Genomic DNA, 55,225 nt, shown 5'->3' with positions numbered 1-55,225 from the left:
CATCAGAGAGAGTGGTTTTGCATCTTCAGATGGAAATACCAGAGCGCAACAATGCGATTGTGGTGAGAGGCCGAGTGGTGCCTCAGTGAGCATGCGCGGGCACGGAGGGACCCCCCAGGCCCCTGAAGCACCACTCTGAGCGCTCCCTGGGGAGCTTGTGCCCTGAGCTCAGGCAAGGTTGACAGATGGGGGCTTCAGGCTCTGGAGCCAAATGCATTTTAAGAAGCTTCAGGTCTTTTAGTTATAAAGCTTGTGGAAGCCATTATGTATTTTCTAACCTTTCCCCTGTTAACACTTCCTCTTTTGTGGCATGCTTAGTTCCTAGTGTTTTCCGTTTCACAGATGCGTGTGATGACACACCAATACCCTAACACGGTCACTTTCCAGGCCTGGCATCATCAGGCAGGAGCTGGGCACGAACAGTTGTGAGAGCGCACACTGTCCTCACATAGCACCTTGCTGCACCTCGTGACAGCAGGGAGTCCAGGAAATGACCGAGGCATTAAAGTAAGACGGCGGCATACAGTGTTGAAGGAGGAAGCAGGCGTGAGACCCGTATAGGCTGTGCAGGTCAGTGGCAGCCCTGGTGTTAAGGGTTGCTGAGTGCCAGAGCTGTTGTGACTCTTGTGTGTTTTGAATTCGTTACTGCAGTTTCCTGAAGCCCTCTCTGGCCAGGGTCACTGTCTGTCGCCAAGGACGCTGCTGGTTGTTTAGTGCTTGCAGCACCTCTGATTCTTCCCTCTCCTTCCTGAGATGCTCTTCACACGCCTTCAGGAAACCACATTTCTTCCCACCTCCAGCTTCTCTCACTTGCTCTGTTGGATTGTCCTTTTTCTGAATCTTTAGGAGTTGAAGACCCCAGGGCTCAATGTTCTGATCTCTCTGCATTTACTCCCTAGACGGTTTGAACATTGTGTGTGTATGTAACCACAACGTTCAGATCTTCATCCCTAAACTCTGGATGTATCTGTCTTCTTGACATCTAAGATAGCATTGTAAAATGATCATGTGCAAAGCAAACAACTCGGCAACCCCAAGGCCTTCCAATAGCCTCATCATAATCGGTGACTCGGGTCAAATGCCTAGGGGGTCATTCTTGATTTCCATCATTCTTTACTTCTTCCTGTTTGGGGGGCGTTTCTTGATACACAGTATCACTGTAGTTCAGGCTGGCCTTCAACTCAGCCATCCTCCTGCCTAAGTAAGCCTCCTGAGGCCTGTGCCACCACACCCAGCTCCATCTGTCTTTTAATACCTAACGCAATTCAACAAACTCTCAGCTTGACCTTCAAAATTAAGCTTCAACCCACCTACTCCCCCCACTTCATGCTACCAAACCTGGTCCAGACCACTGTCGTCTCTTCTAGTACCCGAGCTGGTCTTCCCAGGTCCACGTTTGCCCTGCTGTCTCCTCCACGTAACAACCAGAGAGACGTGGAAACACGAGCACCAGACGTGTTGCTTGCACCTCTCCTGGTAACCCCATGTCACACAAGCCCACCCACACTGCTATTGGCCTGCTGTCCCAGCTGGCCCCTCTGTACTCCATTCTCCTCCCTGCAACTGTCCTCTTCCTCGCTGCATTTTGGGCCACACTGCCTGCTTGCTGTTCTCCAGTTCTACAGAGCATATTCCAGTCTACGGCCCTTGAGCTTGCCCTGTGCCGTCTGATAGACGCACTCCCAGGTCCCTGAGTGGGGTCTCCATGGCATATCCTGACACTCCCTGCTTATTTCTGGTATGCGATTCTACTACTGCTCACCCTACGGCTTAACAGGCGTTTCTTTGCTGTTTCTGTGTTTTCTTTTTTTGAGGGGTGGGGGGACTGGGGATCAAACTTGGGAACTTGTGCTTGCAAGGCAGGCTGCGAAACCACTGAGCTAAATCCTGGCCCTGTTTCTGTTTTCAACCATGTCATCCCTGTGAGGCAGGGACTTCTCACTGGGCTGAAATGGCTCTTAGAACAGAGCCTTGGGCATGGGATGTGCTCCATCAGGCATTTTTTTTTTTTTTTTTTGGTACTGGGGATTGAACTCTGGTCCTTGCGCTTGCACAGCAGGCACTGAGCTAAATCCCTGGCCCTGTGGCTGAGTTTGGACTGTGGTGTGAGAACCTAGCTGCCTTTCCCTATTCAGTTACAGGGAGGAGAGAGTAGGAGCTCTCAGCCTTAGGCCTGGAGTTTTCTTCTAAGAATCAGCCATGAGGCCTGGGGCTATAGCTTGGTGGTAGAGTACTTGCTTTGCGGGTGTGAGGGCCTGGGTTCCATCCCCAGCCCTGCAAAACACAAAACCAAACGGGAACACCTATGGGCCACGGGAACCTACGGGAGAGATTGCTCCAGGGAACATACGGGTTTACATACAAGAGTCAGCTGTCCTTCATGACAGACACTACACTTCATACTTTATTTAAAGTTTAAAATACTTTATTTTAGGAAAGGTACTCTTTGATTTGTCTTAGTCTTTTCTGTATTAACAAATTAATTCTGATCAGCCTAGATATACCATTGATTCTTCTTTCTAAATCTGTATAAAAAGGGTATTTTCTTGAAAAACCACAAGAAAAATACAACTGCTTTCTCTTTGGCCAGGCTAGTCACTACCATTAGGTTGCATTTTAGATCTGACTAGCATCTAATACTTTTTAAAGGATTTATAGACATAGTTAAAACAGTACCCCTGGATCACCAACAAGCTTTCCTAAGAAGTTGGATCTGTTTTACTTAACAATAAATACGTACCAAACACATGAACAATTTCTAAACTGCTTCTGAGGAGGTTTTAAAAATAAAAGTTGCTAAAATTTATTAATTTCTAGGTCAGGCATGTAGCAAGTGGTTTGTACAAATTCACTTAATTCTCTGAGAATTCCTGTGAGGTAGGGTACTTTTAGTAATGTTACTTTACTGGTTTAAAAAAAAAAAAGTGAAGTTGGAAGTGTCCCCACAGATCTGCCCCGGGCCAGGCAGCTCGAAGGTCAGGCCCTTGGCTGAGCTGCTTTCTCTGCAGCCAGGCTACCGGCACTGTAGCCTGGCGGTGCTCAGCACTGGCGAACTTAACACAGATCCAGGAAGAAAGAACCTTTGATACCAGGCGCAGCCCAGGGACAGGTACTGAGAACCATGATCCGCTTGCGTTTCGATGCATACATGTACGTTTGTATTTACACAAAGTGCACGTCAGCCAGTTACTGTGATGGCTGTCTGCCTCCATAAGTCACAAATAGTCCCTTCCCTGCTTCCAGAAGCCCCCCTCCTCCTCCAGCCCTGTCTGAGCTGAGTCTGCCTCCTCCCTGAACTATGATCCTCAGCACTGCATAGGAGCCAAAAGTCCTGGACAGGACACGATTTTGGTACAGAGTGCAGCTAGAATTGTTCAGTAGTTCCAGCTTTTTGTTAAAAGACCTTGACATGAGGGCCGGGGATTTAGCTCAGTGGTTTCGCCGTCTGCTGCGCAAGCTCAAGGACCCGAGTTCGATCCCCGGTACCAAAAAAAAAAAAAAACTGGACATGATAAAAAACTTTTCATCTATAAAAGATGTAAAATCCAAAGTAGACATTTTTAAAAATTCTTAGTGCTCTTTATACCTTTATATGCCAGTCAGTGTCAGTAAAGAAAATAGAACAGCCAGCTCATTCTCCTAGGTGATTTCTGCAACAGTCAGCACTGATAGATATTTAAGAACTGGCCCCTGTGGGAGCAAAAGCCATGATCTGTAGCTTTTGCCAGTTTCTGCAGCATAAATACTCCCACCGTGGTGGGTTTCAAGCTACCAGCATGCTCTCAAGAGGGCTGGGAAGAGAGGCCTGGCAGCAACCCCGTTACGTGACAGCTCCACTGCCCACGTCCCTCAGATGTAACTCCAGGGGCATCACTAGAGTAAGATTAGGAGGTGATAAGTTTTGAATATTTAATATAATTTAATTATTAGTTAATTTTTTAATCACGGCTGCGTTTGACAACCAGCTTTCAAATTGAAGATTTACTGATCTAAGCTGGCATGAGCTAGCCAGGTACACCGCTGAATTGGTGTTCCAGTGAGCACGATTCAGTCTCTCCCTTGTCCTACAAGACAGGTGACTTTTGGCCTCTGCAGTGGCCAGGGAGGGACTCTGGACTCTTAGTAAGAAGCACATAAATTTCGGAACATGCCAGGGAATAACTTGGGGTTTGTTTTGATTGATTTAAAATCTATCTACATATAGCAATGATCGTTAAGTTTTGCAATTTCAATCTATTTTTTCAAACTTCAACTAAGAGTGATCTCAAACCCAGGATATGGTCCATGCACAGCTACCTTCTGCCCTCCCAGCTCGGTGTCCCGGACAGCTCGTACCAGAGCCAAACCAGGGGAGCTGAAGGCAGATAGAATCAGCAGGCAGGCTTCTAATGATTTGCCAGGGGAAGGCCCAGGTACCCAGACTGAATTCAGTGTGTTCTACCCAACCCCGTAGGAATGGAGAAGATTCAAGCCACAGCAGTGAGAGAGGCCTCCTGTGAGCTTCGGCTTCCTGCAGCACTTTGGTTGCCTTGGTGCCTGGGGCTGGAGTCCTCGCTCACCTCTCGAAGCCATTTTCACCTCTGGTAGCGCTCAGAGGTCTCCATTCCAAGTGGTTTGTCTTGGGTAGGAACTGTGAAAGAGCAAAGCCATATAAAGCAGGCAGCATCCTCAGCTGCAGGCTGATGCCTGCATTGATGATTCAGAGCTGGCACAGTTTGCTTCCCACTGTCCCTGGCTGGTTAGAAGCCTGCTATGACTCGGGGGGGGGGCAGTTCATGGAGACGCGAATCTAGGGGTTGAGGAATCTGCATTTGTCTTTGCCTTCCATGATAAAGGAACACAGACTTGTTACTCGTTTGATACTCAGCAAATATCAGTGGGCTGAACGTGTCAGCTCTGCGCCAACTGCTAGGCTGGACAGTGACCGGTAGCTGCCATCTCAGGCAGGGCTGTGCCTGCTGCTGTTTTGGGGGTGCCCTGCACTTCTGGCCATGCACTGAGTGAGCAGGGGTGGCCAGCGAGAGGGAGGACTGTGAGTGCCTGTCCCCTCCATCTGTGATTACTGTGCTGCTTGCGGAGGGGGCAAGGCTGGGCCCTGACACTGAGCCCAGGCAGTGGCTCCCCCTGCCTGGGGTCTGCGGGAGGGAGGCTCCACTTAGGAGGCATATTTGCCCCACAGAAGCTTTTCTTTGCCATTTGGCCCAAAGGACTTTATGCAGAAGACACTCGGGCCTGAGTCAGACCCCCAACGGCAAGGAGGTGGCCAGTTAGGCCGCTGGGCAGAGCTCCACAGGGAGCCAGGCAGTGGGTCAGGCCCTGGATGGGCAGAGAGAGACTTGGCCCTCGGTGCCATGGCATGGTGGGATACAGGAAGCCGAGTTCACGTCCGTGCCCCTCTGCTGATGGAGGAAGTGCGAGCCAGCCTGTCCCACTCGGGCTGGCCCTAGGAGCCCAGCAAAGACAATCACAGGGAAGGCAGGAAGAGGGGAAAGGAAGCTGGAGAAAAATAAACATTTCCTTGCATTTTACTTGGAACCGAATGGCACTTCTGCTCGCTGACACCACAGCCTCCCCCCACCGCCCAGCTCTGTTTCCTCCTCCGGTGTGGAAACAGATTCTTTCCCTACCTGAGGGGGCTCCAGGGTGCATCCTGTGGGAAAACAGGAGCAAGACATAGAAGGTGAAGGCCAGACAGCCAAAGATCACACCACACACCAGGAAACTGTAGCTGCCCTGGGCCTGGAATATCTGCCAAGGGGAAAAGAGACACCGGCCGTTAGAGCTCCCCACAGAAGGGGCCCTGGGGCAGCCTCACGCCAGGACAGGAACGGGGAGGAAGGAGGTCCGGCCTCTTCCAGGTTACACAGCCGGCGGAGACAAGTCTGGGCCTCCGGCCGGGTTGCACTGATAACCCCGTGGTCTCAGCTCTGTGTTTGGGGCTTTCTGAAAATCTCCGCATCACCATTGAAACACCAGCCACACCAGATGCTTCTGTCCCCACAGGCCTAACTTGGACTTGGCAGAGAGTCTATATCTTTAACTTTTAATTATGCAAATTTAACACACGTCAAAAGAGCGTGTGGAACTCCCACACAGCAGCCCATCTCCTGTCAGCGGGGCCCAGTTTCATCTGTGACCTTCCGCTTCCTCCCTGCACTAGATTAGTATTGAAGCAAATCCCAGACTGGTGCCATTTCAGTTCAGAGGGCATCGTGAGATGTGGCCTCCTGTGCACACAGCAGGCCGAAAGGAAAGGAGAATCACCAAGTGACTCGGGGGCTTTGGAGACTGAGCAACCTGGATTTGATGTCATCGCTGCTGGCTATGAGAAGTGAGATTAACCTACGGCAGGTTGCTAGATTGATCTGGGTTTCAATTCGCCTGCTGTAGAAAGGAGAATAGTATCTACATTGGTCAAGAAAAAGCAAAAACAAAAAAGGGCCAGGATTTAGCTCAGCGGCACCGCGCCTGCCTCGAAAGCAGTTCGATACCTGGCACCGCAAAAAAAAGCAGATGGTAAACCAGGTGTGGTGGCGCACAGCTGCAATCCCAGCCCTCCAGGAGGCTGAGGCAGGACTGTGAGTTCAAGCCCAGCCTGGCCAGCTTAGCAACGTAACAAGGCATTGTCTCACAATAAAAAAAGCTGGGGATGTAGCTCAGTGGGAATGCCTTGAATATAAGCTCCAGGACTGTTTTTTGTTGTTTTGTTTTGTTTCATAAAACAGGCAGCTGTTTGCTTTTGTGTTTTTCCTGGTGAACAGATGGAACACAGGCATGCTGGGGCAGAGGCAGGAGAGCGGGTGCTTTGGGAGGGCAGGAGCTGAGCAGGAGGCGGGTCCTCTTCAGCCTGGCCTCGGGCTGGGAGTGTGGTCAGGAGAGGGGACAGAAAAGGAACCAGACTGTAGCTCACAGCCCGGGGCCCTGAGAGCAAGCAGATTCCCATGGGTCCCCTCTGGCCCAGCTCCCAGGCATGGCCTGTGCTTGCTCTGGACTTGTCCACATGTCTGTTCACGTCTCCACATCCCACATTCGGAGGCCCGCTTTCCAGTCGGGTTTCTCAGGACTAAGAAGCCCCCAGCCCAGCCTGGGAAGGTGGCAGCTGGGTCTTCTCCCCTGCCCCGAGGAGAGTGTACTGCCTGGCCCCCGCCAGGGGCCCCACATACCAGGCCAACCAGCATCTGCAGGGCCATCTCGCCAAGGCCTGCTCCTGTCACCAGCACTGTGGTCGCACAGCCTAACAGGAAGAGAAGGGTTAGGTTGGGTGAAAGGCACTTGGGGCTACTGGAGTCAGCTGTCATAAGCCTGGGAAAGCTCCGCCACACGGCGTGGCAGAGAGGACTGTAATTCTTCAGCCTTCTTGGGCTTTGCTTTGGGAATGCTCACCCCAGAGCCCTCCCATCCCTTCCTCCAATCTCGAGCAATCCCATTTTCTTTCCTCTCCGAGCCTGCTCAGCTTTTGCAATGGGGCACCGAGGAGGGGCTGGACCTTTCCAGGGTGATCAGAGAACCTTCCTGGAAGAATAGCGGAGGGCAGAGGGACAGTAGAGGACATTCCAGGCTTGGCGAGGCCATCGAGGAGAGCCCAGTAATGCACAGGGCTGGAAGGCTGGCTCTGGGGAGCGGCAGGGGGAGAGAAGGCTGGAGGAGAAAGGGCTCCGGAGGAAGCCCTGAAGTTGTGGGGCCCCTGCAGCAGTGTGGGGGTGGCTTGGGAGGGGCCTTCCACCTGGCTGCACACGAGAACCGTCCAGCCTTGGAGGCCCAGTCTTTGGTCTTGATACAAGCGCTCAGGCTGACTGCAAGGATGAACCAGCCAGGTTAGAGGGGGCAAGACGCAAGGCCAGGAGACAAGACAAGCCCCGCTGAGGCAGGGATGGGTGACCGGAAATGGGGGAAAGCGGGCACTGTTCCGTGCTCCACGCAAGTGACTGAGAAGAGCCGACCTTAGGCAGGGACACTGAGGAATGGGAAGAAACGGGTTTCAGAGGTCATCTGCAGGCAGAATCAATCCAGACAGCATCGCTGCTAAAGTAACACTTGTTGATGGCTTCAAACTGTGGATGCACTGTGTGGTGTGTGGTGACCACATCTCCTTACTCATTCATGCCCTCGAGGGTTGGGACTGAGCACTCAGGCCTGGCCCTGGGAGGGTCCTGGGGCTGCCTCTAGGGCCAGCTGGGGGAAGAGCCGTCCCCGTGGCATGTGCCCAGCACTGCATCCTGCAAGCTGAGAGGTGGGTGGATGAGGACCACCGAAGATACGGCTTCTGCCCTCAAGGCCAGGGGGCGTCAGGGTCACGGTGCAGCAGACGGTGACCAGGCGCCCTATTGGGGGAGACTCTGGTCATGTGCAGTGCCCACTTACTGCTTTAAAATATGCCTCTTCTGTCTGAGTTTTCTGCAGCGAACCTGTATCACTTTCACACAAAATTTCCATTTTGAAAACAAAGTATGTGCAAATTTATCATAGCAAATATTTTCTCTTAATGCCCAGTGGGAACAGCACACGCTTAGTTGGGGCTCCCTGTGAACTTGCCCTGACCGGTCTTCGGCTGGCTGAGCTGGTGGAGCTCCGCTCCTGCCCGCCTCCCACCCCGCCTTCCCATCCTCTGCAGACTCGCTCACCTCAGCGCTGGCTTTCCAGCCTTGAGGGCGTCTCTCGTTACTTCCAAGGGTGACGTTTAGTGTTCAAAACACAATTATTTTTAATGAGCTCGTCTTTAAAAAGATCTTTGCTAAATGCCGCTGGGAGGCTGGGGAAAGGGAGGCACATCAGCTGGAAGTGGAGGTTTCTCGACACCAAAGTGACATCAACCCCAAACCAGGTGAGGAGTCCTTGTTCTGCTATTCTGCGTTTCCAACATCCTCAATGACAAGGCAAAGCGGCACTGCTATTGCTAATTAAACTACACAGCGCCTTTGCCCTAGCCTTTCCAGGCAACTTCGCTTTTCTTTGAATTTGGGATTTCCAGCTTGCACGTGACCCCAAACCATCCGCTGCAGGTCTGCAGACTTCACGGTGGGGAGGTGGAGGCTCCACTGCCTCTCCGTGCCCCCAAATCACACAGGTTGATACAACGCTGATTAGAGGGAGCCCCTCCGAGGGGAACCCGCGCCCGCCCGTGACTTTCAGGTCCTCACCTCTGTACTGCAGGAGGTCCTCGGTGTAGGCCAGCATGCTGGGGAAGGTGCTGCTGAGGAACAGGCCCAGACTCGCCGTCCCCGAGAACAGGAAGATGACATTGTAGGAAAAAATAAGCAGCACCAGGAATGTCACCACCACGCCCACCTGTCGCAGCAGAAGGGCGGGAGATTAGAAAGCGGGCAGCCCCGGGGCACGCGCTGGGGACGCACAGGGGCAGGGCCGTGACCGCTGCGCCACCTCGTGGTCTATCTGGGAACCGCAGCATTCCTGGTCCCTGATGATAAAAGAAAGCAGGCCCACTCGAGTTTGTACGCAGCCTATCACACAAGCGAAAGAGCACTGGAAGTGAGTGCTGCTGTCTCTCAGGTCTTTGCCGTAAGCACAGAGGGAGAATCCACCAGAGACATCTGTGCACCCTGCCCTGCCAGGTGTGTAGGGGTGTGTGATAATCCCCTACTTCTCTGTGAAGACTGTGGCTCTTTTTCCCTAGAAGCCCGGAGTTACGGGGCCAAGAGTGCAGAGCATAACCGGGGTGGCCAGAAGAGGGCGCTGCTCACGGGCTCCTCACCCTCTGGGATTGCAGCCGGCCTTAGGGTCCGATCCCCACGGGCACGGGCTGACGTGCGGCTGGAGATCCTGCCCTGGCTGCCGTGCCTAGTGCAGCAAGGGTCTCTGGGCACAAACGTATTTTTGTTAAAATAAGCCTGTTTCCACCGCGCCTGCCTTGCAACCTCAAGGTCCTGAGTTCGATCCCCGGTACCGCAAAAAACAAAAACAAAAAAACACTTGTTTCTAAGCACTAAAAAAATTGGTTTTTTCTGGTGCTGGGGATCGAACTGAGACCCATGCATCCCAGGCAAGTGCTCTACCACTGAGCCATACTCCAGCTCTTACAAATGTTTTCATGTCACTGTTGTGTAATTTCTATGCTAAATGCATGTGGGGGAAGAAATCCAGACAGCACGAGACTCAGGTCCCAGCTGAGCCCGTAGCAGCTGTGGGAGCCTCAGGTAACTGAGCTGATTCTTAGCTTCCCGATCTGCAGATGAGGACAGCTACAAAGGCTACCCAGAGCTGGTGGTGAAATAATACACAGAAAGGGCTTTGGACCAATGTTAGTCCTAGCACTGATGTGTGGGATTCTTTTTCTGGTACTGGGGATCAAACCCAGAGCTGCTCTCCCACTGAGCTACATCCCCACTCCACCCTCTTTTTGAGACAGGGTCTCAATATGTAGTTCAGACTGGCCTTGAACTCACAGCAATCCTCCTGCCTCAGCATCCTGAGTGCTGGGATTACAGGTGTGCACCACCACACCCGCTTCATCCCCAGCCCTTTTAAAAAATTTTGAGAAACTATCTCATTAAATTGCTCATTCCTGGGCCAGGGATTTAGCTCAGTGGTTCTGTCACCTGCCTCCCTGGCTCAAGTTCTCAAGTTCGATCCCTGGTATCAAAAAAAAACAATCAAAGAGTTAAATTGCTCATTTCTCCCACAAACTTGTGATCTTTCTGTCTCAGCCTCCCAAGTAGCAGGAAGTACAAGTGTGTGCCACCATGCCTAGCTCCAATCCATAACTATGAGGGGAAATGTCACTGGGTCAAGGCTGGGACCATGGCTCAGTAGTAAAGCACTTGCCTAGCATGTACCAGGCCCTGAGTTTGATCCGCAAACCACAAAATACAATTTCCTGGGTGAGGACATCTGTCTCTAGGTAAAATTAAGAATACAGGACCTAGAAAGTATGCACGAAATCGCATCTAGTCCAACCCCTATTCCTTCTCCTTCACAGATGCAGAGCTGGGCAGGCAGAAAGGAAGAGACCCTCAGTCCCAGCAGACCCTGGGGGCTGCTCTCTAACTGGAAGAGCAAGAGCCTGTGTCACCCACAGCTCTCCCAGGTGTCACACCAGACTGGGGCTTCTCCCTGGACAGACACCTGCCCCGGAGCCATGCCTCAGGGGCAAGCACATTCCCTCGCCATGGCAAGGCAAAGAGGAAGGCTTCCTCCATGCCCCAACCACAGGAGCAGCGGCCTCTCCTGCGGTTCCAAATGCAGTGTACTTTTGTGGCATACAAAATGGTCCCACAGCTGTGTTGCTCTTCCTTCCCCCTCTGCTCGGCCTCCTAATATTGGGGTGGTGTAGGATTCTATTCCGGTCCTTCTCCATCTCTAGTCCCCTCTAATCCAGCTCCTTGGTTTCAAATCTCTCTGTACCGGGACTCATCAGCTAAACCCCCAGCTGGGACCTGTGTCCCGAGCTTGAGACTTGCATAGAAAACTGCTTCTCTGCTGCAGACGTCACTGGGGGGCTTATGGTTGGCCCAAATGAACATTTAGTTACCACCACCAGCCTGCTCCTTCCCACAGCAGTTAACTGCCGACACACACTCCTTCCCTCCTGCCAACGAGTCGCAAGGAGGCGGAGGCTCTGGCGTGTTCAAGATCAGCTCCAGGAGCTGGGGTGTAGCTCAGTGGAGAGCATGAGTTTAATATGTGCAGGGCCTTGGCTTCCATCCCTGGCACCAACAAAACAAAACAAAACACCTGGCTTCCCCCGAAACCCCTGGCCAAGGAAGGCATTCGTGCTGGAATGTGACAGAGTCCGATGACTGAGCTCCAGGGGGCCGTGAGGCTGCCAACACCTCAGACGAGGGCCGAGCCCCCCACTGTGCACTGGCACTCAGCTGTGACGAGCCTGTGTCCAGGCAAGGGAGGCCTTTGTGCCGTGTGCCACACCGACCTAATGAAGGCTGACGCAGTGAGAGACGGGGCCCCGCCAGGCCTCTTCGAAGTCAGCGAGAGGGAGTGCCAGGGCGGCAGGGCCTGGCGCAGTTACGTGTGGTTAAGGACCATGGCAGAGAATCTCAGGTGGAGGTGGCATTGAGGAGCAAATACTCTAAATGCAACAAATGAGTCAGTAAAAACTTGGCTCTCGATAAAGAAAAAACCAGATTGCTCCCATTTCGATGCTGAAAGCCCCACGTGGCCAAGGCGTGGTCCCCGGGGGGGCGCAGCTGGGAGGTGGTGGCCTTGCAGGGCATGGTGGGACCTTGGCCTCCTGGTCCCCTCTGCTTCCACCTGCTCACCTGCCACACTTCCTGCCATCGACACCTGCACACCCACCACAGGCCCAAGGCAGTGTATCCGCCTCCTCATGGACCGGAACTGCCAAAGTGAGAACCAAAATAAACCTTTCCTCTATAACGACCTCCGGTGTTTCACTACAGGGACAGGAAGCTGAGTGGTAAGTACACTGCCATCCCTGCTGCTGCTCAGGCCCTGAGTCTAAGGGAGTCCTCACCTCCGCGTTCCCTTCCTCCTGCACGCGGGCCTACCCCAGACATTTTAGAATCTTCCCATCTCTCCAAGCCCCCGACCCCCTCAGCCCAGCACCCCCTTTAGCCTGGACCACACAGCAGACACGTCGTGGGCCCTGTGTTCACCCTGACCCCTGACAGTGGACTCCCACAGAACAGAAGCCACGGTGTAAATGCAGCAAAGATCACATCCATTCGCTGCTTGAAAACGTCTCGGTTTCCTGCCCACTTAGTACACCATCCACATCCTGCCTTAAAGAAGTGTGCAGGGTGTAGCCGTGGTCCACCGCCTAGGCTCGTCTCCTGTCCCTCATCCTCCTACCGTGTCGGCGGCCCCTGCCCAGGGCCTTCACCCGGCAGGACCCTCTGCGTGTCACGGGGCTTGGCCTTCTTATGTGATGAGCCTGCTCAGCTCAGGTGCAGCCGCTGCTGTACCTCCCCCAATGTGGCCACCCCCAGTGGGTGGGACTGAGAGATACAGTGAATGTTTAATTTTTAAAAAAAATTTTAAAATTTGCAGTGAAAGATGGACTGTCATTATCCCCCTCAAAATAGCCCCTCTGTCTTCAAACGCACCTATCCTATCGCTCCTGCAGCTTTCTGAAGCAGTTCTGAGTCCTCTTTCATGAGTGTCTTCAGTTGTGCCATCATGGCTGCCTCGATGTTCTGAATGGATTCAAAATGTTCACCTTTTGTGGTCATTTTGACTTTGGAGAAGAACCAGAGATCACACAGTGCCAGAGCTGGTGAATAAGGTGGATGAGGGCACGCCTTCATGTTTTATGAGCCCAGCTTCCCACTGGTTGGGACGCAGCAGCAGCATTCACCATATTTCTGATCACACCCCATAAAGACACTCATGAAAGAGGATTTCCAGAACTGCTTCAGAAAGTGGAAAGACTGAGCCGGGCGTGGTGGTGCACACCTGTTACCTCAGCACTCAGGAGGCTGAGGCAGGAGGAAGCCGAGAGTTCAAGGCCAGCCTGGGCTGCATGGTGAGTTCAAGGCAGCCTGCAATACACTGCGAGAACCCGTCTCATAAAAACAAAACGAGAGTAGCAAGAACGATGGGATAAGTGTGCTCGAAGTGGGGGAGTATTCTGAGGGAGATTAATGCCAGTGTGTCTTTTACTGGAATAGCTGATTTCTATTTCAACATTCATTGTATGTTTTGATTGCATCGCACACAGACCACAGGTGTTGCCAGGCAAGCCTTCAGAACAGTCATCCGGAAAACTCTAGATGCGGGGAAGTTCAAAAGACACCACTCCCGTACTCAGCCTTGGTGACAGAGGCTGTATCCAGTGTGGTCTGTCCAGGACTCTCTTCCCTCACGCAAGCTCCCTCACGCGAGGCCCCAGCCTTGGCCACTGACCCCTCCGCCTTCCCCGGCCGCCTGCCGCCCCCTGGAGGCTGGGCCCTGGCCTTGCAGAGCCCTCGGCCGTTCCCACGTGGCCCCACACAGGGCGTGGACGCTGAGTCAGAAACAGCTGTTGAGCCCCGGGACTGCTAGGACAGGGTGACCGACTCGGAAGCGGTCACAGAGACTAGGACACTGTTTTCTCATAGCTGCGGTGGAGGGAGGCTCACTGGGCTGGGCAGCTGCGGTTCCCAGGCCACAGCCTGCAAGACGCCACCGTTACCTCTAGGGCAGTGCTGGCCCACACTTGCCCCACCATGCAAATCCAGGGGCGTTTGGTAAATCTATAGATGGCCAGGCCTCCCCTGGATGTTCTGATTCACCAGTCTGCCCTGAGCCCAGGAATCGGATTGTCTCTTTTAAAACCAGCACCCCGGGTAGGCTGTTTGTTTGGTTTGATGTGTTGTTTTGAGACAGGTTCTCACCATATAGCCTAGACCAGCCTCAAACTTGAAATTCTTCTGCCTCAGCCTCTGGAGCGCCCCTCACCCAGCTCCAGGTGGGTTTTCATGGGCAGTGCCTGGCACACAGACCCCTCTCCCTGTCCTCTCCCTTAGCAACAGGTCTCCTGTCCTCCCTGGAGGAGGACACCGAGCCTGGGCACTGTTAGTGCCCTACCCCTCCTCTGCTGCCCCGCAGAGACTTCCAGAATCTCTCTCCATCCCAGCATGCTCTGCCCAGCTCCCTCTCCTCCCTGAGCTCGGCTCTCCCCCACCCTGTGCCCCCCACCTGCCAAGGCCTTCAGCTCCTCCCCACCCTTGGCATTTCCCAGAGTCCTCTCCTTCAGACTCCCTCCCTTCCTCCTCTGCCCCACGTCTGAGTCCTCGAAATCGACTCTCCATCTCAGAAGCACGTGCAGAGTGGAATCCACATGTGGCCTCATGGCCCATCCCTTCTGACCCAAAGCCTCCGGGGTTTAGCTCCTACCACCCACCTCTATGGACTGAAATTTCTTCAGCAGATCATCAACTAGCACAGGCCAAATCTAAGGTCTCCGCCAGGCTCGAAGTCTTTGCCTCTGTGGCCCCAACATTCTGGCCACACCCCTCCTCTTGAGAAGCCCAAGTGAGCAAGGACATTTTTACAGTGGATGGGGCTACCTGGAAAAGTAGTGAGCTCCCAGTTACTGGAGGCGTCTGAGCAGAGACCGAGGTCCCCCGAGACAGGACGCCACAGAGGTGCATCAGGGCTCAGTGGGCGCTGGGCCTGGTGACCCCAGACTCTTACTCTGAACCTGTCTGTCACAGGTGATGACACGGATGTACATCAGGGCAAGACCCTAACCCACGGCCGGCTCCTGGTCCTTGAAGCTTGAGTCACCGAGAGAGCAAATTCCAGTCTCAGCCCTGTGGTGCCGATGCCGAGGACTGGGAGATCCCAGCTACCAGCTGGGCACCATGGTGACACAGGAGGCCATGACCAGCACCGTTTCCCTGGGTCCCCAGTGGTTGTCAGCCGGAGTCTGCTCCCCAGTACTTGTGCTTGTGAGGGCACAAGGTCAGAGGCCCAGCGAGGGGAAGGCATCAGGTCACACAGGCAGGCTCCACCTCCCAGGTTCTCTCTGCTCCGTCCTCTCTCTGACTACCCTCCCTCCAGGTCAGCAGCAGAGTCCAGTCCCAAACATGTGTCCTGGGGCGGTGATGGCCGTGGCAGGGGCCAACAGGAGATGAACTCTGGGTGGCTAGGAAGGGAGGAGAGGCCCCGGCCACTCACCAGGTTGACGAAGACCATGGTGGCCGGCCTCATCCTCGAGGAGACGGGGATGGAGATGAGCCTGCCCAGCGTGATGAAGCCCCAGAAGAGGCTGGGGAGGTACCCGGCCACCTTGTGTCCCACAGACAGCGGCTTCTCCACAGCGTAGCTGTACACGAAGGCGGAGTATGCCCCCTGCGGAGAGAGCAGGCCCGTGAGCACACTGAGGCCCAGAGGCTGAAGGGGGGCAGATGGCCCTGTCCCGAGACCCTTCCGCACACTCAGGCCCAAGCTGGGACAGAATCCAGATGCTGCTGCTTACAGCCTGCACCCGTGGGGACCGAGGGCTCCCCTGCCTGTCACTGGGTCCCTGAGGGGTGGCCCCACGGGGGCTGTCAGACACATGCTGTCCCTTAGCTTTGAAAGAAAGGATCCATGAGCATCTCACTTTACAGGAGAGCGAGCCTGGGCAGTGATGCCCAAGGTCACCCTGAGAAGCAAAGCCAGCCAGGCCTGCCGCACATACTTTTCACCGGGTCCTCTAGGTTTTCAGGGCCTTCTCTCTGGAGGGTCCCTCTGCTAGCAACAGTCGGTCACTCAAGACTGTCCTGACCTATCCTAAAAGATTTCTGGGGAGAGGCAGTAAACCGCGTGATGCAGGTCTTGGCGGGCATCCGACAGGTGGCTTGTTTATAACACAGGCGTCGGAAGCCAAGCACACCGGCATTCACTGTGGTGAGGGGAACAGGGCTCTGCCCCCTTAAAAGCTGCGTGTCCTCTGCAGTCAGTAAGAAACAGACAGGCCTCTAAGGAGACCTAGGAGAACAAACACCACCGGCAGGGACAGAGGCCACTGGTGGCCCCAGCAGCTCCCAGAGCGGCTCCCAAGGACTGGACACTGTGCAGCCTCGGAACTGAGCAAGGGCTCGCTGCTTCCGGCCTCGGCGTGAGGGTACAGGCCTCTGGAGGGAGCCCTCACTCGGGCAGGCTCACCGTCATCCCGTCCGTCATGAACAGGACCAGGGCCGCCGTGATGTGGATGGCAAAGAAGGAACAAGGGGCTCCCCGGAAGTTCTTCCTCTGGCAGCAGCTGAAGAGGTCCTCAGGCCCTGGGAGAGGGATGGGAAGGGCAGGGTGAGTCCCCCTCTGCTCCCCTCCCTCTGCACACCCAGGGAAGTGCTGGGGGTCAGAAATGCCCTGCAGCACGGGCCATTTACTGCCTCTACCTCCTGTAGCTTCCGGGTACCTGTTAGGAGCAGCTTCTGTCCGCCTCCCAGGCCTGGTGGAACCAGAGACCAAGTGACTTGCCCAGGTCACGCAGGAGGGTTGGGTGGAAAGGAAGTCAGAACCAGGGGTCCGCTTTCCACATTCCCTTGGCCAGGCCACTCCTCTGCTGCCCCTCCAGACCACAGGGCCAAAGTGTTTCTAGCCCTCATCCCCAGAGATCTGGGGTCACCTCCCTGGGCCAGGGTAGCCAGGGAAGCTGCCAGGTCAGGCTGTGAGCATGGATGCTCACTGGCGCCCCCACCTGGGTGTGGCTGGAACTTGGAGGACAGTGAGTCGTCTTCCTTCTCGGGAGGCTGGGTCTCCAGGGCCAGCTCATCTGCAGGCAGCAGGAGGGGCTTGCGCTGAGCGTAGCAGGTGAGCAGCCGCTCCTTGGAGAGCAGAAACAGCACGGCCAAGGGCACTGGAAGCTGGAGGGTGGCAAAGGGTCAGGGCAGCCCTGCCACCCCTTCCCTGCCCCACTGAGTGTTGTACACACATGCTGGGTCTGCAGGGTCCTGGGTCAAGTCGGCTCTTTCCCAAGGTGCCCCAGCCAGTCCTTGGGCTTAGGCACACCTGCTGCCTTCAGAAGACAGTCTTTCAAAATCAGACTTGCTGTGGCCCAGAGAGGTGCCAGGGTAACTGGTTTTCAGCATCCTGCTCTGGGCAGTGCCACAGCCTGCCGCCTGCCACCTGCCATGCCTGCATGCTGTGGGTCATGCCACACTGGGCTGCGCACCACAGCGTGACCTCTGCCCATCACAGCTCCATGGCGGGTGCCTGCCGGGATCCTGAGCACCATTTTCCAGATGCAGCAACTGAGGCTCAAAAGTGATCCTTTGGTCACGCCCTGCTCGAGCTGGAAGGTCAGCTAGAGAACCAGGAAGCAAAGCATCCCCCCACGTGGCTGGCTCGGGCAGAGTTAGACTGGAAGCTGGCATCCTGATTCTGCCCAGCACCGTCTCCACCTCAGGGGGCCCTGGCGGTGTTCGGTGCTAGGCAGGTGCCTCACTGGAAGACCCTGGCAGGGACCCATTTCAGTGGACAAATTCGAGTTCATAAGCACCATGCACACACGTGGTGTTCAGCTCCCCCCCCGTTCCCTAAGCCACTTGGTCTTCCCTGAGCTCCCCAGAGCAATGGGCACTGTCTCTTGCCCTGCGGTTGCCTGGGGAAGCTGCCACCACCTCCCTCAGGTGCCATGGCCTGGGCCTAACCACCCCGCTGCCAGGAAGTTCTTTATCAAGTCTGACCACTGCCCTTCCTGCTTTGGCCTTGGCCCCCCAACCCTTTGTTGAGTAAGGAGAGGAGGCCCGGGGAGCTGCAGAAGGTTCTATGAGGTGGGTAAGCAGGGCCAGTGGATGGGCCGGGGCACAGGGAAGCCGAGCAGGCTGCCAGCCCTGGCCTGGTGCTGCTCTGGGAGATCCCCTCCCCCTCCAGGGCAGGCGAGATTACAACAGGCCGGAAGACAAAATCTGCCCCACCCCTGGTTGACTCCTCCACGGGTGACCTGGAGCTTTTCTGCATACTCAAAATCAAGTCAAGGTCACTGAGCCCTTGGCAGCTGTAAAGTCACAAATGGGCTCTGAGTGGAGCCCAGGGCCAAGGGGGGCGACACAACCCTTCCTGCAGTCTTCAGGGGGACCAGGAACACCCCCAGGCCACAGTGGCTAAATGCCTGGGTGAAGGCCAAGGGGAAACAGCTGTAAGCGAGGCTCCATCACTCGGGTGGGGCTTTCCAGGGAGGTGGGTGGCGAGGAACACTTCACAGAGGGTTGGCTGGCTCTGCTGGCAGGAACTGCCTCATCTCTATGAGAATCTCACTGCGGACAGCAGTGGTACCTCGAAAATCCGCTACATCCAGGCCAGACGCATGTCTGTGAGTGCGTGTCTGTGTGTGTGCGAGCATGAGTACACCCCACGTGCAGGTGCAGCCGCATTCTCCCCTGCAGTGGATTGTTTATCCTCAGACACAAACCAGTGTGAGAAGTCCGGAAATCCTACTGCAAACAAAGTCCCTTGGTCTGCGCCTTGTCACGGGGCAAGGAAGCACAGGCCCTGGGCTTAAGCGGAGCCCTCTGGCTTCCTGGTGTCAGAGGCCCAGCCTTGATGCTGCAGGGACAGTGCCCTTCCCTTCCCAGGTCCCCCTTGGGAGGCACAGGCTCCAAAGTGGCATTGTCCCAAAACAATGGGGTGGGCACAGGTGGGGTCCCTGAACGGGCTTGACCCACCAGCCTCAGCTAGCCCAGGGAACCCCTCTTGGGTTGCAGAGGAGGATTCCAGATTGAGACCAGAGTCCAGCTGTGGAGGGAAGGGCTGGTGTCCCACTGAGCCTCAGAAGGCTGGCAAGCTGTCCCTGATTTTCACAGAGCTAAACCCGCTCATTGCCTGCTTCCTGGAGAACTGCAATCACAGAGGTCACTTCGGAGGGACTCTACTGATGATCCCAGGAAAGGGGGTCCCCCTACCTGCAGCCTCTCAGCCACAAGTCTCAGAACCCGAAGAACCTGCTTTGGGAGGTGGGTGGCCTAGCAGGTGTGGACTGTGCACTAGCTCCCAGCCCAGCCTGCCCCAGTGACACTCACATTGATGAGGGCCATGATCCAGAAGGCATAGGACACTCGGGTCTCAGCCCCGCCCTTTGGGGCTGGTACCGGGAAGGTCTGGTTGGGCTGAGGCTGGACTCCTGTGTGGTGCTGGCCCAGAACCCGGGCAGCGTGGAACAGGTGGCTTCTAGAGGCGTTGGCCGTGCTGTTGGCAGGAAAGCAGCTGGCCTCAGACAGGAAGGGGTCAGCGATCAGGGGGCTCAGCAAAGCACCAAAGCCCACAAAGAAGTGGAGCACCTGTGGGAGGGTGGGGGTCTGCCTCAGTCTTCCGGCCCAGGCAGCTGTGGCCTAGACAGATCCGCACCTGGAGGGAGCCACCTCTCCTCTGCCCCACCGGGGCCCCCTGCCTGGTCCAGAGTGGGTGAAGCCGGCTGAGGAAGCAGGAGAGGTGAGGGAGTGTGAGGAGAGGCCCAAGCCCTCCCTCCAGGCCTGTGTACTCGGCCGACAGTGGCCGGGCCCTAAACCTTAACCCCAGGCAGCGAACACCCCCCAAGCAGGGGCTCCTCACAACACTTTTCCTCACAACTTTCTCTCCTCAGTGCTGGGGCTCTGTGGGCTGGATCGAGAGGACACGACCCCAGCCCCACGTCCTGAGGGACCGCAGCTGAGCCCCCCTGGGAGTGGCCAAGCTGGGCGGAGGCGCCACCCGAAGACTGGCCCCAAGAGAGACTCCTGGTCAAGGGCTCAGAGGGAGGGATGGGCTGGTGGGAGCGGCTCACCTGGAGGAAGACGGCCGAGTCCTTCTGGTATATCCTCACCAGCTGCATGTTGGCCACTGTGTCGATGCAGCCCATGGCCAGCCCCGCCAGCGCCATGACCAAAGCCAGCACCTTCACATCCCGGCAGAAGGGGATGACGGCAAACACCAGGGAGATGGCCAGCGTGGAGGTGAAGAGGGCCCATAGTGACTGGGCCAGGCTGCAGCAGGGAGGGGGCGTCAGCAGAAGCGCCTGAGCCTCCCGGGGGGCACCCCCTCTTGATCTCCCTTGGCCAGGCATGCCCCACCCGCTGGGAGGAAGGGAAGGGAGCCTCTCCTCAGCTCTGGGTTTGGGGCAAGTTGCTGCACATGCACGCCTGTGTCCTCAGAGAACACACTGTGAGACCAGGACCGTGGAGCCAGCCAGGACGGTACAGGCCTGTAATCCCAGCACTCTGGGAGGCTGAGGCAGGAGGATTGCCCGTTCTCACCCAGTCTGGGCACCTAAGCGACCTAGTGAGACCCTATCTCAAAATTTAAAATATAAAAGAGGGGGCCGGGGATTTAGCTCAGTGGTTCCGGCGCCTGCCTCAAAAGCGCAAGGTCCCAAGTTCGATCCCTGGTACCAAAATAAATAAATAAATAAATAAATAAATAAATAAATAAATGAAATAAAAGAGGGTTGGGTATATAGCTCAGGGCAAAGCCCCTGGGTTCAATCCCCAGTACTACAAAAAAAAAAAAACCCAAATAAACAGGACAGAGGTGGTGGTGGTGGGAGGGAATCTATGGAATCTATGGAGCCAGGCACTTTACAAGCCTTAACCGCTATTGTTTTATTCAGTGCTCTGCTGCAGAACAGGTTCCTGCAGGACTGAACCACCAATGGGTCTGCCCTGTGCCGCCCTATGTACCACGGGTATCAGAGCCACCTGGCCACCATCATCCGTGTTAACCCTTAACTTGTTTACGTATAAACAGTTCTACTGGGGCTTCTCCAGGACAAGTGGAGGGGGACCCAGGTGGAACCTGAGCCCACAGGAACAGGCGAGGCCTGCACCGCCAGAGCCACCAGCCCGGCGAGTGTCTCCCGAGGTCAGCCTCCTGGCTGGCTGGTCCTTTCCTCCCTCAGACCGAGTGGGCGTGCAGCAGGCTGCAGGGAGTGGCTAAGGCTCCTCAGGGCTTCTGGAATCTCCTGCCCCATTACCAGACCCTCGGAGAAGGGATTACAGACTGGTATTTTCTGGGTCGAGGACGTAGCTCAGTGGCAGAGCCCTTGCCTAGCCTGAGTCAGGGCCTGGGCTCTACTCCCCGGCCCCAGAAATTTTTTAAAAAAAGAAGAAGGAAGAAAGGAAGACTTTGAGACTCTGGGACCAGCCTGAAAGGCTACTGTTGGGGCCGGGTGGGGTGGGGAAGGAGCCCAGACAGCGTGAAGGCCCTGGAGGAACTTTCTCAGGCTATGAAGATTGGGGGAGGTGGGGTGGCACTGGCAGACCTCTGCCTCTCCGAGCTTCAGCGCTCCAAGGAGGCGCAGGCCCGGACCCTGAGGATGGTGTCTCTTCCAGAGCTCGCCTCTGGCTCCCCTCTGCCCTCTCTCTCATCTGCCCCACATCTGATTAAATCCTTTATCAGAGAGCTCTCCTGATAGTAGCAGTTCGTTATTTTCTCATTTTCTCTTTTCTGTTTCCAGGCTGATCTGCTGGGGAGATTACTGTCCATGACCTCGGCCTGTTCCCGGCTCAGGACGGGAGGGTGGCTGCTTAGAAACCTGGGTCAGGAGGAAGCAGAGGGCGGGAAGGCCATTAAGTGGAGGCCTGTCCAGGTCCCTCCAGACTCCTCACTGTCCCTGGCGGCCCTGCTCTGAGCTCTACCGCCTGACCCCAGGCCACACTGCCACTCCCCGTAATGCCCACGGTCTCCTGCCCAGAGGCGGTCACATCTCACTGGCCTCCTCCGAGCCCAGGAGAGAGGGGACAGCCACCAGACTAGGTGCTGACATGACAGCAGGCCTCCCGCAACAATTCCCTCTCCTCTCCTGTACAAGGAGGTCCAGCTCCGGGACAGCAGCCCCAGGGCCCCCTCCCCACTGACCCTAGGAGCCAGGACCTGGTGTTCCTACACCTCAGCACTGTGGTGAGGCATACACGCCCCAAGTCAAGGGCAATGCTCTGCGGAAGAATGAACACACACTCATCGTGGCCCTGGGAAACCTGGGCAAGGGCTGGGAGGTAGCTCTCAGTGGGGGAGCTCGACCTCAGATTCAGTGAGCTTCCTGGCGGAGGGTAGACACAAACAGCAGTGGGTCACGCGGCACAGGACCTGGGCCAGTAAATTGAGATGGGAAGGGACTGTGGGGAGCTGTGGGAAAGGAAGGGGTGGCCACGAAGCAGCACCACACTTACAGGAGGAAGCACTGCCGCTCGAAAGGTCCTGGGCATTTGTCAGCCACGACAGTGCTGTGAAGTAGTCTCTGCCCATGTTACTCAAGAGCAAACGCCTAGGCAGGGCTAAGAAAGTAGCTGGCAGAGAGCATCAGCCCCATGCTGCAGAGCCCTGAGCGGCTGGACTAGGAGGCAGTGGAGAGCAGCCGTCACCTCTAACTCGTGCCTGCTTCGGACCACAGCTCTGAACGTCTGGGGCACTCAGGGCTGGCTCCAGTGCCAGCATCCTCACTGGCACCGAGTGGCCCTGAGCAGGTGCCCAGTCCAGGCTCCTGGACAGTGCTAGTGACAGGGGGTAGGGCTGGAGCAGGCCCCTCCTGCCACCCAACATGAGGTGGGCCAGGCAAAGGGACTGGAGATTGGCGGGAGGCTGACGTCGGAGTCTTACTAGATAATCTGACAGAGCAGGAGACTCAGGAGACGGAAAGGGGCCCAGGTGCCCCCCTCAGCTGCCCTGCCCAGCCTCTAGTCATTTGTACCCTTTTACCTTGTCATTCTTGAGGAAAGCTGATGCCCACAGGGGACTTTTTTGGTCCCAGGCACTTGACAGGAGGAGCCAGACATAGGGAATCCCCTCCCTGTGCCTCCTGCTAGGCCACGCCACTGGCTGTGACTTGAGCCTGCTCCTGCAGCTGGTGGCAGGCGGGCTGCACCCAGACGGGGCCTGGGCTCCTTCGAGCCAGGGCTGTGGAGCCCTGTCCTCAACAGGTGGGGACATTTATCCCACAGGAAGTCTTTTCCTCTGCCGCCTGCCTGGCAAGCGAAAGGTCCTGAGTTCGATCCCCAGTGCCCAAAAAAATCGAGGCAGGGTCCCAGGCTGCCCACTCTCCGCAGCTGCCTCAGCCAGGCCGGTGTCTGGGCATTCCAAAAAGCATCCTGAAGAAATTTCTTTAGAATGGGATGTTGTGACCAAGAAAAAAGAAGTTCCAGATATATCTCTGAGCCAGCCTGGAACACACCGACTGCCTGTTTTAAACGGCGTGGTCAGTGGTCTCTTCCAGGAATGTGGGTACTTAGAGACTATGGAAATGTTACTGTCAGGCCTGGGGCATCAAAGAGGTGATGGGACCTGAGACCGGAAGACTGGCTTCTGGGCCGGTGTCCGCCACTTCCTGTGGTGTGGCTTGGGGCAAGCTGCTTACACTCAGCCCCTCCGAGCCTCGGTTTCCTCTGTCCTAAAATGGGGATGGCAAGCTCTGCTTCCCTCAGCTACTGAGCACTCCCGACCCTTATGCTCAGCCCTTCTTGCTGGCCCTGGGCTCCCCCAAAAGAGCAATGCTGGGCCAGAACACCACGCTCACTAGAAAGTGCAGAGGCCAGAGCTAGGGCTCCTGAGTCCCCTGCCTCCTACTCCTACCTCCATACCCTCTGCGGCGGCCCTGAGAGGCTGGTCCATGAACCAGGAGGGGCACCCACCACTGCCCACCCTGGGTTAACTCGGGCCTACTAGAGGAGGGGCCTCACTCCCCCCAAGGCCTAGAGAAGCCCAGAGAACAGCGTAGACAGTCTGGGAAACCCTGTCAGGGTGCCTGGGAAATGGCCGAGTCACTTACCAATGGTGAATGGGGCAGGACGGGAGCCAGTCCTCCTCCCCCACCCTGCCTCTGGCTCTGCTGGAGTCACCTGCCCGCCACATCTGCTGCGCCCTTGACATATCGCTGACCCTCTCAGCCCCGTGCTCTGCCCTGCCCAGACGACACATGATCACCTGGGCCTGGGCCTGCCTCGGGCACCCACTCTCCTGGCTCGGTAAAAGGAGGAGGGGCTGCATGGTGCCAGGCAGAGCGAGAGCCTGAGCAGCAGGATGCCACCGGCCGTTCCTGCCCTCCACCCTGGGGTGGGCCCAGGGTCCGGGGCACTGACGCTTGCTCGGGAGCTCTCCGCGAAGCAGGGCTACCCGGGACATCTTTCCCCCTGCCCTGCCCAGCTGGACCATCTCGAAGGGCTGAGGCAGAGGAGAGGGAACAGAACTTGGGAGGAATGGCAGGTGCAGGTGGCCCCAGCCCCTATCCACCCCAAAGGAGCCAGGCACCCCTGAGTGAGATGGCAAGGGGTTCTGGGACAAGAAACCAGGAGAAAGCACCCCAGGGAGCTAGGACATCTGGGGAAGAGGCAGCGCTGGGGAGAGGAGGCAACTGGGCAGCCCTAGCTCTTCCAGGGCCCGTGTCAAGGCTGGGGTCCAGAGAGCCCTGTCTTGGGGAGTCCCCGGGCTAGGGCAGGAGTACCCTGTACTCAGGCTGTACAGGAAGACGTCCCAGGACCCGCTCAGGAGCAGGGCACACCGGAAGCCACCTCAGGCCTTAGCCCAGCCCGCAGTCTGTCTGCCTAGACACCCGCTTTCTGCTGTCACTGAGGAGCCAGCTCCGGTGTCATCTCCAGAGAGGTGTCCCCTGTGCACCTCACTAGGAGCCTGATTTTGTCATTCCTACCCCGCTATGCTTCCTTCATTTCACCATCTAAAGTCCCCTCCAGAGCTCAGGGCCTTGCCTGGCATAATCCCCCTGCACACAGGGTCTGGCTCAGGAGATATCTGCTGAATGAGTGAATTCGTGAGAGAAATGAGTTTTAAAGATCTTTAAAAATTTTAAACATTGATATATAATTTGTAGACTATAAAATATGTATACAATTCGAGTTTGTTTGTTTTTAGCATATTCTGAAGTGTAACATCATCACGATGATCTCCCTTCAGAGCATTTCTGCCACCTTGGGAAGAAAGCCTGTATCCATCAGCCCTTGGGTCTCTCCAGCCCCAGGCAGGTCCTAATGAGCTTCCTGCAGCTACACTTTCCCTAGTGGGGATATTCTAGAGATGGAATCACACTCTGCGGCCTTCCGTGGCTGGCTTTCCCCCACTCAGCACACTAGCTGAATGATATCATACTGTATGGATATGCCATTTTGTTTATCTTTTATTTATTTTTTAAAGTACTTTTTTGTTCTTTGTTGTTGTTTTGGTACCGGGGATCGAACTCAGGACCTTGCACTTTTGAGGCAGGCGCTGGAACCACTGAGCTAAATCCCTGGCTCCTAAAGTACTTTTATTAGTGCCTATTAATTTTAGCTGAATAAGCTAAAACAAAACAAACTAAAAAAAAATACTGGGCTTCATTTTCATACACACATACAATGTATTCTGCTCATATCCACCCTCCGGTTACCCTTCCTTTCATATTCCTTTTCTGTGTTCCGTTCCTCTTGTCCAATAGTAGTCTGCCTTCTACTTTCCTACTATCTTTTCTTTTTTAAATTCCACATATTCAGGAAAACATATGATACTCATCTTTCTGAGTTGGGCTTATTTCACTTAACATGATGATCTCTAGTGCCATCCATTTTGTTTTCTGCAAATGACATGATTTCATTCTTCTTTATAGCTGAGTAATATTCCACTGTGTATATGCACCATATTTTCTTTACCCACTCATCCTTTGATGAATACCTAGGCTGGTTCCCTATCTTGAGTCCTATGAATTGGATATGCCTCCTGTTATTTACCCATTCATCTATTCCTGGATATTTGGCTTGTTTCTATTTTGTCTGAGTATTACAAATAATGTTGCTATAAATACGCATGCACAAGTTTTTGTGTGGACAAAGGTTTCACATCTCTTGGGTCTGTACCTAGGGGGGGAACTGTTGGGTCCTATGGTAACTCCATGTTAAAATGAGTTTTTAAAATTAGACCATGTCTGGGGCCGGGAATTTAGCTCAGTGGTTCCGTCGCTTGCCTTGCAAGCGCAAGGACCCGAGTTCGATCCCTAGTACCAAAAAAACAAAAACTAGACCATGTCTGGTGATGGACTCCTAGCAGGCATTTGGCATGCTGAAAGGTCCGTGGCATGCTGAAAGGCAGAAAGCTCCTCAGTAGACAGGCAGAGGCTCAGCGGAAGGGAGGCTGGCCACAGCCCAGCTCCGAGTGGGGCACTGGCTGGCACTGTGTCAGGGACAGTGGAGCCAGGTCTGGGAGGGGCCTGGGAGCTGGGTGTGAAGACTGGGCTTGACACAAGGGCCAGGAGGAAGTCACAGCTGGGTCTTGGGCAGGGCAGGCCTTGTGGACTAGAAGTACTTGAGGGGAACAGTAAATAAGGAAAGAGTGAAGAGGGAAAGAAAAGACCTCAACTAGCCTTTGGTCTGGAGGGTGCACACAGGAGGCTGGGAGAGGGCTGGGAAGCTCTCAGGTCACTGACCTGCCCAAGGCCTCGCAGATAAGGGGGTCTCCCAACTGCCTGGGTGGTCAGACAGGTCCCCACGAAGCCAGGAAAAAGCCTGTCACCTCCTGTCTAACTACCCTTCCCCCTTTCCTGTCTGACAAAGCACACACCTATTCATCCTGTTGAGCAGGTGGCTTTTTGTTTCTCTTTGAAAGATTTCCTCCTTGAGCTCAGCAAGATTTTCCTAAGGAGGGTGTAGCTCAGATTCTTCTGGCTACACTCGTACCCCACCGCCCCCCTCTGGCCCACATCTGGTGGCTCCTTCAGGTTATCCGTGTCTGCCAGAAGCCCCAGAGGGGGTGCTGCTCCAAGCAGAGAGGGGCGCAGGTTCCTCAGCCACCCACCCACTCTCGCATCCCACCGCCCGCACGCTGTCCTTCCATCCCCAGCCTGTGGAAGCACCCAGAAGCCCCCTTTGGTCCAGGACTCTCGGTTTGGACAGGGCAGTGGGCGGGACCTGAGCAGAACCCTGGAGAAGGCACTGCCCAACGCTCTGGGATGTGTCATCCGGCACTCCCCCCACGCCCTCGAAGCAGCTGGCCCTTGAAGATTTGTTAAACCAAGCCCTCACTCGGGATGCCAGCATGGCACACCGGCTGGTAGTCATGTAAGCTGAAAAGCACTTACGCGCAGGGGGATTAACGTGCCAATAGAGATGGGCAAGGCGCACGGCTGCAAGGCCCTGAGGCCGGCAACATGGCTGGCAGGGTTCTGTCACCCGGGCTTGGGGGACTGCACTGAGGACTCACATGGACTCACAGGTGTCACCGCTGCCCACACTCAGGCTCACCCCTGGGCACCTGCCCCCCATTTCAGGGGAAGTCTGCTTCGTTCTTCACCAGAAGAAAGGGTTCTCTGAGACAGTCTGCTTGAAGGCAGGAAGACCTAAGTCCAGAATCTAAATCTGCACCATCACGAGGGCCTACCCTGCCCCAAAGGATCCTAGCAGGAAGCCGAGGAGACCCAGCATGGACCTTGGAGCTCAAACACGTTCAGCGGTGAATATCACTGGATCACTCACCTCCGGCCTGAACCTCATCTGCAGAGAGGAATCTGACCACTCATAAAGCAAGAGCCACGGCTGAGGTATCCGATTCTAGAGACAAATGCCCAGCTTCCATCTTGGCCAGGTCTCTTCTCAATAACTGTGTGATGGAGGGCTAATTTCTTAACCTCTCTGCACCCTGGCTTCCTTGTATATACAATGGAGTTACCAGCGCCAGTCTGCAGGGCTGCGGTAAAGCCGAAATGGGTTGATGTAACTAAAGTACTAAGAATAGTGCCTGGTGGAGAGGGAGTGCACACGATAGTTATTCTTGTTAGTATTATCATTTTTCTTTTCTGCGAGTCAGTTTCCTGCTGCAGGACCCTCTCTGCTGCCTACGCAGAGCCCAGAGGGAGGCACAAAGCCAGCCAGGAAGAGCCGGCCCAGCTGGGCGTCCGCCTCTGCCCACTCCGCAAAGCCAGGCCTGCCAACCTGTCACCTGGAATTCTCCTCATCCTCCTTCCTGTTTTTCACTACACAGGGTCTGAAAAAGTTCCAGGTAAGGGGCCTCTGTGGGTCTAAACACTGAAACGCAACATGACACACTGCTGGTACTGAGAGTTACTCTGCATTTCTCAAGGCAAATCTCTAGGCAGAATGGATCTCAAGCTTCTTCCTAAGGTTTTCTAACTGCAGCACAGTGGATCCTATTCCCAACCCACAGAAACCCTGCTGCACACAGGAGATTTGCTGGCTCAGAGGGAAATTCTGCAGGTTACAGGAGGGCTGGAGAAGTGAGGATAACCACTCCCTATCGGGGTCGCTCTGTGAGCCTCTCCATCGGGGGGAAGCGAGGTGCACATGAACACCCAGACTTCGGAGCCCCTGTACGAGCGAGCCAGAGGACAAGAGGCCTTGGCCTAGGAGATCCCCTGGGGTAGCCCAACTGTAGTTTTGTCCCCAGGCCAGCTGCTTGCTTGAGTCCCTGCCATCCAGGAAAAACTCAGCCAGGAGCTGGAGCTCGGGAAATCATGCAGAGCCTCTGGCTGCAAGTCATCTAGTCCCCACGCTGGGTCTCTGCGGCCCTGCTGGCCCTCAGAAGGGCCTGCAGAGGTGGCCCTGTTCAGGGGAATGAGGCCCGGCAGTGGTACGGAAAGGGGCATCACTGGGCACCGTGCCAGGGAGAGTCCAGAGCTCTGCCCTCCAGCAGACACCAGGGAGGAGCGACATGGCTGGAAGGGGACCTCAGCACCAGGGAGCGAGGCTCACCTGACCCGCCTAGGGATGGCAGGCTCTGCACCTCGACTGGCCTGAGCCACGAGGTCCTGCGTGTCTGAGACAGAAGATCTTGTCCTAGCTCCCTCGGGAGCAGAGCCTCACAGAACCCACCTGCCCCGCGGCGACCTGGGTGAAGGGACAGCCCATGTCGATGATGAGGAGGAAGCTAGGTGCGGAGCCACCCGCGGGCACCTGGTCAAACCGCAGGCCAGCCGTGGCGCCCAGCACTGCCCCGCACGGCATCCCACCCGTTCCACCTCGCTGCCAGTTCTGCCCCTGGCAGCTGGGCTACGACCGACCTCAGACGGCTGTGCAGCAGGGTCCCCAACTCTGCCAGCTCCGCCGCCTGTTCCTGCCCTGGGCTGCGAGGGTGGAGGTGGGGAGCGGTGGGAACTGGTTCTACCCTCTCACCGGGGTGAGTGAGCCAAATAAATAATTCAGAGAGAGTTTTCAGGGGAAAGCTGGGGGTGGGGGTGGCGGCACTCACGTCCTCTTGAAGATGCCCCCGAGGGCGCTGCCCAGCAAGAGGCAGAGCTGCTGCGAGAAGAAGACCCAGGAGATCTGGGGCAGCGAGCTGTGCGTCTGGCAGCGCAGGTCCAGCAGCGTGGGCCCCAGGAAGGCGATGCACAGGCCGAAGCTGAAGAAGACGCTCCAGTAGGTGAGCGTGGGCTGCAGGTGGCGGCCGAGCAGCTCGGACACGCGGCCGTCGCAGCCCATAGCCTCGGCGGGCGGCTCGGCTGCTGGCTCGGAGGAGCCCGGGTGCCCGAGTGCAGCGCCACCGGCGGGAGGCGGGCGGGGAGGGGCGGCGCGGGCCCCGCCCTCGGACGGACTGAGTGCACGCAGGCGGGGGCGCCACGTCCGCCCCGCTCCGCAGACCCCTCCCCGCCGAGCCCGGGGCCCCGCAGATGGACTTCATAGAAAGCAAAATCCCGGCCTCTTGGAGTGTGCTCATGGATTCCATCGGGAGCTCAAGGGCGTAAGCGCGCCGTCCTTCAGAAGGAAACCCCAGAAACTTGGCACCCTCTGCACCGAAGCTCCCCGGGAGGGCCCAAGCGCCGGCCCTCACCACCACCATCTCTGCAGGTGCCGGAAGCAGGAGGACGCCGTCGTTGGGTCCAGACTCCATCCCTCCTTCTTTCCCGTGAGGGGAGGGGCGGAGCAGGAAGGGAAGTCACCCGGAGAAGTCCCAGGGAGGGACTCTGAAGGAATCCTCTAGGGAAAAAAGGAGGAGAAAAAGGGGAGGGGAGGGGGGATGGGAAAGGGGGAGGAGAAGAGAAAATAAAAGAAAATGTCTGGGACAGTTTTCGCTGGAAAAGCCCTGAGCTGTATGCTTTAGGGTTGCTCAGGCTTTAGCGTTGCTCAGGCTCCAGGCTGGCTGCCCTTCCAAGACCCTCACTGACGACCCAGGCTGTCCCTTCCCCCAGGTGGCCACAGGCTGGTGGGCCTTACAATGTCACCTCCGCCCAGGTGTTCTGCCAGCGGCAAAAGCCGCGGCACCGTGCCCGCTTGCTGTCCAGGGTGACCAGGGCTGAAAGGACTAAGGAGGGCTTCTGGTGGGTGCTCTCAAGACGCTTGGAGGAGCCACCCACTTCTCTGCCGCAGGCTGGTTCTGTCTGCGCTATCCACCGCACCCTGGACTGAGAGCACAGGGGACGGCTCCAGGTCCCTCTGTAGGTGATGACAAGGACTCCCTGAATGATGGTAAGCGTAGCCCTGCACAGTGCTTGTAATAAAGTAAAAAGTTACCCTCCGGAAGAAGAGACCATAATCACGTTTCTGAGTCCTCTTTGCCACTGTCACAGAATTCCGGAGCCAGAGAGGCTCAGAGTTGGGAGAACAACTTCCAACGGAGTCCCCTTTCTGTTCTCCATAATTGCTGTTAAATGCCCCCAGTCCTGTTCTTGATGTTACCCGGGCCTTTACTTGCCCTTTGTGGGGGACTGGCTTCCCCTGTAGGTCAGCTCTGGTGGTCAGAGGGGTCCTGTGCTAGGCTGAAATGTTTCTCCCTATAGCTGCTCCCTGAGGCCCACACGGAGTACATCTGCTGCTCTGCACCTAGTAGTAAATTCTTCACATGCATGATGGCCTCACCCCAGTGTCTGCTCCTCCAGTCGGAACACCTGAAGTCCTTTCATATTTTGCATGATGTCCTCCAGGTACACCATGCTACTGGCTTAGTTTCTCTGCCACGGTGACAATGACCTGGGTAACGGGAAGGCAGTCCACAGTGTCCAGGGTGCTAGCAGCATTTATAGTTTGATCTGGGTGGTGAGTACTGTTGGGACTCAGAACAGTATCCCTAAAGTATTGCATGGGAGGGGAGCATGCTGAGCAATTTGATGTAAAGAAAATTTAAAAGCCTTAAAAGCAAGTTTAGAATCAAGCTTCCTGTAACCTTTCTCACCTTTTCTTATTTGTTTGTTGATTTAGGAGCTGGGGCTTTAACCCAGGGCCTCTTGCATGCTAAACATGCAGCATTTACTCCACCACTGAGCCACACACCAGGCCTCCCCGAAACCTTTCTTGCCTGCTTCCTCAAGCACAGGGACTGGGCTCTGAGGGATTCCTTTATCAGCATTAGGGCTAGACTGCAGAGGGGAACTCAGTTGCCTTGTATCCTTACCCTCGAAATCTCATCATCTGGCTCAGAAAAGGAGACTGAGGAATGTCACCCATGTTGATGGACTTCCATTACAAGAGAATGTCATTCAAACCCCAAGAAATTGTCTCTAGGACGGTTGATTACCTTAACCATCATTTGAGCCCTCAAAATGATCTAAAGCAGTCTGCATGCTCCATCTCCTCCTCCCCTATATAAGTTTCTGAATAAATCACTTGTGGGTAATCATACTCCTGTGATTTTCCCCATGCTGTGCTTTTCCCCTTTTGCACATTAGTAAATTTATATACTTTTCTCCTATTTAAAATTTTTTTTAATACTGAAGATTGAACCTAAGAAGTGCTGACCTTTATCCCCAGCCCTTTTACAACATTTTGAGAGTCTCTAAATTGCTCAGTCTGACCTTGAACTCATGATCCTCCTGCCTTAGCCTCTTAAGTACCTGGGATCACAGGTGTGTGCTGCCATCCCCAGCTTCCTATTTAATCTTTGTCAATTTATTCCAGCAAACTTAAGAGGACAGAGGGAAATCTCCCTTTACCCCTACACTATCTCCTTATAAACATATGTAAAAATGTGCTAGTCTGTACATTTGCTATTTCCTCATTTTAGTGTAAGTTATACTGTAATAAAGTAGTAAATAAAAATGTGAGGTGCTGCACTGTGAATAGAGTTCTCAGCCCCTTGATATCCAAGACCTGCTGGGTGCTGGCACTGTATGAGAGAAGCAGGTAAAGAACCAGTGCAGGGATGAGATATATTCTATAATGGGAAGGTTTGAGTGCGAGAAGGATGTGTGGAGTTCAACCTGGGAAGGCCGCGTGGAGGGAAGTGACACAGGAACTGGACCTGGAAGAGAGGGTGGAATGTATTTTCTCTCTCTTCAGCTCCTCTATTTCCCAGCATCACATATTGTCCACCTCTTTTTGATCAATTTAAAACCTGAAACTGTAAAAGCAAAAGAACTTTACTTGGGAGTCGGAGAATTGCAATTTGGGAAACCAATTCTCAGACAGCTCTGAACGCGTGCTCCAGAAAAACTCACATTGTGCGGGACTCCTCTGGGGAAGGGAAAGCTGAGGACAAAGGAAGTTCCACAGGGGAAGGGTGACTGGTGAAGGAATGCTGTCCTGACGCGAGGCTGTACACCCCTGGACTACGATCTGTCGCTGGGCTCTAGGCGTGAAGTTCAGTCGCCATTTGTGAGGCTTGTTACAGCTGCAGCCTCCAATAAAAGGTGTTAGTTTTGCAGGCCTTGGTCCTGTTGAAAGGTTCTCATTCCTGTGTCATTTCCGTGCCCAGTTTAAGAATTCACTCTCCCAGGCAGTAGAGGCGTAGGCCCCGGTCCCCTAAGGTGCCCCCAACTCGATCTTAAAATACTCTTCCAAAGTTACTTTTCATTCTAATTTATTTTTAATTTCACACTCCCCTGAGAACCTTCCCCAGGTAGATTCTATCAAAACCTTTGTGCCAGAGAGATCCAGATCTGCTTCTCCAGCCCATATGGTCTCTACCAGTCAGCTCTAAAATCTGGCAACAGTTCTTCCTCCTACCACCCTGCCTCCAGCTACACCTAGACTGTTTATCACTGTTCCAGTGAGACTGCCCCACATCACAGAACCAGAACAACCAACAGCAAGTCCTGGGTAAATAGCCGGTGAACAGGGATTATTTGCACAGAACCTTTACAATTACTTCTGGCTTTACATTTACATATCTTATCTCCCAATTAAAACAAGTTCCCCAAGGGCAGAGGCTGCCCTGGTTTTCCTTCCTGCTGTGCATTCAGATGTCTGTTCTTGGGGCTAGGGCTGTAGCTCAGTGGGAGAGGGCCTGCCTGGCATGCTAAGGGCCCTGGGTTCTTAGTTGGCATTTGCAGTCCTGGGATGGGGGCTGCTGATATAGTTCAGGAGGAGAGCACCGCTTAACGGTTTAATGAGCACAAGGCCCTGGGTCCCACCCCAGCACTGTAAAAGCAAAACAAAGCAAAACTACCTTGGATGATCCCTTAGCTACTCACCAATTTCCCTCTTTTTAAATAGGAAGGGACTTGTCCCCAGCTGTCACAAGCTCTGGAAAGCAATCTGAGACCCCTAAAGGCAGAATAGCTGAATCCCCGGGAGGAAAGGATCCCTGGAAGTGAGGGGTTCTCCAGCTACTGGCAACAGGCCTATTGAGCTTCCTAACTCCCAACATGCCCCAGGGCTCAGTATCTGTCTACCGCCCCTTTTCCAAGGCAAAGACCCTGGAGTTTGTCCACTGCTGGGTACCCAGATTTCTGGCTCATTGGTGAGAAACTGCAGCTGCACTACCCTGAAATCCTGAGCTTACACGTGGAAGTTGATAAGCAGTAGACCTACGGCTGGTCTCCCACTGTCCAGGGTAAGCTCCATGCCAGAAATACACATGGGTATCACAGCTGCAGGAACTTCTTAGTGTACAAACCCAGGCTGTACATTTTGTTTTTCCTATTGTTTCTGTTAGAATTGAAAACATTAAATTTTTTTAATGTACAAGAGAAAAGATCTGATTATCTCTAGCCTAGAGGGGAGTCACTGGGGGGTGGGCAGTTATCTTGGTTGGCAGCATCCTCTAGGAGACCACAGGCTTGCCTCCCATCCCCAGGGCACTGTGGTCTTTGAGCCCATACTCAGAGGAGGCCAAGCGGGAGCAGGAAGAGAGACATCTCAGTTCAAGGCCATCAAGCACAGTTTCTCAGGCCATTCTGGGATGTGAGGGCACCCCTTCCCCCATCTCCAGATTTTGTCTTCTCAGCCACCACGTTACTGCCCTGCTGGTCAGCGTGTGGAGAGTGGATCGGCAGGTTCTGCATGAGATTGGCATGGGGCAGGCGGCAGACAGCTTGGTGCTGAGGACTGTATGTACCTGGATATCCTGAGCACTGGACCACACATGAACACAAACAGAGAAGCAGTGGGTGTGTGTGCAGTGAGCCTCCTCTACCAAATACCTGGATGAACTCGGGATTCGTGGCCTGCTGGGAGGTGAGGGGAGTGGTCATTGCAGGCACCAAGGAAGACAGGAGGAACAGAGGGCAGTGAGGTGACCCAGAAGCGACTTCGAGTTAGATAGTGCTGCATATACTTCGTGGAGACAGTGCATAGCAGCTGGCATTTACCTGGTGCTGAATGTGTGCTACTGCTTAAAGTGCCTGCTGAAGCCAGCCTCTGAGAGTCCAAAGGATTCTCTGAAATTTTCTAGTGCCATCTCCCACTCACAAAGAGAACACCACTGCCAGCATCCCTGCAGGGAGCCACTCAGCCTCAGCCCAAGCACGCTTGAGGCCTATGGTGAGTCCCGAGGGAAACTGAGCCTCGGGGTGTCAACAGCAAGCATAATAGGAACTGGCACGTGCTGTTCACCATCACTTCTCATTATTGTTATTAGTAGCAACAACACAAACAGCTGTCCTGCTTTTCACACACCGAGGCAGAGGCTAGCCAAGTGCCTCCCTGGACCACAGCAAAAGCCTATGCTGAGAGCTTGTTAGATGTGCAGATTCTAGGTCTTGCCCAAGACCTGCTGAGTCAGAAATTCTGGGAGTGAGGCTCAGTAATTTGTGTTTTAACGCCCTCCAGGGATTCAGAGGGAGCTAAGATTTGAGAATTACTGTTTTAGAGCTACAAAGAAACAGTCTAATTCCCTTTCTACAGAGAGCCATTCACTGTTTGAAAACACTCTGTGTTCTTTGTTCCCAGCATCATCATCTCGGCTTCCTCCAGCCACTCCTCATTCCCAAGTAATTCTCTTTCCCTTCTTATTAGGCCATCACACCTGGCTCTGACGATCAGGGACCCTTTCTAAGGTGGCATCCAGCTCAGCCCTCCAGGCCCCAAGCTCCGAGCAGCGTGGCTTTTCTGCCTTCTTTTTCCTTTGATTCTGAGTACTATTTCTGAAGTATCCATTCTGCCAGCCCTATGACATACAGTAATTTTTTGTTTACTGTTTTTGATTGAGGTTAAGCTTACGTATATTGTCAGGCCGGATGTGGTGGTGCAGTCCTGTAATACCACCACTCTGAGAGGCTGAGGGCGGAGGACTGCAAATTCAAACTCAGGCTGGGCAATTTAGCATCTTAGCAAGACCCAGACTCATATTTAAAAAAAAAAAAGGGCTGGAGGGCCAGGGACTTAGCTCAGTGGTTCCACCGCCTGCCTCACAAGCGTAAGGTCCCAAGTTCAATCCCCGGTATCAAAAAATAAATAAATAAATAAAAAATAAAAATAAAAAGGGCTCAGTTCAAAGGCCACGGGTTCAGTCTGCAGAAAACAAAAACAAAACACACAAAACTCACATATATTAAAATGTTCAAGCATTAAGCAAATAGTTTGTTCTGGAAAACAGAAAGAAAAGCTTGTGGTTGTGTTAAATGTGCAGTTCCCACACCAGCAGCTGTAGCAGAGGTGGCTGGGGCGACTGTTTTCTTCTGGGTCCTGACTTCACAGCTTGGCCTGCTGATGGCCACTTATGCATTGTTTGTACCCTAGGAGGGGCCAGAGCGATACTATAACATGGGCTGGAAAAGCTGGAGGGAGGTTATCAGGGAATGCCCAGGCCTTTAACCTACAGTCAGTTCAGGTCTAATCAGTCATCTAATCAGATGGAAATCCAGCTGCTTTCCAACTTCGGCTTAAAGAGGCACTTTGTAAATACACTAATTTAGACCTGGAGTCCAGAGAAGGTCATATTATCCTAGGACAGTATTTTGTTAGTCAGTCAGCTCCAGATATTAGGAGGAAGCTCCAGAAACTCCAACAGGCCTCACAAGCTGGGATAAGTCATTTGGTGGATGTGGGATGCTCAGTCTCTAATAACCATGTTGGAGCAGAGGACAGATGATCATGAAGAGGAAAAGAGGCAGGCTGAAGCCATGGTCGCCCAAAGCTAAGGCTCAGGATAAGGCCTGCAGCACTAAGGGAAACTGAGGTAATCCACAGCGATGGAAACAAGTCAGAGACGGCGCACCAGGCAAAGGCATGGCCTCGAAAGCCACCAGGCCTCGTTGGGGCTGTCAGACACGGAAGAGCCCTGGCACTGGGGGAGGACTACCTCGTTCCCAGAGAGGGCTAAGGTCATGGCCACCACCCCGCCTGGCTTCCGCATCCCCATTGTCTTAACAGGAGCCTCCAGGGACTGTAGCAGTAGGGGGCTCATAAATTCCACTTCTCTGTAATGCTGAGGTGTCTTATTCAATTCCAGTTTCTAACTATTGGGGTGAGCTTTCATGCCTGTCCAGAATTGCTTGGGGGCCTGGGAGGACTTAGTCAGCTTGCTTTACCCTACTCTGAACTGCCAGTTAGAAGATTTCCTTCTCCAAGCAGCCTTTTTGGTGATACTGAGATGCTCCACACCCATCACTGGAGGAGATACACTCTTTCTCCTCGGGGCTGCTCTGACAGTCAAACCCCTGGCAACTCGTCCTGGTTGCTAGGGACCCGGCCAGCCTGACCCTGTGGGGCCTGATGTCTGCTGGGAGTTGATCCCCCAGGGTGGTATGACAGCACCCTGGGGAGGCTGTCAAGGCCACTCACTCCAGCAGTCATTCAGCTGAAGGCCCCTAATCTATACCCTCATAGAAGACAGTGTTACCTTAAGAAAGAAGCTAGGCAGAGACTAAACCCCATTATTGAGAAACTTTTGGCTGTAGGCTTGCTGGTTCTATACCAGTCCCTGTGCAGTACACCCATTTTACCAATAGCCTAGCCAGCAGGAAGCTGTCACCTAGTACAAGATCTCAGAGCCATCAGGGAGACACTGGGTAAGATGGACTGTTCGCTCGTTAGTAACAGACACACACACCCTTTAGTACAGATCCCAGGAGACGCTAAAAGGTTCTCTGTCCTTGATCTCAGAGATCCCTTCTTTCCTATTCCTATGGACCCTAACTCTCAATACTTGTTAGATCCATCTCTCCAGGCTGAAACCCAACCCCCACCACCACCAGACACCAGAAAACAAAGAGACCTTTTTGCATACCTGGGAACCAGTGGACATCAAGTTTCCTTCCAGAAAAAAAAAAATCCAGCCAACCCCGTTGAACCAGGTACGTAAAACATCTTGTTCTCTCTAAGTAAACTGTGTAGCTAGTCACACTACTCCCTTATTTGCTACACTGAAGGTCCTTGTCCTAAGTATTACCATGACCTCTTTTGTTTTTTTCCATTTCTTTCAGGATCCTCTTGGACTATTCAAAAACTACCTCTAATAGAGACAATAAACAGTGATTAGGGCTGGGGATTTAGCTCAGTGGTTCCGCCACCTGCCTTGAAAGCGCGCAAGGTCCCAAGTTCAATTCCTGGTACCCAAAAAAACCAAAAAAACAAAAAACCACTGATTACTTATACAAAACCTTAAAGCTGATTACATCTTTCTCCTATCAACAACAGCTGCCTGAGAACTTGGCAGTCAGCCTAGATGAACTTGCCCAGGGCACTGCCATTCTTTGGGATCAAATACGCTCATGAGCAGTGGTGGCCCTACGGCTCTGGAGGAGACTAGCTCTCTTAACTCCTGAAACAAAGATTATGTTTGTCTCTAAAGAAGAATGTAGTTCCTGTGTCAATCAGTCCAAAATAGTGAGAGGTACAACACAGAAGCTGGCTGACCGTACTTCTAAGGCCCACTAGGAACCATCTGAGTCATGGATCTCTTGACCAAATATCTAGAATTGGGGGTCTTGGTTACTGTTCTGGACATGAGCTTTATGAATGCTTCTCAAAACCTTACTGTTTGGACCTTACATACTTAATGTCTTAGTCAAATTTGTTTCTTCTTGTTTGACAGACATTAAACTACTGGGGATGGCCCAAGCCCAAGATCAAAACCTGCCTTCACATCCATTGTTCATCAAGAAATCCTGAGAGGAACACAGCCCCTGTGGGCCCTTAGATCAGATGCGGCAAGATTTCCTTGGTCTTTGTGTAGGCAGGGCCAGGGCCCTTATCTAACAGGAAGTAGTCATGGAAGACAGACCTTCCTCCTTTAGCACTCCTTAAAGATTTGGGGGGACCAAGTTACTCAGGGAGAATAGTACAGGTAGCACAGTTGGGGCCAGGAGGCCACTCCTCCTCCATCCACCTGAATTTGGGCAACACCCCAAGGCCATTCCTCCTTTCCATTGTCTTCAGTGAAACAGAAATAAAATAACTAAGGTCCAGAAAAATCAGTATACTTCCAGGCCAGAGCATATACAGTCTCCTGGCCTGACTTTCAAGAAAGCTTTTCTCCACTCAAACCTTGTTAAAGGTTCATACATATGGACTGCATCTCGTGTAAAATTTAACCAGAGTATATTCTGAAGCAGGCATATGTGTTGAAAGCACCTTGTCAATCATTCCTGTCCAGTCTTATCCAGAGACCCAAAGAGAGGCACCTGGGTTGTGTGTCTCTCTTTTAAAATCTGAAAGCCTGATTTATCTATGTGCTTTTTATTTTCCTGTCGTCCTGACACCATTTTTCTGTTCATGCCACATTCTTATTTCTGTTGACACAGACCTGCCCTCACCTGAACACATCTTCCCATTATCTTCAATGAATGTAGCCCCTTTTTCTTTTACCATTGGATGTACACTTACAATTCTTTGCTCAGTGTACACAAGAGCCTGGAACCTATCTACTGGATCTACCGTGTTTTATCACTATTATGCTACAGAATATTAGAAGTCATTCCTCCTACCCAGCTGTTAATTATCCCTTTTCCTTCCTATCCTCCCACACTTCTCAACCTCTGGCAGTCACTTATTCTACTCTGTATTTCTATGAGATGGGGGGGGGGGTTGTGTCCTTTCAGGTATTAGTATTGATTCCTGTGCCTTGGCCTCAGATCATATTTTTTCCACTCATAAGTGAGAACGTCCAGTGTTTTTCTGTGCCTGACTTATTTTGCAGAACATAATGTCCTCTGGTTCCATTCAAGTTGCCACAAATGCCAAGATTTGTTTTTTTTTTTTGGTACCGGGGATTGAACTTGGGTCCTTGCATTTGCAAAGCAGGTGCTGGAACCACTGAGCTACATCCCCAGCAAGATTTCATTTTTTATGGCTGAACATATTCCATTGTGTATGTTCACCACACTTTGTTTATCTATTCATCTGTTGATGGACACCCAGATTGAGTGTTGTGATAGTGCTTCAGTAAACATGTGTAGATGTCTCTTCAACTTACTGATTTCCTCTCCTTTGGATATTTATGCAGTAATGGAATAGCTAAATCATATAGTAGTTCTATTTGTAGTTTTATCTTATTTTATTCGTTTTTGAGACAGGGTTTCACCATGTAGTTCATGCTGACCTTGAACTCACTATGTAGCTCAGATGGGCCTCAAACTCTCAGCAATCTTCCTGCCTCTGCCTCCCAGGTGTGGGATGACAGGTGTACGCCACCAGGCCTGGCTTATTTGAGGAGAGAGCTGTCCCTCCAGCTGTTGTAGATGTCTCCTCACATTGGTATGGAATGTTACTAATGTTCATCCAAGTCATTGAGGGCAACACTGAACACAATGCAACATTCTCCCAGCTGCCTTTTTCCTGATTAACTTTCATGAACATTCACTTTCATGAACATTCACTCTGCTGAGAGTCCCTGCCTACCAAAACTGCCCCAGGTGCTTGCCTTCTCTTCCTTCCACATTGTGAGACTGGAAGGAAGGGCCCAACACTACCAAAGATGGACTTTTTATTTTTTTCCACAGATGCCCCAGTGCCAGCCCAGGTATGTTGACTTCTCTGGGAGACATTGGCTTCGGTTGCAGCAAGCTTTGGTCATGGACCTATTCCAGATGACTTTATCCTGCAGCCCTTCACAATGATTCCACCCATCCACAACCCTCCTTCATCAGCTCTGCAAGGAGCCACTTCTGTACCCATGACCAAACAGAATGTCCGATACTGCAGAGGAGTGAGCTCACCTTTTTTCCTATGTAAAGAGCCTTGGCATATCTTTAGCAGGTCAGTCCCTGCACTGTTCCTCCTTATGCTGCAGCATAAGTTCTATTAAGGCCTATTTTGGACTCCCTTTTTTTGAGGGGGGTACCGGGAATCAAACTCAGGGCCTCACTCTTGCCAGGCAGGTGCTGTACCCACTGAGCTACATCCCTGGCCCTGGATGCCATTATTTTTGTTTATTCATGATTTCTATTTAGCTGGTACACTAACAGCTGCTAACATCAAAGCTTGTTGGCACCAAAAGCAGTCAGTAGCCTGGCCTGATAACACAGAAGCCAGACTGCAGCCATAGAACAAAAGAGAGCAATGGACAGTTATTAGAGCTGCCATTCCAGTGGCTAGAAGAGTTCCTGAGGCCTGACAGTAGCTGTGTGCTCTGAGTATGGGGAAGACCATAAACACTAAGGACTGACAGGCACTAGGATTCAAAGCTCAGGGCTGTTAACACTAAAAGAGCTACACTTCAACAATTCATGATTTCTATAGGACTTGAGCAGAAGAACCCTGAGCTGATGGGTAACATCTTGGTAGCTTACATAGGGACCCTCGATTTTAGAAGACCTTAAAAAAAAAGGATAGATGATGATGATGATGATGATGATGATGATGATGATGATGATGATAATGGTCAGTAATACAGAAATTGAAAAACTAGCTCATGTCTGTCATGCAGCTAGGGACCCACACTAGCTGGTGACATTCTCACTTACTGCCCTCCCTTGTGATGGGCAGCTAAGTTGTCCATAACAGACTGAGGATGGAAGTTGGGTCACACATTCATCTTCATATCCTGGGGATATGCCTGACACAACACCTTCCCAGCATAAGCAGTTATTCAGAAAATATTAGCTGCACAAATACATGTTTAACTGAATTGAACTGGAATTTACAAAACTGAGGGAAGTATAATATACATGGAAGATTCCATGAGTGATGTACAATTTGTCTATTTAATCAGGAGTCCTAAGACATGGCTATGTATTGGAGCAGTTTGGAATACTTGAAAAGCAACTCTGGTTGAGGTCTGTGCTGGTATTTTGCAAATGTGCCTGGGCTTTGTGATTGTGCAGGTAAAGCTGGAGAACAGGGTTCCAGAGAATTCACCTTTTCCCCCCAGAGAATGGCTTCCATGTCCTGCACCACTGAGACAATGAGTGTCTCTGTTGAGTTATGCTTGGGATTTGAGTGTCCCTGGGACATAGATGAGTGACACTTGCTCCTGGAGTGACAGGGCGTATTTTTCTCAATAGGTTCCTCTCTAGTAAGTGCACAGGAGAGGTTTCTATTGAGCATCAGCATCAGAAAAAGGTGAGACAGCCCGGGCAGCCAGTTCCTGTTTGTCTTACTGACGCTGGACTCGGTTTCATCAACACTGCTTTCTAAGCTTGGAGCTGCTGTTGGGGAGCTCGTGGTCAAGGTCAAGGTTTATGTTTTCACCTATATAGAATTTTACGATATATGTGTTTTGTATTCACTTGTTTCTTCTTTATTTTCTGTCCTTTTCATCTTCCTTTCTTTACCTTTTTCTTTCTTTTGGGGGGGGGTGGTCCTGGGGATCGAACTCAGGACCTTGTGCTTTTGAGGCAGGTGGCAGAACCACTAAGCTAAATCCCCAGCCCACTTTTTCCTTCTTATACTGCTTTTTGATTAATTCATATGCCACAATTCATCTATTTATTTATTTATTTATTTATTTATTTATTTATTTTTCTGGTAGTGGGGATTGAGCTCAGGACCTTGTGCTTTCGAGGCAGGCACGGTGCCACTGAGCTAAATCCCGGCCTCTTTTATTTTTAAAAATGTATTTATTTATTTTTACGAGTACACATGTGCCATCCATAATGATCATCACATTCATCATATAGAATTTGTACCTGTACATAATATGTCTTGGGCAGGGGATGTCGCTCAGTGGTTCCGGCACCTGCCTCGCAAGTGCAAGGTCCTGAGTTCGATCCCTGGTACCGAAACAACAACAACAACAACAACAACAAAAACAAAGGAGAACATAATATGTCTTAAATTTTCTTTTTTTTCCCATTCCCCTCCCTGCTGCAACCCTTCCTCCCTCTCCATTTACAAAAGCTTTATTTCCATTTTTTCCTTTCTATTCTCTCTTTTTAAAAATCCCTTTTCCCTTCCTTAATTCACCTTTTTGAAGTGTAAAATCTAGTGGTTTCTAGTATATTTACCAGGTTTTATGATCCTTCACCACTACCAATTCCAGAAACATTTCATCACCCTGGAAAGAAACTCCATACCATTAGCAGTCATCTCCATTTCTCCTCCCTTTGCCCTACCTTCTGTCTCTATGAATTTGCACTTTCTGGAGATTTTGTATAAATGCACTCACATGACATGTGACTTTTAGCTTCTTCCACTAGGCATAATGTTTTCAAGGTTCATCCAACATTGTAGCAAGTATCTACATCCCTCATTCCTTTTTTTCCCCTGGCACCAGGGATCAAACTCAGGACCTTGCATTGCAAGGCAGGCACAGTGCCACTGAGCTAAATCCCTGCACCCCTCATTCCTTTCTATAGCTGAATAATATTCCATTGTATGGTCGTACCACATTGTGTTGATTTGTTTATTGGTTGACAGACATTTGGGCTTCCATTGTTTGACTTTTATGAATTATACTGCTGTGAACATCCATGTGCAAGTATTTATAATTTTCTTTGGCACATACTTAGGAGGGGTTTGTTGCATCATGTAGTTAACTCCTCATTTAGCTTTTTTGAGACCCTTTTCTCGCTAAATTTTTCTGTCTTGTACATATTTCCATAAGCCACTGCAATGCCTCTTTCAGGAATGAGGCAGAGTATAAATAAAAATAAATCACAAAGCACTCCCAAGCCATCTGTTTAATAATCTGTGCTAGAATTTTGCCAGGATTCTATATTGAGCCCCTTGGTCTATAGTTTCCAGAAATACCTTCTGTCTCCTTGTGAAAATCTGAACATGTGCTGGCGCCTGGTGTCCTTATGATGCATCAGGGCTGTTTTTCTGTCCTACCTGCAAGGTCTTTCATGAGCCGGTTGTCTAATTCCAGCCTCCAGGCTGGAATCTCCAGCCCCGAGTCCTCACCATGCACCTTCTCCACTGCCTTGTGAAGCACCTACATTTTCCTGCATGGAAGTAGTTCATGCACATGGTTAAAAATAAAGGAGAACAGCGATGAGTCTCCTACTTCATCCCTTCCCACTTCCAGTCTTGTTTCCCAGAGACAACTGCTTCTTACTCTTTTTAGCTCTTTATTCTGGGAGCAACGTCCAGATCTCTAAATAATATGCTTATACTGCCTTTCCTTCCTTTTCCAAGTTCAAATATCCACTATTGATTTATAGCTATGGAAAACGAGGATTTAGTCCTCATATATCATCCAAACAACACTCGCCCACCCCACTTCCAATATGGTTCTATAGCTGTTTTTATTTAGTAAAATAAAAACAAATCTGTTGATTACCTTTGTTGCTTTAAGGAATATATTTGGATCTTTTTCATTTCACTAGCTATTGATGGTAGTTTTGTTTCCCTGTCTTGTAGGATATGAATATCAGCATCCCTGGTTTCCTTATGCCTTCCTTTCCCAACTTCTGGTTTCTGAACACTTCCTTTAAATGCTCAATTTTTTTTTTTTTTGGTACTGGGGATCAAACTCGGGTCCTTGCACTTGCGCAGCAGGCACCAAAACCACTGAGCTAAATCCCCGGCCCAAAATGCTCAATGTTGATAATTTTATAGTCCATTTTCTAACCATAATCAGGTCCTCTGTGGTTTGCCTATAGGTTGGTTCTAAAACTTTATTGTGACAGTGTAAATATTACTTATTACAGGACCACACAATATCCTGTTATTAATTTCCTTTTTTTGTTTTTTCATAAAGTTTTGAATTGCTTTTGTATTTCTTCTTCTTTTCCCTGCCCCTTCCTCTTCCCCTTTCTATTCTTTTCTTCTTACTACATGCCATTGGCATTTCCTCATTGACATTTGTTGTTTTCTCTGACAATGCCAATTATTTAAAATTTTCCTAGATGGTGCAGTGGTGGTACCTGTAATTCCAGAGAATCAGAAGGCTAAGGCAGAAGGATCACTTGAGCCCAAAGTTCAAGACCAGCCCAGCAACATAAATAAGACCTCATCTCAAAACATAAAATAGAATAAAAATGCGATAAAAAACAATATTTTTTCTGCAGCCAATTAAACCAACTAAGCTACTTTCCTCATAAAGGCCCAGTGTGCAGACAGAGCCTGCCTGGCCTGTCGTTGTACGATTTCCCTAAGAGACTTCGAGACAATGCTTTGCAGTGGATGCCTACATCTCTGATCATGAGCTGTCCGGAGACAGTGTGCTGTGCTGTGGGAAGTCCTAGGGCAAGGTGGCCAGGGTTCAAGGTGACCAGCACATCAGGTCTATCCTGCAGAACAAGGATGCAGAACAAACAGCCAGGGAACAAGAAGCATGTGACTGAGGCCCCATGCAAGCCAAGTTCAAGATCCCTGGCCACCAGGAGAGCCACATCTCAAAGAAATGGGGCTTCCCAAGTTTAAGCCAGGGGGATTTGAAGACATGGTGGCTGAGAAGCAGCTCACACTGGTGGCAATGGAGTCAGCTACATCCCCAGCTGTGGCCCCCACGGCCAAATGGCAGGCCCTGTGTTTGTGAGGGTCTCCACTGGGTTGCCCCCCTTAGTCTGGCTGCCAGCGAACCCTTTCCTTGACTTCTTCCTGGACCTTAAAATTTTTTCTTTTGTCTTTTGTTTTCTAAATTATTTTTCTTTCTTTCTTTCATTTGTTTATTGTTTGTTTTTTGAGACAGGGTTTTGCTATATAGTCCAGGCTGGTCTTTTTTCTTGGTACTGGGGGATTGAACACAGGACCTTGCGCCTTGCACTTTCAAGGCAGGCAGCGGAACCACTGAGCTAAATCCCTGCTCTCTCTCTCTCTCTCTCTCTCTCTCTCTCTCTCTCTCAGTATAAGAGATTGAAGTCAGGCTGGCCTCAAATTTGCAGTAATCTTTTTGTTTCAGCCTCCTTTGTGCTGGAGTCACAGGCATGTAGATAGTGGAAAAGAAAAGTATATTCCTGGCTTATTTCTGTTTTTTTTTTTAATGCAGCTTCCCATTCTGATTTACTTTTCTTTGTTTTTCATGCTAGAGGCTTTTTTCAAATGTGTGATGACCTTTGGCTTTTCATATTTACGAGTGAGCAGGGCTGGCCAATCGGCAGATTTCATTTCATTTGGGCAGGGAACCGACACCATGGGGGGCCACTCTATGCAACAGGGAGGGAAGTCCTTTCTTCGGGCTGTTGCATCTCCAATTAGTCCTGGATCCCTGGCTGCCCTGTGAGTTGCTTGCGGATTGACTGTTCTGTGTAAGGTACCAGCCCGCCTGCGTCCTACACTGCATGCCGGCTCCTTCCGCTGTCCAGCCACAGTCACTGCAGGGCTGAGCTGCCAGGGGACACAGTATGGCCTTGTCAGCTGCCCCGTCTGGGCCCATTTGCCTCTTGCGTCCTCAGTGACCCTTCTCTCTACTTCCCAGTTCTCAAATATTTGCAAAAGATATTTATACCAGCAGTGTATGGCTCCATCTTCCTCAGCATACTTTTCTTCATTTTTATTACCATCCTAGTGAGGTCAGAGACAGAGAAGACTAAGGCGCATGGCCAATGGCAGGCCCTTGAATGGAAGTCTTCCCTTCCCTCCCGCTGTGTTTTCCCCTTTTCATGGTGAAGAGCACTCTCCAGACCCGGAGGAGTTTCACCAGCCCAGTAAACACCTCTGCCCTCTGGGAAATGGGGACTTCTTCCTCCGCTGCTCCCCTGCCTGTATCTTTGCCTGTGTTCCTCATTTCAGACGTGGCTTCTCAGTTATCTTTGTCAGAGATCTTTGTGTCTTCACCTCCAAACGCCAATCTGCTAAGTCCCACAAGTTCCTAGAATTCACAGCCTCAGCGCCATCAGCTGCCTTGGTCCATGGTCCTGGCTCACGGAGGGCTGTAGGCAAGGTTCTCTGGTCCTGCTGTGGCAGCCCTCCTCTCCTTGAATCCAACCTCCGCGGGCTTGAAATTCAGACCTGATTGTGTGCCTCATGTCCTCAAAAGTGGGCCATTCTACAGCAGTGAGTATCAGCGGTACAGAGGGCTACTAGGAAACCTACCACACTTCTAACCACACCCGCCTTTAAACTACAGGTCCACCTCTAGGGAATTACCAGCAAGCAGAGCTGTACGTGTGCAAAATGACATGTGCACAGATTTAATTACTTTCAGTGCTGTTTACAAAGGTGCAAGTTTGTAGACAACCCAAATGACTACTGGTGGGGACATATTCAAGAAGTTAAAATACATTCACTCAAGGGCCAGGGATTTAGCTCAGTGGTTTTGCCTCCTGCTGCACAAGCACAAGGACCCAAGTTCGATCCCCGGCACCAAAAAAAAAAAAAAAAAAAATTCATTCATATAGTGGAATATTATATAGCTATAAAAATGAGAAAACTGTGCAAGTTGGTAGGGAATACTATCTAAGATTAAGTAAAAATGGAAGGCTATAGAGTAAGGTGATTGTGGGTGTAACATTTGTGTAAAAGAGAAGATAATATACATTTCCCTTCCTAAGTATGCATAAAATCCCGGGATGTTTGTTTTTTTGAGACAGGGTTTTGCTACGTGGCCATGCATTCTCCTCTGCCATCATTCCCAGCCTCCCCCGGGAAAGTGCATTTGTGTTCCCTGAGCCGGGCCCTGGGTGCTTCTCCCTGCTCAGGCAGAAATTCAGTCCAGCCTTCACTGTCCAACTCAGGTGTCATCCTTGGTGACAGAGTCACCCGCTTCTCACCGGCCTGGGTCCACCTGCATGTGCACCCTGCAGGCCATGTGAGTCCCGTCCCTTAGGGGGGCCAGATGGGTCTCCTATGGCCTCCTCTCTCTGCTGGTGTGGGGTAGCTGCCTGCAGTGTCTCCTGGGTATCTCTGTTCTGTCTGCCAGAGTCCCTGGCATGAGATCTTAGGGTTCTGCCTGATGTGGCTGCAGGCCTTGTTTCCACCTGCAGGGGCCTCTACTTAGGGCATTCTCCTTTGGGGTGTCAGGGACAGAACCCAGGGCCTAGTGTGTGGTAAGCATGCCCTTCACATTGGCCCACGCCCCAATCTGGAGGAGTAGAGGGGTCCTGGACTCTCCGCAGACCACAGGGAAGAACAGAGCAGGCGGAGAATCCCATTCCTTCCCCTGTTCTCCGGGTACAAAGATCCGGTGATTCACCACCTGCCCCAGCCTTGTCTCTCTCCCAAGCTCTGCCTTTCATGCACCAGGAAGCTGAACATAAGGAAATGGAAACCTGGCTTATGACTGGAATAGAGATGCTCCCCTAATCCGGCCGCTGAACCCTTTTTCTGACCCTTACTGCAGGGAGATTACCAAGTGGAGAAACCAAAGTCTGAGGGCTCAGATTCCAGCCTCCATCCCAGATCAGGACACCAGGGCCAGCTTTGGACCTGGCAGGCACCTCCGGGACAGACACAGACAGGGCTATTAAAGGACTTCCGCACTTGGAACCTTCCCATTAATAAGCAATCGTGGCTAATATTTACTGAGTATGTGCCTGACGTAGTGTGAGTGCTTTTCTCTGGGCCATTGATTCTATTTCTATTTTAAGAATAAAGAAACTGAGGCACAGAGAGGTGAAGTAAGTGGCCCGCAGTGGCTCAGCTAGCAAATGATGCAGTGGGGATTTGAACCCTCTGGGCCAGGGCCCACACTTTCAATCACAAGGCTGTCCTGTCCTCAGTCCTGTGAGTCACAGCCTGACCCCGACACTCTGAGGATGCCCTGTGCCACCCACCTGGGTCCAGGGTCACAATTCTGGCCCTCAACCCCCAACAGAGTGAAGGGATCTGAGCCAAGGGGGCTCCTGGGAGCCCTGTTTTACCATTGTCTAGAAACACGTCAGACACAAACGAGCTCTCCTTGGTCCCAGCGCACTGTACCCTACGATCACAGAGAACTGCAGGATACCAACAGGGGAGCACTTAAAATTCCCAGCTGTACACTCCCTGAAATTGTGACCCTGGAGGCCTGAGGGAGGGCCTGGGGCTGTGGATTCACAGCAAACCCTCAGAGACTCAGTTGGCTCTCCTGTCCTGGCCCTTACAGGAGGTGGGAACCCTAAACATCTCTGGTCCAATGAAGGCCCTTTTATTCCTGATTTCCTTGCTCAGCCTTCTCTCTTGGGGCTTTAAAATGTTTGTTTTTCTTTAAAGTTCATCTTTTTTTTTTTTTTTGGTACCAGGTATCAAACTCAGGTCCTTGTGCTGGGGCTTTAAAATGTTTAAAAGCATGGGAAGAGATTTCTGGGCTGCCAGTTGGTTGTTTCCATCCTCTCGGTTCTGACTGCTCCTCGTGGGTCACCTTCTGAGGGCTGGCAGGGGTCTGGGGCTGCCATGGTTCTGGAATAGGTTGCAGCTGAGGCCTTAACAGTTTGCCCCAAGACAAGTTTCTCAACCTGTGACTCAATCACTTCAGAATCATTTGTGTAACTTGGTAATAACAATACTGCTTCCTCCCTGGCCCCCATTTATAGGATTCGAATAGAGGAGAGGGGACAGAGCCCAGACATCTGCACTCTTAGCCAGCACCCAGTCAAGTCTTATGCACAGAGTGCTTGAGGATCTCTCCTGTAGAAGTGGACTTTGCAGGGTCCCAGACGTGAGTTCAAATCCCAGCTCTGCCACAAGCAGCAGCAAGGTTTGGAACGCTTCCTAACCTCTGTGAGGTGACCATAAGAAATGAGCATTGTACAAATTCACTGGCTGTGCTGTGAGCTAATCTCCAAGTGCATTCAGTCAAGCCTTGAGAAGTATCCAAGCACCTGGCACTAGGAAGCGGCCCCCGGTCACACCCAGCCTGAGGGTAAGGAAAGAGATTTGTTCAGAAAGATGCAAAAGACTTGGAGTATTAGCCCGTGGTGAACACCAAGCTGCTTCAAAACAATTCTGAATTTCAATTTTCATTTTCTTCGGCATGAATTCAGTGCAACTTTTAAAGGTGACAAGGTCCTTTCCCATCCTCAGTCGTGAGCCATCCAAGCTAGGGACTCAGGTTTCCTAAACAAAGAATTTGGCTTCCCGACAGCCTGGCTGAGTGTCTGTTCACTGGCTCCTCCCCTTCAGGGTCTTCTCTGCCTTGCTTTCCCAAGCCACCCATGGTGGCAGGCCCAGTCTGCAAGGCTGGCTTGGTAGGCCCTTGTCTGTCAAGGTTCCTGGAACCTTTAACCTCAAAGCTGGCCCCAGGGAACCCAAAGTCTCCACGTTTTCCTTCTAGGCTCTCCCAGGCTGGCCTGGCCAAAGAGTTCTTGAGAAGTTTTAGCCATTCATAATGGATCCGTCCCCTCAGAAACTTTCCCCAGCTCTCCTGAGACTCCACCAGGCAACTCCGTGACATTCTGCTCTCAGCCACGCACAATGGACAGGGACAGAACAATGCCTAGGAAGAAAAACACCGGGCCTGTCCCTGGGCTCACATCCTCCTAGGACCCCACCCCTCAAGAGGACAGCTGTTGTGGCTGTCGGAAAAGGGGCATGGTGGGAGTGCAACCAAACTTCCTCAGCTCTCCGAACCAGCTGGATGAATCAGATTAGAAGTCAAATCTGCTTATTCTGGCTCCCCTGCCAGCCCTGGGCCACAATTCACAGCCCTGACGCAGGAACAGATTAAGACTTAAGCTGGCATCCAAAGCCGTTCAGTCAGTGACCTAAGCAGCTGGGAGGAGGCAGGAAGGTGTACGCATCTGGGGGAGATCTTGCTTGGCTAACCATTTGCAGTGTTCAACCACACGAGGCCTCAGTTTCCACTTGCAGTCCTGTTTGTACACGAGAGTATCTCAATAATTATGAAAGAATTACTTGGTAATTAGTGATATTGTTATTCCAGCAAAGTGGTGGGCGGGGGGGGGGGCGGGGGGGGGGGGGGCGGGGGCGGAGGGGGGTCACCTGCTGAAGGTCACGGCCAAGGGTAAGAAGGCAGAAAAGGCCAGACGGACACTGCAAACCCAGACACACCCGTGCAGGCCACAGGCAGATAGAATCCCAAGGGTCTGGCTGGGGGAAGGACTGGTTACCGGGCATGTACAGGCGTGGCTGGGGGTGATCAGAGGACTTAGCTAGACGCAGAGACTGTTTCTATCCTAAGCTGTTTTTACTTAGGCTATGCACATTTGGGGGGCATTTTGAGCATCAGGGATAAGAGGGGCTAAACCTCCTCAGTCCTTGGCACCAGCATCAGTGTAGATCTACGAGGTAGCAATGGAACTGAGCATGGAGGAGGGTATTCATGGGTTTGGTCAAGAAAGGCTTCTTGGAGGAAGGGGGTTTGAGGCATCTTTGAAAGAAAGAGGGGAGGAAATGGCTCATATGAAACAATAAAGTGGGGCTGAGCCTGTAACTCGGTGGTAGAACTTTTGCCTGGCGTGCCCAAGGCTCTGGGTTTGATCCCTGGCACTGTAAAAACAAACAGTAAAATACTACAATGGGAACAGAGAGTTGATGTAATATTTGGGCAGGGAGGACATTCTGAGGACATCTAGGGCCCAGCGTCCTTGGGACAGGAACGCTGAGTCCCAGCAAGGGGCCGGGACTTGCCCCAGGGCCAAGGTGGCTGTGACCGGGCTGGGGAGCACACAGCAGGGAGGTGGAAGGGAAAGTCCCGGAGTGGGGTGGGAGCTGAGTGAGGAGGCCCCTCGGGGGAAGTGTGTGGGGGGGTTGTGGGTGTACAGAGAGGTCAGAGCCAGGGCACCAAGGGGTCAGTCCCTTGCTTGGGGTGACAGTGGGGGTAGGAGCAGGAAGCCTCTCGAGCCCCTTCCGGCCTGAGCCACCAGGAAACACCTAAGAAGCAGGGTGGCTGCACCCTGTGGCTGTTAATGGGCACTCAGGCTGGAGAGGGCAGAGCTCAGAGGAGTGGGGTCCAGGAGCAGCTGTAATGAATCAGGTGGCTCACGTTTCTACTGATTCATTCAGATTCCTGCTCGCATTGTGGTCCTCTCAAGGTGACGGGGTTTACGAAGCTTGCAAAACAGGTAGGTACTTCAGGGACCTGCAGCGTGTGGGGGCGTAAAGGGGTGTGGCTCCGACACTGCACCCCAGGAGCGAGGCTCCTCTGTGGTTATCACCCAGCATCTGTGCCAGGCTGATACGCTCGCCACTGGGCGCCATGCTTAGTGTTTCTGCAATCAGCTTCTCTCCCTACCCAGAGCTCCTGACTATCCAGTGTTTCAGAGCCATTTGGCTCAAGGAGATTTTTAATGAATGTCTATTAAATTTTTTTCAAAGCTTACTTTAGGTGATGTTCGTGGAGCTCATCATGCCTTGCTTGCTATTAGGGAAGGAACATCAGAATCCCACACTGGGGTGGCAGTTGGGAGGACAGGTGGCTCCCACAGACAGAAGGGGCTGGAGCCACTCCTGTCCCCCATACTAGCCTCCCTCCAGTAAGAGCCTCTGGTCACAGCCCTCACAGTGAAACAGGTGGCAAGCGATGCCTGCTTCTGCCCTCAGGGACAGTGACACAATAGCTAACATGTATGTCATCCTTTCTAGTCTTTTTTTTGGGGGGGGGTGCCAGGGATCGAACTCAGGTCCTTGAGCTTGTGCAGCAGGGGGCAAAACCACTGAGCTAAATCCCCAGCCCCAAATTTGTTCTTTTTTTGGTACCGGGGATTGAACTCGGGACCTTGCACTTGTGAGGCAGGCGGTGGAAACATTGAGCTAAATTCCCAGCCCTTTGTCATGCTTTCTATATGGCCGGTGAGTTCTGAGTGCTTTCAATGTACTACCCATCTGATCTCCACACCCATCCTACGATCATCCTGTTTAGCAAATGGGGAAACTGAGGCACAGAGAAGCTATGTTGTGTGGCGATGCCTGGACGCAGGCCTCAGCAGCCAGGCCCTGGAGCTCCAGTCTTGACCCCCACATCCACTGTCTGTTGTTTGGGGGGCCCCAGCTTCACCTCAGTGGTGTAGAATGGTGTGCTTGAGGGTGACCACTGAAAGCACCTGCCCAAGCAGGACGGTGCTGGGCCCTAAGCCCTGGCCCCATCCCTCTCCCTGAGGTGCCACCCCTGCCCATACCAACACCAGGTGTTGGGAATCCCAGCCGAGTCCATTTCCACTGCCGATCAATTCCAGACGGGAAGTTAAGGTAGCCTCACCTCAAAGCCAGTGGCATGGCTGCGATGACACAGGCCCCCTGGGATTCCGGCGGCAGGGGGTTCACAAGCCCAGAAGGAAGAGGTTGAAGGTGTAGGGTCAGACCTCGAGCCGAGCTGGCTGCCCCTCCCTCAGGGGCTCGGGATCACTTGCAGTGGTGCCCTTGGGACTCAAGTGACTCCACCGCCTTGGCTCGAATGCTCCTGGGGACAGAGCGCCTCCTGCCTCAGGGGGCAGCTGATCTCCATGGAGAGGCACCTGTGACCAGTGCCTTGATCGCAGATTCCCTCTGCACCTTCCCTTCTCCAGCTTCGTGTAAAGCTCTGCAGAAACCTAACTGGGGGCCGGGGATTTAGCTCAGTGGTGCTTCTGCCTGTCTCGCAAGTGCAAGGTCCTGAGTTCGATCCCCGGTACCAAAAAAAAAGAAACCTAACTGGGCTGAGGTGAACTTTTTAGGTCTTGCAAAATCTTTTAGGTAGAATGTACTCTAGACATCCTTGCTGACTGAGGTCTTATCATAATTGAAAAATGCAAAGAAAAGTATGGTCTTCAATTTTAATTCCAGGACAGATCCCTGGGGAGGCAGGGAGCTGCACTTTTCATAGCGGGGAAGTGGGCAGGGATGTGCAGAGTGCTGATATTAAGCTTTGTGTTGGGTCACTTATGAGCATTCTGTCTTAAATCCTCTGAACCCTGTGAGAAAGGTGCCATCACTGTCTCTGTTACAGGGAAGAAAACTGAGGCACAGGACTCAGCTCACAAGAAGTAGAATCAGGGTCTATGTGGTTTTGGAGCCTGGTGTTGTATCCCTGGATGCACAAGACTCGGAACTCCAGGCCCCAGCCCAGCCCTCCTGCAGGGAAAACATGGATGCATCAAAAATATTTGCTGTATCCAAAAAAAGGAACAAAACTCAGTAAACCTTATTTTAACTATTTACTTATTCACTTATTTTTGTGGTGCTGGATCAGAACCCAGGGCTTTGTGCACACCAGGGAAGCACTGTACCGCTGAGCTACATCTGGAGCCCAGGAAACTGTAGTAGAATGACTAATGGCAGCTCCTCATCTTCTAAAACCCAGAGACCTCAGGAGGGCAAAGACTACACCCTAAGCCACTCTAGCCAACGCTGAGCTCTGGGGAGGAGCAGGGCTCAGTCAGGGCTGAGTGTGCATCCTGTGGTACCAAGGCAGAGCCTGGAATGAGGGAACTGGGGAGGGAGAAACCCAGCAGACCAGAGGATGAGGAACTGGGCTCCACTTCCTGTCCAGGGAGGAGCAGAGGGTGGGCCGACCCTCCATGCCCACTTCCCTCCTGCCCAGTGCTCAGGAGCACTGACGCTTGACATCAATACAGTTTCTCAGGGATTTGAGGTGGGGTGGGTAGAAAGGAGAGGTTGTGGAGTCAGATTACTCATTCATTCATTCAAGGGATAGGGTCTTGCTAGGCTGCTCAGGTTGGCCTCAAACTTCTAGGCTCCAGCAATCCTGCCTCAGCCTCCCAAGTGCACCTGGCTGGGTCAGGTTGTTAATCTTTGGGTGTCACTCAAGGATATTTGTTGAGTAGTACCTAGCACCCTACAAAGGGAGACAGAGGCAAGAGAAGGGAGAGAAGAAAACACTGGTGAACGTGAAAGGCAGTGGCAGGTGGATCTGCGATCCTGTCAGTGCTGCCTGGGCCTGGGCCACCCATCTCAGAGCAGCTACTGTGCTCTCACTGGGAGCTGGACACTGCCCACCAGGGTCCCAGTACTAGAGTAGGGACAGGGGCCCCGCTGTCCTTCCAGATGGCAGATGGTGGGAGGACAGGGTTCAGGGAGGAGGTGGATGCTGGCAGGGGCCACCTGGTGGTGGAGGGGGACAGTGACTGGCCAACTTCCAGTGCCTACTGGCCGGCAGTCAGCCCTGCATTCAGGTGAGCAGAGGGAGAGGGAGTCACTCCCAGGCCCTGGGGACCCAGCTCCTTCAGACCCCAAAGGAAACCAAACCTTGTGTTCCCACCCCCAACCCAGGCAGCTGGTGTTGCAGAGGTCGCGGTGCCCAGGAGGCCAGCTGGGGTTGTGATGACCGCCATCCTCTGTGGGCAGCCAGACAGGTCGCCTGACCCCAGGGCCTCTGCTGGGAACCGTGATGACAGCCCCTGGCTCACAGCTGCACGGGGTGCCCCCTGCAGGCCTGTTCCACCTCTGCCTGGAGCCCTAAGGTAGGGGTCCCCCCCAGCACCCTTTTCTCCACCTCTCTGAGCCTGTAAAGGGGACTGGGGCTCCCACCTCAGAATAAGGCCAAGTCCCTCCCACAGGAGTGTTCTCAGCTCTGGCTGCACATTGGGGTCACCTGGGGACCTTTTTTATTTGAGCTGCCGGGGCTCCAACCCAGGCCTGTG

General features: G+C 52.6%; 1 protein-coding gene and 1 pseudogene across 2 annotated transcripts; one reads left to right on the top strand and one right to left on the bottom strand.

The window, feature by feature from the left end:
• Nucleotides 1-2,374: 2,374 nt before the first annotated feature.
• On the bottom strand, nucleotides 2,375-29,853 carry Slc60a1 (solute carrier family 60 member 1). 2 transcript variants are annotated; one of them, XM_004862095.3, is made up of 10 exons: nucleotides 29,545-29,853; nucleotides 20,162-20,360; nucleotides 19,422-19,679; nucleotides 17,102-17,267; nucleotides 16,567-16,682; nucleotides 15,595-15,768; nucleotides 9,138-9,285; nucleotides 7,164-7,234; nucleotides 5,628-5,748; nucleotides 2,375-4,630 (listed from the first exon to the last, which is right to left on the bottom strand). In XM_004862095.3, exons 1-10 carry the CDS (start codon nucleotides 29,772-29,774, stop codon nucleotides 4,575-4,577), a joined length of 1,539 nt encoding a protein of 512 aa, XP_004862152.1. In that variant the 5' UTR covers nucleotides 29,775-29,853; the 3' UTR covers nucleotides 2,375-4,574. The 2 variants fall into 2 exon arrangements, with proteins under 2 accessions (XP_004862152.1, XP_087050117.1); XM_087193991.1 differs by lacking the exon at nucleotides 29,545-29,853 and adding an exon at nucleotides 24,134-29,297.
• A 14,980-nt stretch (nucleotides 29,854-44,833) lies between these two features.
• LOC147823192 (small nucleolar RNA SNORA70) lies at nucleotides 44,834-44,943 on the top strand (annotated as a pseudogene).
• The last annotated feature ends 10,282 nt before the right edge of the window (nucleotides 44,944-55,225 follow it).

Source organism: Heterocephalus glaber, unplaced genomic scaffold (genome assembly GCF_053883595.1).
Source record: "Heterocephalus glaber isolate CG9 unplaced genomic scaffold, H.glaber_assembly_v1.0 deba00001600, whole genome shotgun sequence".
Lineage (NCBI taxonomy): Eukaryota > Metazoa > Chordata > Mammalia > Rodentia > Bathyergidae > Heterocephalus > Heterocephalus glaber.
The sequence above is the reverse complement of the archived record's forward strand: the minus strand, read 5'-3'. Positions and strand labels throughout refer to the sequence as shown.

What these genes read in the sequence shown, in the direction of transcription:
- Slc60a1 (XM_087193991.1), bottom strand. Translation starts at nt 24,516, where the DNA reads ATGGTCCAGCTGGGCAGGGCAGGGGGAAAGATGTCCCGGGTAGCCCTG. An exon ending in ACTCGGCCGTCTTCCTCCAG is followed by an intron (nt 19,680 to 20,161) that starts GTGAGCCGCTCC and finishes ACCCTCCCACAG; the next exon opens with GTGCTCCACTTCTTTGTGGG. An exon ending in GGATCATGGCCCTCATCAAT is followed by an intron (nt 17,268 to 19,421) that starts GTGAGTGTCACT and finishes GCCACCCTCCAG; the next exon opens with CTTCCAGTGCCCTTGGCCGT.